The 72089-nt window shown below is 41.8% G+C and overlaps 1 protein-coding gene across 4 annotated transcripts; it reads left to right on the plus strand.

Annotated features, from left to right (window-relative positions):
- The first annotated feature begins 13677 nt into the window (after window positions 1–13677).
- On the plus strand, window positions 13678–38886 carry LOC143099226 (polymeric immunoglobulin receptor-like). Of its 4 annotated transcripts, XR_012981436.1 has the most exons (11): window positions 13678–13836; window positions 14011–14313; window positions 14479–14802; window positions 15096–15395; window positions 15530–15850; window positions 23897–24007; window positions 25733–25767; window positions 26036–26122; window positions 27397–28633; window positions 37693–37735; window positions 38348–38886. XR_012981436.1 is itself a non-coding variant. In XM_076262319.1 (9 exons), the coding sequence occupies exons 1-9, from the start codon at window positions 13728–13730 to the stop codon at window positions 27649–27651; spliced, it is 1845 nt and encodes a 614-aa protein (XP_076118434.1). In that variant the 5' UTR covers window positions 13678–13727; the 3' UTR covers window positions 27652–28729. The 4 variants fall into 4 exon arrangements, 3 of the variants coding, with proteins under 3 accessions (XP_076118434.1, XP_076118436.1, XP_076118435.1); XM_076262319.1 differs by lacking the exons at window positions 37693–37735; window positions 38348–38886 and having other exon boundaries at window positions 27397–28729; XM_076262321.1 differs by lacking the exons at window positions 37693–37735; window positions 38348–38886 and having other exon boundaries at window positions 27441–27585.
- Window positions 38887–72089: the final 33203 nt, after the last annotated feature.

Genomic DNA, 72089 nt, shown 5'->3' on the forward strand with positions numbered 1-72089 from the left:
CAGTGTTAACAGTTAAATATGTCAGGTCAAGAAAGGCTGTCTTTATTTAATTTTTTATAAAATAACAAGTAGGCCTATGTTAAGTGAAGTCAAGAAAGACTGTCTTTATTTTATTTTTTATGAAAAATATGTATTTTTTCAGGAAATAGTTTTTAAGTTCATCTTAAAATGTCAGGAGATACATTGTTGACGTTACTGATAAAAATGCACTTCCAATAAAGTGAGTGTTGGCAAAACCGGTTGTCATTTTTATGTTGAGGCGGCAGGGGTGTTGTCGGCAGCTGCTGAATGTAACTAATAAAGTAATCTAACTTAGTTACTTTTAAAATCAAGTAATCTGTAAAGTAACTAAGTTACATTTTAAAGGAGTAATCAGTAATCAGTAATCAGATTACTTTTTCAAAGTAACTGTGGCAACACTGTCACTAAGCATACAATGCTTATTTCGACCCTCTGCCCAACATAGCTGTAGGTGCAGTGTTGGAAATGTTACTTTAAAAAAGTAATTAGTTATAGTTACTCACTACTTGTTCCAAAAAGTAACTGAGTTAGTAACTGAATTACTCTATGATAAGAGTAACTCGTTACCAGGGAAAGTAACTATTTGCGTTACTGTTAAAAAAAAAGTTGCTATATGTCAAAGAATTTGGATTTTTTGAGCAGTTTTGAAAAGCCAGTTGAAATTAGTAGAACAGACAGGTGTTTTTAGGCTACATAACTTTAGATATTTATTAGATAGATAGATAGATAGATACTTTATTGATCCCCAAGGGGAAATTGTACATCGACAGACCTACGGTTGACTTCAGCCTGTGTCATAGGTTTTTGTTGTGAGGCAGAAAGATCTAGCTTTTGCTGCTCGGAGGACATTGCTCCGAGTCCTTCTTTGCTAGTGGATGGCGAGCTATCATCTCTGGTGGAGGGGGGCTATCAGTGTTTTTGGCCACTAGCGTGTGTGAGATGCCTCATTAAATTAGAGTTGCTTACAACGGATGTCGACAAAGTCTTCGCTCCTGGACATAATGTACACATTACATGCACGTTCTTGCCTTTGACCACAATGAATTTGAAGTAGTGCTTATATCTCCACCTTGAAAATGCCAACTTTTCATCGGATTGCTCCTGACCTCTGCTGTTTCATCGAATCTCTACTTTAGCTGTTGCGTGTGTGTGGCGTGTGTGCTGGCAAGTGTGTAAAAACACTGGCTCTGATTGGCTATCATGAAACATGACTCTGCCTTAGCCAATCCTAATCGCTTACGTCGTTATTAACCCACCTCCTCACTAGCTGTGAGCCAGGGGTGCGTTCGGATTACACAGTTTATTCAATCAATGCAAAGTAAGTAACGCACCGCATTTAACGTCCAGTAACGTTAACGGCGTTGTAACGTTGTAAAAAGTAATTAATTAGATTACTCCGTTATTGACAAATTAACGCCGTTAGTAACGCCGTTATACTTAAACGCCGTTACTCCCAACACTGTCTAGGTGCCAGTGGTAATAGTGATGATAGTGTCCGTAATGGACGTGGTATTACACGCGATTACACACGAGAAACACATTAGAAGACGTGCATTTCCTCCATAACACGGAAGCAATGCAGGCCATAGTTTTGCACAAATTGAAGCAGAAATACACCAAATGTTGAAGAAAAAGTTAACATGTGGTGAAGTCTTGGGTCTGTTATTTACCTAGTCTGATTCTGAAGGAGAATATCTGCCTTTTGGAGAATATGAGCGATCGTCTAGTCACGCTGCGTCTGTGAATGGAGGTGCGTCATTTGCGTCTTTCCGACAGTGTTCACTAAGCATACCACGCTTATGTCGACCCTCTGCCCAACGTAGCTGAAGGTGCCAGTGGTAAAGGTGATGATAGTGTCCGTAATGGACGTAGTAAAGACAGCAGGGGTAGTAAAAATAGGGCTCTGAAGAACTACAAAGTCACCCGCGATAGGAACTGATTTGACCAGGCTACTTTATTGTATAGTAGAATAAGGTTTGTGGTAATAGTAATAGTTTACTATTGTTGGTTTACATGTGACTGTATTCCTGTTCATTTGTTATGTCGGTGAAATGACAAAAAAAGAAAGTAAAACTGCTCAAATATGTTCAACATCTAGTATTTACTGAAATGTGCATAATTCACGGTGGATACCATCCAGTGACGTCATAATATGCAAATTAGATGAGTAAATTCACCCCTTCATAAACTTCTGTTCATACTAAATGATTTTCACATTTACAGTAGGACTTTATCTCTGACCACTTGCAAGCCATGGCCTTTTGAAATTTTGATGTACAAATCCAATTTATTCTTTTTAAACCCTGGCGGCTAAAGGGTTAAGTATTTGATTAAAAAAAAAAATAAAAAAAAATAAAAGAAATGCAAAAACAGAAACAAAAGGGGGAAATTATAATAAAGAAACACAAGCAAAGCAAAAGCAAAAGTGGGAAAAACAAAAAAGCCAAAAAAGGTAGGGAATGTGGGAGGGAATTTAGGGGTTTAGTGGGTGTTTAGGGGCCAAACATGTGTGCAACTAATTCCCGGCGTGCTTCCAGGCCAGCAGGAAGGTGTGCAGCAGCCACCGGAACGACCTCTTCCACCTCCTCCACCAGCAGGTCCTCATCAGCAGGCAGTGGGAAGCCATCTTGGAGGGCCATGTTGTGCAGAAGCGCTGTCACCACAACTACACAGCACGCCTTGGCAGGATGGAGCTTCAGGCCACCAGCAGAGTTGCTCACACATCTGAAGCGCTGCTTCCACATTCCCAGGGCCCTCTCCACAACAACGCGGGTCTGGCCATGGGCCTGGTTGTAGCGCGCCTCTGCCTCGCTGTTGGGCTCCTGGATGGGGGTCAGTAGGTAGCGGCGCAAAGGGGTAGCCACTGTCTCCAATGAGCCAGCACCCCCTAAAGCCACCACCTTCTGCCACCTGGCAGAGTGCGGAGTTGGCCCACACGAAGGAGTCGTGCGTGCTCCCTGGCCACTTCGCCATGATGTCCAGGAAGACTCCGCGGGGGTCCTCATAGTGACATGTGTAGGTTTTAGAATTGAAGACTATTTAACTAACATGTTTGTGTCATTCTGTAGAGGGTTGATGGAATAAAGTAGGCCTTGAAATTTCAGTGCACTCAGGGAATAGAAACATGTGTTTGAAAACAATAGTATGGACTCTGCCACCATCTCAGCAGCAGAAAGAAAACAAAACGAGCAACACCTATCACTGTGTATGTCTGTGTGTGTCTGTTGGTCCAGCTGGCTCAGATCCTCCAAACCTTTGAGCATTCTAACATTGGTGCTATGTGAACTGTCATTTCTTTGTTGTTGATTCAACACACAACTCCATAACTACAATGGATGAATAGTGATCGAAAAACATTCTATCTATTTATTTAAAATAGCATGAAATACTCGTGTGGTAGCTGTATTCAGTTTTTCAGTGTCACAATGAAAACACATAACAAGGGCCACATTGGGAAAATGGTACCTTTAATGGGCATGAAACATAGTCATTGAATTTAAGGGCAATAATAAAGTAAAGTATATGGCGCTTAGCACAGACTGCAACCCAAAGCACACAGACATGAGCATGGGCAAGATGTTGTTCATACATTGTCCATATTACATAGCCATATTTATTCTGCTATTATAAGGTAACTGCCAACACACTGCACATATTTATATTGCATTTATATTGCTCTAAACCACCTTCTGTAACCAACTGTACACTACTGTCTACATCTTCTTCCGTCTATGCACCACCATGCACTTTGTATTGTACATCACTTTGCACTTTCCTGCTTTTTAGGCACTTCTGGTTAGATGCAAACCGCATTTGGACGTCTTTGTAGTTGTACTCTGCACATGACAAAGTTGAATCTAATCTAACAAACAAATTAACCAAAAAGAAAAGCACCCAAAAGAAAACACAAAGGCTGAGACCTGAAGCACCACAAGGTGAAGGGGTAGGGGTGGATGCAGGGATCACTCGGGGTCGGTGTCTGTAAAAAGATGGAACAGACATGTATTGATACTTCATGCAAGCAGTATTTCACTATAATATACAATTTGTTAATGTAAATTGAAAACTGATGAGAGTTAGCCAAGTATACATTTTCCCCATAACAAAGTGGCCTATTGAGAATCGAACCCAGGTCACCAGATTGACAGTTGGTTGTGATACCATTGCGCCACCCTGCTATATCTTTTGAATGTGATAATGTAGCCCATTTTCAAAGTACTAGCACTTACCTTCGGCAGTGGGGAGATGTACTATGAACGACGGCTTCGAAACGGCCAAGTCCAATTTCTGCCGCCGATACGCCATCGTCTCCTGATGGTGACGCTCTTGTTGCTCCCTCAGAGCTGTCAGCTCATCCTTGATGCCCCTCAGAACGGCGATCTTCTGCTCCTCCGACCTCAGGAGCTCCGCGCTGCAATCACAGCGATTGCGTTGGAGAGGCGAGGGTCGGCTGAGGGTAGTCGGAGGGCTTTCAGACCAATGCCGTTCTGGGGACGCAGGAGACACCGCAGCCCTGAGGGAACGTCGGCGACGGAGGGGTGGCCTGGCGTCTTGTGAGGGGGTGGAGGGGTTCCAGGTGCGCTCGAACACCGACGGGCGAACATATCCCTCCAGCGCCTCCGGACCTAGAATGGCTACAACCCTCTCCTCCTCAGCTGTGAGGGAAGGCAGACTGGTCCTCCCACCACCAGTCCGCTCCCTCTCTCTTCTGAGGGTTGCAGCCTTTCTTTTTGTGACGCTGGAGTAGTCCCTCCATTTTGCCCTGATGTCCTCCACGGTGTGCCGGCAACCGAGTCCCACTGCATTGACCCGATCCGTGATTTGCTGCCACTGCTGTGTTTTGGCAGCATTGCTTCTTGCATTTTTGAACTTGCTAAACAATACTTGTCTGTGTTGGTCTACGAGATCGACCAACACAGACAGCTCTTGTGAAGTAAAATGTGGCTTTCTTGCCATGATGCATCTCCGCTCATTGCACAAGGGTTTAAATAGGCTATGGTGTAGATCATCTACAACCAGCAGGTGTTTGCTGAAATATATTTCACACAGCTAATTTGAGGGAATGGGAGAGCATATGTGTGCGACTGTATGTGTGGGCCTATAAGAATTGTTAAGAAGTGATATTGATTTAAATAGCGTGTTGTGGGCCTATGTGATTCCAGTTTTGATAGAACATAATATACAATTTTGGTTTAGCCTAAGCCATTGATAATGTCCCTGCGCATCTTCAGACAAATAACACACAAGCAGTAGGGACATCGTGACTCGAACCCATCACAAATTCCAGTGAATGGCAGTGAACCATGTTCAGTTAAGAGCCTATCTCATCGAGCTACAGCGGCTTGTACCCTAAATGTAATCAAGCAACGTGGTATTCATCAGTGTTACTTTATTTGCCTTATTCATTGAAGCAGTGCGTGACCTCTGTTCAATTTGCATAGCTTAAAGACAACTAATATAGGCTATCGTGTTGGAAGAGCGCATATGGAGAAAAAAGAACAGATCACTGGACCACAGAATAGGCTACTGTGGGCCTATAAGGTAGGCTAGTAAGCATGGTCTCCATAGTTAAAAGTAGGACTACAGGTTCTAATCGATCATAGGAATATTTAATGATTGAGGCTATGCAAGATTCCAATAACATTGTAAAATGAACATAGTCCAGGTTCAAACCTACGACTGCAAGATCCCAAATGCAGATGTCTATCCTTTCACGCCACACTGTCGCGCTACAACACACGTAAAAGTATTGGCTAGTATTTATATGTATGTGGTGTGTTTCATTAAATGTGTAACTTATTTGTTCACATTTCCTCGGTTGGCGATTTATGCTTCACTGATTAATTAGTAGGCTACCCTACGTTCAATAGACTGTAATGTTATTATTGACATTATCATTATTATGCCTATTATTATTATTAATAGCCTAATATATTTTTAAAGCATACATAGCCTAGGGCCTATTGAGATTACTGCCTATTGTTGTAATAATTATTATCATCATCATTATTATTATTATTATTATTAATGATATTATAACTGCTGGGCCCAGGAAACGTCATGCAATGTCAAATTTCGTTACTTTTACGTGACTTCATGCGTTCGGCTCTAACCGACATAGCCCGACATTCTCCGAACACATCTGCAACCATTGTAGTCTGAACTATGTTGGTTGAAACCAACATGGTTCAAACTAACAAAGTACTATGTAAGTACGACGGTTTTGGGAAACAGTCGTAACTTACATGTTGGTTAGTTGAACGATACTTTAACGATCGTACCACGTTAGCAAAAAGCTAACCTCCGTAGTTGTACGGGAAACGCACCCCAGGCTAACAGCCAAGCTAAGTTAATTCTAATGGTAATTATGTCGTCTTATTGGTTCAGCTAGCTGTCATTCACATCAGACCTCCGTGCTAATTTTTAAGGAGCTTTATTCCATTTATAAACTAATTGCTAAATGTATTTGCTCGCAAAACAAAACAGATTGTCTGCCTACTACCATATGGTTATTATTTTAATTGATAGCCTTATAATTATTAACATAGACCTAGGTACTCATTGTTTGCTTATTTTATTGATAGTCGTTTGTTGAATAGCCTTCTGTAGTTGATTGGAAGTGGAGGGGCAAGTTCTCGAAGGTATTTTCAACTATAATATTAAGGTATATCATACTATGTGCATCTTTGCAGTGGCAAGCGCTTTCTTAATGACGTAGTCTATATCAAAAGCGGTGGCTCACTTTGTGTGAATGATGCTATTTTCCGCGTCTTTTTTATTCCAACCGTGGGCATTTTGGAGCAGAAACGAGAACGCGCAAACATCCTGAATTACTTACAACTGGCTTGACATAGTCGCTCCTACTCATCCTGGATTGGCATTAGTGAAACGAGAGCTAGGATGACCAGACAACGCTATGTCAAACCTCGCTTTATCACTTATCTTGGATGTCTTAATTCCGCCTTTGTGAAATACCCCTCAGGTTCTTTGTAAATGATGGAGACAATGGCTATCAATGTCCATATCAATACTTATGGCCTCTTTAAAGGAACCGTATGTAAGAAAAATATTTCAATTAATCATAAAATGGCCCTGATATGTCACTAGACATTAAGAAATCATGTTCATTCCAAATACTTATATCACTGACAACAGTAGTCCAGCCAGGATATTGTCATTTAAAAAGTGAAGTTGCAGCCCTCAAGTGTTGTTGATGTTGTGTTTTGTCATGTCATGTTGTGTTTTGGCCTGATGCGCCACCCTCCACCTATCTAATAATCACAAAGTCAGTAGTGTTTCGCCATCCGCGTTGGCAACCTCGAGTCAGGGGGGAGGGGGAGGGGATACACCGCTCTTCAGTATTTTGAAAGTGATTGCAGTACCAGTTTTGGCCACAATCTTACATATGGTTCCTTTTTAAGTGAAATGCTCATACCACGGGACACCAGGGCCAGGTTTCTGCTGTCCACGGGACCCCTGAAATATATCCTGTATCCGGACAGCGAGAAGCCACAAAAACTCACAGGTTGGGCCCCCATCATCCACTGCACCTTCTTCAGTGTCATTATCTTCGACAAACACAATGTTTAGCCGGTGTTCTGGAGAGAACGTTGGCCTTCAAAAAGCTCTCCAGCACACGGTCACAAATGTCATTCACTGTATTCGAGGATGGTATGGCCCCCGTATTTGTGTTCTGCAAACCATACAGGATGGTCCTGACATCAATGGGTTTACCAAACAAAAAGAAAATAAAATTACCTACACGGTAAGACTCCACCAGCCTCCTGGGGAAGGTCACGCTGTACCCACAGGTGGGAACTTGTAGACTTGTAATTTTTTTGGGGCGGTCACTCCGGCCAAAACAGAAACCTCCGGAGTCTCGCAGAGGGAGGAAATGCCGAATGGACGGTTTCAATCACAAACTGGTGGTCTCCATCCCATTCTATAAAGGTCACGACCTTCTTTCCAATACCGCACGAGGCGTAGAAGTGTGCCTCCAAACCGGGCACCGTGTCACTGTCTGGTTTGGGGAGGCACACAAACACATGGCTCCAGGATCCCTTATTTTTTCTTGCCTCAACTGTTGCCCTCCATCCTCCTGCTGTCCGGGTCGGGGGCGGAATAACCTGGCCAGGTTTGCCTGTATCAGGTCCTCTGTGATGCGGGGCTGATGGACAGAGGCTGAGGTGGAGGCAGAGGAGACAGAGGCTGAGGTGAAGAAGGCAGAGGGGAAGGAGAATGGGTGGGATGTTGTGAAGGCGGTGCGGGTGGAGGTTGATGCGGTGGTGGTGGTGGAGGCGGAGATGGGTGAAAAGGTGGAGTTCTGGAGGGCCTGGGCCAACAGGCCATTAGTTTGCTGCATTTGGACCAGCAGCTCCCTTACGTCCACAGGCCTGTCGAACACCGGAAAAACAACAGATACATTTATGAAATTTTACACCACTTTATATCACAATCCATGTTTAACAAACAGATTGTTTGGGCAATTTGGCAAAAGGTTCAGCAAGAGTTATAGTGCGAAGCATGTACTTTCATCACTAAGTTTATTGTTACTACAGTACATGGACATGCACTTAACTCCCAGACATGGTTACAAAATTACTGAAAAACAAAATATATTAAATCTGATTTCTTGCAGTCATGTCCTCTGTGAAATTCATGTCAATTCAACACATACTTATGTTTCAAAACATTACGCACAGGCCACCAGTTAAGTGTGCATACACAGGGCATTACATAAACTAAATTAAATATATTATGGCTGTGACAATGGGAAACGGAGATAAACCATAAAAAAAAAACTGTTTGACCTCTCGGCATTTACTGCCTTATGAGCAACAGACCTACGCTCTGTGTCAGTACACCTCAGTACATTCATAGCCTCCAATAAAACAGTGCCCTCGAGTCATAATATTCGACAGGTCACAGAATTTGGTGCAACACCTGTTACGAGAACTCTGGAGCACTCGTAGATCTCGTAGTGTTTTCACAATGAATATTCTAAATGTATGCACAGTCAAACGACAGGGGAGTCGACCTGCACTACAGCAGAGAAAACAATACAGGAGAATGAAATGACACAGCAGACGACACAACATTAAAACCAAAGGACAGGGAGGACGACACACAACAGCAGAATCAAACGACAGAGCAGGGAACATGCAAAACATTAAAAACAAACGACAGGGAGAACGACATGCACAACAGCTGATTCAAACAACACAGAAGACGACATATACAACATTAAAACCAAACGACAGGCCTAGAAGACGACATGCACAACAGCAGAATCAAACGACAGGGCAGACAACATGCACAACATTAAAAAACCAAACGACAGGGAGGACGACACATAACAGCAAAATCAAGCGACACGCACAACAGCTGATTCAAACAACACAGAAGACGACACCCACAACATTAAAACCAAACGACGTAGAAGACGACGACATGCACAACAGCAGAATCAAATGACACAGCAAGCGACATCCATAGCTGAATCAAACGACATAGAAGATGACATGCACAACAGCTGATCCAAACGACACAGAAGACAACATGCACAACAGCTGATTCAAACAACACAGAAGACGGCATGCACAACATTAAAACCAAACGACATAGAAGACGACATGCACAACAGCAGAATCAAACGACAGGCAAGACGACATGTGCAACAACAGTCATGGCACAACATCACAGTCAACACTAGGGGGTGTCGTTTTGTAAGGTGAGCAATGACATGAACGAAGGCCGTTTTGTCACGTCTGTCATAAAGTGAATGTGGCATAGACATTTTCATTGGACATAAGTAGTCGACAAAAGCAATATTTAGTTGACATAAGCATTATTTTGGCACTAACGGAACGCCATAGTGAGCACATCTACTGTGCGTTACTAAAGAGAAAGACGTGAAGTCTGATCAACTGCTATAAATCATGATGTCCAGATTTCATTGTGTGTGTGTGTGTGCGTGTGTGTATCTATGTTATTGTTTCTAGCACAAAGTTAATAGCATGCTCTCTCTGATTTATTATTAAGTTCAGTTCAAGTATAGTAACAAAGTGTATTTCAGCTTTAACAAAATATTGTGCTGCTATAAATCATAATGTCTAGCAGAGGTCTCTGCTGTCTGCCAAGGAGTGTGTGTGTATGTGTGAGTGTGTAAGAGGGAGAAAGAGTGTCTGTGTATAATATACATATTATGTGTGTGTGTGTTTGTGTGTAAGAGGGAGAGAGAGTGTCTATGTTTGTGTGTGTGTTTGGTGTGTCTGTGCATGTCTGTGTGCGCGTGTGTGTATTTATCTCCCTCACTCCTCTATTTGCACATGTGTGTGTGTGTGTGCATCTTTGTGTGTGTGTGTTTGTGTGTGTGTTTGGTGTGTCTGTGCATGTCTGTGTTCGCGTGTGTGTATTTATCTTCCTCACTCCTCTCACTTTGTGCAACGTAGCGTCAGGCATCACGCCGTCTGCGCTGTTATCATGCTGCTGTGGTTTTGGGTCTGTGGTCAGCAACTTTCCCCTTTTTCAGTGTTTCACAGCAGGTTGATGTGTTGCTATAAGGACTCGACTAACAGCCTGTCTAGCTCACATAGGAAGCACTATATTTAGACAATCTTCATCACCAGAGGTTTTTTCAGGAAGCTAAACTACCTAAATATAAAGGGTATACAATACAATTCAATAACATATTACTCATTATGTATTAAAAACATAATAGTGAACCATCAAATACCCCCAAATGTCAGTGCCCATCTGTCCCAACATTTATCAATATAATCAAACAGTCCAAAAGTAAATTAAATCCCAAACCAAACCGAAAATGTTATGCTTTTGATAGCCTACGGTATGCCGCTCCAAACGAAACGCATGTCTAAATGCAGGATAGAAATTTAAAAAAAAAGATTAATTCACCCTTCGCTAAGTCCCGCCCTCCTTAGTTACTGTTGCTATGCCTGACAAGCTTTAGCACCCTGCACGTCTATTACATAGGGGGAGAACCGGGACTTTTCAATGAAATGTAATTTACAAAGACATCGTACCTCACTGAAAGCTAATATTTTGTCACTAGCAACCTACATCTGTCCTCTGTCAAATACAGTTGGAATTTCATCTCTGAACAAAACCATTCATGAGTTATTTAAGCAGAAGTCGAATGTGCGTTTTGTTTCATTCGACTCTCCTGGCCAGAATGAATGGAACAGGCATGGCGGACGAAAGAAACATTTAAGCTATGTACTTCCCACAACTTCAATATTTGACAACATATCATGAATGGTACTTCAAATAGGTGTTATTTTAAATAGATTGCTGATGGGCTATACATCTTGGTGAACGTCTGTTAACAAGTTCTTGCCATTATCGTGAAGCGTGTACAGTATCTCGCGCTTATGGAAATATCATACAATATGCCATTTTTTATAGTTAGAACAATATGTGTTCCCAGTTATATCATGTTTCTATAGTGTAACATGTTATTTTACGTGGGTTAGGGCACCACACATCCAAATAAGTGCCCTTCATGACCCACAGGCCTTCAGTCTCCACAGGTTAACATGGCAAAACTCGAAAAGCTTGTCAGACCTCCCGTGCCTACTGACGGGTTGCTAAGCCACGATTGGCCTGTGGTGGTTGTCGGGTGTGGCTTAGCGAAGGGTGAATTGATGATGGTTGTTAGTAGACAAACTAGCTTGATATCCAACAGAATGAATACAAGGTTGTGCAGTGATGTGATTTGCAGATTGCTGTTGTTTGTGATGTGATGCTGTTAATGGGGAGTTTTACATAGCTAGCGTAAACCTATAGATTATTATTTATTTAGCCTATACCAGGCTTTTTTCCCTTATCAAATGTGAGGGGGACGACGGCCACCTCTTCAGCACAGCAGGGGAAATATCCCCAACGTCCCCTGTGTTGCCGGTACACCTGTGGGTGTGTCTGTGTGTCAGCATTTGGACATTAGAAACAATCTCTTCATCTCCCTCCTCTATTTGCGCATGCGTGTGTGTGTGTGTGTGTGCTTTTGGTCATTTGCAAAATGACTCCCTATCTCCCTTCCTCTCCTCTCACTCTGTGCAACATAGCGTGAGGCTGCGCTGGCATCATGTCGTCTCCAGGAAACGTTGTGGTTTTGGGTCTGTGGTTTACGTCAGAAACTTTAGGTTCATGTCTTGCTATTAGGACTCGACTAACAGCCTGTCTAGCTCACATAGGAAGCACTATATTTAGACAATCTTGTTTGTTTCAGGAAGCTAAACTATCTAAATATGTACGGTAAGTAATCGATAACATATTACTCTTCCTGAGTGACTTGTCCAACAGTGGGGAGTCTTATGTATGTGTATTCATGCGCCTGCATGTTTGTGTGTGTGTGTGAAAGATAGAGAGTGTGTGCAGGTTGCAGGTGTGCATGCTCAACCAGCAGTACCATGCATTCCCCTGTCAAACCATGGAAATTCTAAAATTCTATTAATTAAGCAGAGAAAATATGCTTTGGACACTGTGCATGTATAGAGCACCGGAGCCATGACCTAGTGTTGTCATGGCAGCAATTTCACTGGATCTAAACAAATCAATCCAGCCATTATATTCACCATAGCGGTGACTCTCTTAATCTATTTAAATAATTTTTCAACGCTTCCAAGACGTTAGTATATTTTTTTACACAGTTGGAATCACACACTACTACATATTCATACCAACATTATTTTAGCATGGGCTTCCTCCATAAAAGAGACATGCATGTAACTTCACAGCATGTGGTTAAAATCCTTAAATTCACGGACGTGTCGTGGCTTTATTTTTGAGGCAAAAAACAACACTTAACAGCCGCCAGTCTTTGATAAGATGTGAAATATTCACTGGAATTTTGTCTCTTTCTTCTACACCTGCCAGGGAATCCGTGTTATGTGGCTAAGCTGCTGCCGAGCAGGTAAAACTCGTTTAATGGCTATAGCCTACATTTAAAACAATTTATTAGCTAGAAACGATCCCACATGTCTACATTCATTGATATGAAGCCACTTCGAAAGTTGGTTTAAACTTTAGATCAAAGATTCTAGAGCGCTCCACTGTAGAATCTTTGGTTTAGATCCAGTGACACTGCCGTCATGGTACTCTATTTAGTTTTTCTCACGTTGAGTAGCCCATCTCACTGCAGGTTAGCATGTTGCTGTTGGGACCTGCAGACCCAGACTGCAGACTTTATTCAGCGCTTACAGAGGAAGAGGCGCTAAACCACAGCCTCTCTGACACAACCGTCTCTAAGCCACCACCCCCTTTTATGTTTTATTACATATGCATGAAGTCAATCAAAAAGGACTTCATCATGAAATCATATATGGTCCCAAAGGCACAGGTTGGCTGCTATAAATGGAAACTGCATCTTTTCAAAGGTTGTTGAGCGACCACTGTGAGAGTTGACAAAGAGTGTAGAAAATGATGGTTATCTCTGTTATGTAATGATAGTCATTGTTCAGTCACAATCACGAGACCTGCTAACCTGATTGGCTTCTCTAGGTTCTGTACAGGCCTCGTTGATTTGAGTTTGCTGTGTAAAGTAGTGGGCAACGAGGGGTTAATGCTGCTAGTGCTGTATGAAAGGGGGATTACAGCGACGACTGAAAAGTGTTTTTTTAGGCCAGAATGCATCATGAGGTAAAGCCACACGCTAACAGGAAGAAAGCCACCCACATTGCCAGCAGCACATGCGCTACCTAAACCAAGTTGTGTCGACAAACGATAAACAAGGTCACCGGATGATGTGCTCATTCAGAATGAAGGGGATCTTATTTTTCGCTCTGTGCCTTATTTCAGGTAAATGATACACACATGAAATCAATGCTAGTGAATATGGGCTGCTTCTTGCTTTGAGAACATAATGTTTTGGTTCATGCTCTGTTGACTTCTGCACAAGTGCATCCATGCTGCTCGGGCTCTCTTCACGACTCTGTGACTCTGGCTCTTTTCTCTTCTCTTTGTCTGTTTTAGTACCAGGAAGAAGTGCAAAAAGTAGAACGCTGAAAGCTTATATCAATGGGGGAATACTCATTTTCTGCAAATTTGATGACCAGCATAGAGAAAAACAGAAGTACTTCTGCAAAGGTGAAGCTTCAACATGCCCTTACAATCGGCCAGCCCACAACGACAGTAGAGTCTTCCAGTATGAGAACGCTCGCAGGGACTATTTAACCGTTCTCATCACAAACCTCACCTCAGAGGACAGTGGGACTTATCACTGCGGGGTCGAAGATGGATGCTTAGATGATAAAATCACTTTGAATGTAAAATCAGGTAATATTTATGTAACTATGTATTTCAATGGCATATGAGTTCTCATTGAATCAGATTTCACAATTATATTATGTTTAAAATGACTGGATAAAAGAAGAGAAAGAGACTGACAATAGATCTGAGAACTTTATGGATGTTTACATTTACATTTATTTACATTTACAGGTGACTGCTGTGACACACCGTTTTTTATTACTGGTTTTGAGGGACAGAATATCAACATTCAGTGCAAGTACTCTGGTGCAGAAAATAGAGACTATCCCAAGCACTTCTGTAAGCAACAAAAGGATGTTATTGAGACAGATCTAATAGAGTCAAAACCATCAGTTACAGAACAAAAGTATTCCCTGTCTGACAACAAAAGTGCAAACCTGTTTTCTGTGACTATTCATGAGCTGGAGAGAAAGGATGCTGGAATCTACTGGTGCGGAGTGAGAACCGGTACAGAAGATGTGGCTTTGACCAGCCAGGTGAATTTACAGATCACAGGTGAGATTCAGGCAGATATGAATAAATATGAAGATTTTACAATGTTAGGAACAAATATTTAATTAGCATGTTATTTACACTTAACTTTAGACACAACTTTAGTCTTAACTTAACCTTTAACACAGTTTGGATTCAACTGTAGATTAGTAAACAGCAATTATTGCAGTGTATTCTGTCAGTGTCATGCTTACCTGAATGTCAGACATGTACCATATGCTGCTTTTGAGTAAATGTTTCAGATTTGTTTTATTTGTTGTATTTCACCGTAAACTCATTCTGTTTCCACATTACAGGAAAACAAAAGGTTCCAGTGACTCTGAGAGGATTTAATACGGGAGGCATTGCAATTATTTGCAAATTTAATAACAAGCGTAAACACAAGAAGAGATACTTCTGCAAAGGCAATTCTACAACCTGCCCTCACAACCGCCTCACAAGTGGTACTGATAGCAGGTTCCTCCAGTATGAAAATGTTCAGGAGGACCATCTAACAGTTCTGCTCACATACCTCACCTCAAAGGATGCCGGGATATATCACTGTGCAGTTGAAGATGAAGAAATGCATACAGCATTCAACTTGATTATGAAAGAAGGTAATGTGTTTTAGTTTATATTTGAAAGCAATGGCATTTCTTGTTCAATGAGCTTTGAAGATTGTTTACATTGTGGGAAGGTGGCATTTAGGTCTTTGAAATATGGACCCAGTCACTATGTGAATGTTTGACAGGTGGCTGCTGTGAATCACCTAATACAACTACTGGACATGAAGGAGGACATATAGAGATTCAGTGCAAGTACCCCGAAGAAGCAAAAACAAACGTAAAGCACTTCTGTAAGCAACATGATACATTCATTGAGTTGGATTTGATCGTTTCAAAGCCTTTGCAGAAGAATAGAATGTATTCTCTGTCTGACAACAAAACTGCAAACGTCTTTACTGTGACTATCCATGACCTGGAGATGAAGGATGCTGGGATCTACTGGTGTGGAGTAAGAACTAGTGGGAATAATGTAGCTTTGATCGGACAGGTGAATCTTCAGATAACAGGTGAGAGTTACTTATACATATTACGTAGTTTTCAAAGAACATTAGCACATTCTCTCTGAAAATTAAAGTTTGGATTAAGATATTGGGTCAGTACTGTGGCATTAGTATTGCTTTACTATTGTAATTTTGACTTGCTACGTATTGCCTAAAGCTAAGTGTCCACATTAGTGGATGGACTAATGTGAGGTTTCACTGTTGGTGTGCCAAGGTCACATTCACATATTTTTGTGGAAATGCATCTCTAGTTATAACCCGGTGATATAGAACACTGCAATAGCCATTATATATATATATATATATATATATATATATAAATAATTTATGGTATATGGAATTTTAGTACGGGGCAAATTTCTGGTACAGTATAGGGTATTTTAGTATGGGGCTCAGAAATCTGTTGCTAGCTCATACCTCAAATAATGTGTGCATATTTTATATATAAGGCTTTGTACCCTCAACCCCCTAAACCCTATTTTCGATCTGTGATCTTGTTTTGAGGACCACCATGATACACACTAGGAGATAGCCAATTAAACCAGGAAGCTAAGACTCAGTAGAGCTACTGTTATGAGCACATCTCAAGGTGTCAGTACACAGACTGAAAAGTATATGACAAATAACCTTGGTTGCGGAAACCGTCATGTTCAGAAATATATTTGTTTGCAAAGACTGTCAGTTTTATATGTACATATTTTATAAGTATGACGGTAGCCTACTTTCTTTCACATTTTAGACTTGTGATTAGGTTGTTCATGACTGCAACACATTACCTGGGACCATAATCACAAATAACCGTGCGAATTTAGGAGAAACTCCTAAAAATAATGGGCATATCACTCATAACTTTAGGAGAAACAATTTATTTTGATTTGCAATGAAACATTACATTTAATTTACATGTTGACAATGGTTTTGGTTGTTGTTGGTGGCGTTATTGCATCCCTTAGTTACAATGCACAATTATTACACAGTTTTCAAAGAACATTAGCACATTCTCTCTGAAAATTAAAGTTTGGAATACCCGTTTAATTCCATCGGTCACAATAGTGATCACAATTTTTTTTCTCCGTTGCATTTGGGAAATAAATTACACTTTAGAATAACAAACCAGTGGGTCGTTTCTAGAAAAGTTAGCAGCGACGGTGCTCAACCACCATGGTACGACGCAACTTGCGACCAAACAATGACATTGTTACACCTGTTTCCAGAAAGCATCGTACCTGTGTCGCAATTCGCAACCTCCGACGTTCGAACACTGTAGTTCAAACAACGTTGTTGATGATGCAGCGATACATATCATTGGTGGAAACACTGGAAACGTGTAATACCCTACCCCCTAGAAATGCTCTGCCACGGCCTATGTTGACATTTTTCTAATTTAAACCGAGTGATTAATGCTGGCATTGTCATCGTCATCTGCAAAAACCTAAACCTATTGCAAGTAGGCCTATATAAAACATTTTACTGAAGCCGACCATGTGCCATTATTTGTGTTAAATATCTAAGTTGAAAAAATATATAGCCTGGACGAATGTCTGGGTAGGCTATAACAAATAGTATCAATTGTCTCATGGCTTATCAGCAGGGCGTCAGTGCACTACGCGCTCGGCCGGAGTTCGCGTCCTATCTCTTCTTTTCACCTCTGAGTAAGAGTAGGCCTACGAGACACAACAATAGGTTTTGATACATATTTATGTATATAGTTGTTCTACATCTAGAGCCCATAGGTACAAGACATCAGTCAAAAACAATTGAATCTACGTGTCACACTAGTTCACCTGCAGGTAGCGAGAAGCAAGAGGACAATCTCACATTGTAAGAAAATCGAACATACAACGTTGGGATAACAAGTCATCTGCTTTAGCCACTACACCATTTATCACAGCTGTTGTAAGAGTCTGTGAAAATTATAATACTAAAAGCAAGGCAATACTCGAGTTAACATAAATAGCAAGAATGAGCCAAGTAGGGGAGTCAGTGTCTTAATCAAAATTAAGCTACAGGATAGATCAATCATTGAATCACGAGATAAACATCCACTTCGCAATTTTTGGTTAGGCGGTTGTGATTTTTGGTTAGGCACACAGACACCAACAGGAACTACCAAGGAACAACACAAGTGCGACTGCCTAGGGGCAGTAGTTCAAACGACCAAACTTTGCGTACTTGTTTGCGATTCAGAGTTCGAACTTCCTTTTCTAGAAACACCAAATCCAAGAACGATGGAGCGAACTACCAAGGTTGCGACGCAAGTTAGCAAACGACGCTTTCTAGAAACGAGCCCCTGGTCGTCTTGATTAAAATGTATCAATGTCATGTGACTGGTGAAATGACCAGGGGTTCGTTTCTAGAAAAGTTAGCAACGACGTTGCTCAACCACCATGGTACGACGCAACTTGCGACCAAACAACGACACTGTTACACCTGTTTCCAGAAAGCATCGTACCTGTGTCGCAATTCGCTACCTCATTCGCAACAAGGCAATACTCAAATTAACATAAATAGCAAGAATGAGCCAAGTAGGGGAGTCTACAGGATAGATCAATCATTGAGTCATGAGATAAACATCCACTTCGTAATTTTTGGTTAGGCGGTTGTGATTTTTGGTTAGGCGCTCTGGACACTAACTAGCCTGACGAGCCAGACCCACATTAAAATGTAGGGTCTGGGCACTCACCATTCGCAGTGCTCAGTCCGAGGGGTGGGATAATCAGTTGTCTTTCAAATTCCCTCTGCATGCAATAGGACAGCGGCAGCGCTATGAGTCCCATGCGTTTCCCACCAGCGGAGCTAGTTGGCTAGTTTTGCCAACTTAATAAAAGCTTAACTCGTGTCACACTGTTCGCCAACAGCAACATCCATCTTATTTGTTTTCAAGTAGCAGGGAATTCAAGCCAAACCGTTGCAACTCTGCCATCAATCATTATGTTAAGCCCACCTAACGACTCTATACACGATTTCATTGGCCTGATTGAGTTTCGATTTCTGGAGCTCACAAGCCAACGGAGAGTTGCTAGACTAGCCCTACAGCAAATGTAATTTGCGGCCGCTAGGGGCGAGTCTAGATTTCTAGGCTAGACACCAACAGGAACTACCAAGAAACGACACAAGTGCGACTGCCTAGGGGCAGTAGTTCAAACAACCAAATTTTGCGTCCTTGTTTGTGATTGAGAGTTAGAACTACCCTTTCTAGAAACAGCAAATCCAAGAATGATGGAGCGAACTACCAAGGTTGCGACGCAAGTTAGCAAACGACACTTTCTAGAAACAAGCCCCAGATCAGTTTATATCTTGTTTGCGCCTCTGGAGGAAAATTTCCTCCTCAAACTTCTGCAGAAGTAAGTCAGTAAACTACCTGAATTAATAGAAAAAAACTGTCAAAATTGGTACATATACTTTTTAGATAGATGGGTCCAAAAGTCCAGGATGTTATGTGGCTGAGGGTGGAGGGGGGAGAGAGAGTTCAGCATCCTAACAGCCTGGTGGTGCGGGAGCGCAGGCTTCTGTGCCTCTTCCCAGAGGGCAGTAGATCAAACAAATTATGAGCGGGGTGTCACTCACAATTGTGGTCGCCTTGCGGGTGAGGTGGGAGGTGTAAATGTCCTTCAGGGAGGGGAGTGAAGCACCGATAATCCTTCCAGCTGTGTTCACTATGCGCTGCAGGGCTTTCCTGTTGTATTCAGTGCAGCTTCCGCCCCACACAGCGATACAGCTGGAGAGGATGCTCTCAATGGTGCCTCGGTAGAATGTGGTCATGATGGCTGGTGGAGCACTTGCTTGCCTGAGTTTCCGCAGGAAGTACAGGCGGCGCTGAGCTTTCTTCGCCAGTGATGCAGTGTTGGTGGTCCAGGAGAGGTCTTCACTGATGTGCACCCCCAGGAATTTGGTGCTGCTCACTCTCTCCACCACAGCACCGTCGATGGTCAGTGGCAGGTGTTGGGTGTGACCTCTCTGGAAGTCAACAACAATCTCCTTGGTCTTGGTGACGTTCAGCAGGAGGTTGTTGTCCCTGCACCACCTGGTCAGAAGGTCGACCTCCAACCTGTATTGAGTCTCGTCGCCCTTGGTGATGAGACCCACCAGAGTTGTGTCGTCAGCAAATTTCACTATGTGGTTGTTGCTGTAGGTTGCAGTGCAGTCATGCATCAGCAGGGTGAAGAGCAGCGGACTGAGCATGCAGCCTTGGGGGGCCCCCGTGCTCAGTGTGATGCTGCTTGAGATACTGTTGCCAACACGTACTACTTGAGGCCTCTGACAGAGGAAGTCCAGTAGCCAGTTGCAGAGGTAGGTACTGAGTCCCAGTTTGTCAAGTTTGCAAATGAGTTGTTGTGGTATTATGGTGTTGAATGCGGAACTGAAGTCTATAAACAGCAATCTCACATATGAGTCTCTTTTTTCCAGGTGGGTGAGGGCTGGGTGGAGGGCAGAGCAGATTGCATCCTCTGTGGAACGTTTGGCTCGGTATGCAAACTGGAAGGGGTCCAGGGTGGGGGGGAGAATGGATTTGATGTGTGCCATGACAAGCCGCTCAAAGCACTTCATGATGATGGGTGTCAGTGCCACGGGGCGGTAATCATTGAAGCAGGATGGAGCAGTTTTCTTCGGCACAGGTATGATGGTGGCAGCTTTGATACATGATGGGACGATGGCTTGCTTTAGGGAAGTGTTAAAGATGTCTGTGACATCTAAAAGACATCCTTAAGCTCCTCAGCGCAGTCCTTCAGCGCACGACCTGGGATGTTGTCTGGGCCTGCTGCTTTACGGGTGTTGATAGCAGCAAGTGTCCTCATCACGCTGTCGGCAGAGAGGCACAGGGGTTGCTCGTGTGGAGGGGGAGGGGTCTTCTGTGGGCAAGTGCTGTTTTGTGCTTCAAAGCAAGCAAAGAAGCGGTTCAGATTGTTGAGCAGAGGGATGTTGCTCTCACAGCTCTGTGGCGCGGGCTTGTAGTCCGTGATGGCCTGAATGCCCTGCCATAGGCTTTGTGCATTCCTGCTGTCTGAAGTGGGTGGTTATCTTGTGAGTGTATTCCTTTTTTGCTTCCTTGATGCCACGGGACAGGTTGGCTCTCGCTGTTTTCATGCCAGCTTCATCCCCAGCTCTGTAGGCTTTGTCTCTGGCCCTCAGCAGCCTGAGGACATCCCCTGTCAGCCATGGCTTCCAGTTAGCCCGAGTGATGATGTCTTTTGTGTGGGTCACATCATCAATGCACTTGGTGATGTAAGAGGTTACAGTGTCTGTATTTCATCAAATTTGACATAATAAATAGGGTAAAATGGTTCTTTATTTAACTATTACAATACGTTTTTTTACTCTTAAATTGAATGGATAAAAAAAACCAGTGTTACCACATACCTAATGCATTTGGCTATGCTAGACCGCTGGCTGAGCCTTCTGGGAGAGGTAGATGGCGTGCAGTCTCAGCACAGGTCGGCCGCCCTGACTGGAACTTAAGTAAATTACACAAACAAAATCAAGAAATAAGTAATGATTAAGACTGTTGCATTAAGCTACCGCATGTACTGGAAGTTAACTCTGAGCCAACACTAAACATCCACAGTTACCATTATGGTGGCCTTGTTCTACTATTAGACATCAACCAAGGACTAAAGTTAGTGATGTGCCCAATGAAGCGAGGCTTTGGAGCTTGTGTCGAGCAGAAAGGGGCGTGCCAGATGAAGCCCCGGTTCGAGGCTTGTGTCGTTTCTATAAAAATCACGTGACTGATGACAAACGAGGCCTCGGTTTGTGAGTGTGACGTCTGAAGCTTTGTTTGGGACACACACCCACGTGACTGCTTCAGAATCTGATTCAAAGGCTTTGAATTGCGCAAACCAGGGCACCCGCTCTAGTGTCGGAATGAGTCTTGTTGTATTGCAAGAGTCAGGCGAAATTTGTGTTTATATAGGGTAGCCCTGTTTTATATAGGATGCTTTCTCGTTTTGGGAATTTAAGTTCTTTTCTTTCCGGAAAATGTCCATAATCCATAATATCATGCACAAAGAAATAAAGAAGAAATAGCCTAGGCCTAGCCTAAAGCTTTGCCATTTAGAACAATGACATTAAAGGAACCATATGTAAGAAATGTGTTTCAATTAATCATAAAATGGCCCTGATATGTCACTAGACATTAAGAAATCATGTTCATTTCAAATACTTATATCACTGACAACAGTAGTCCGGCCAGGATATTGCCATTTAAAAAGTGAAGTTGCAGCCCTCAACTGATGTTGATGTTGTGTTTTGTCATGTCATGTTGTGTTTTGGCCTGATGCGCCACCATCTACCTATCTACTAATCACAAAGTCAGTAGTGTTTTGGCATCCGGGTTGGCAACCTCGAGTCAGGGGGGAGGGGGAGGTGATACACCGCTCTACAGTAATTTGAAAGTGATTGCAGTACCAGTTTTGGCCACAATCTTACATATGGTTCCTTTAAAACCTGTCCTAATGGAGAGTATTGTGTAATGCAATTAAGTCTAGGCTCTGTTTTTTCTCTCCTGGTTGCACTCAGGTAGTCTGATTGTGACACCACCTCAAAGCGGTTGCGGGCTCGCAAAATCCACTCCTTCTTGTACTGTCTTTTGGTTGAACCTCTTTTCCAAGTCCTCAACTTGCAGGTTGTGGTCTTGCTAAGGCCCGAAACATTACAATAAATTAATTACTTATTGAGAGCTATTGGTGTAGCACACATTTTTTTTATTCATTCAGTATTGCCCTTTTCATCAAGCACCCAACTTTACATTTTTTAGTTATTTTTACAGTAACCCCTTGTGTAGCCTGCATTGTGTTGACCACATAGCTCAGCCCTGCACTCGCCTGGGCTCAAACCTGCAACTTGCAGCCCCTCACACTGGGAGCTTAAACCCCAGGGAGCTCTCTCTCTCTAACATGTCTCATAAGGCATCGGGAAGGAGGTTTACCTAATGTACATACTGCACAGCATTGTACCAGCTAGCCATAGACGGATTAAGTATATATACTCTTTTGATCCTGTGAGGGAAATTTGGTCTCTGCATTTATCCCAATCCGTGAATTAGTGAAACACACACAGTGTACACACAGTGAGGTGAAGCACACACTAATCCCAGCGCAGTGAGCTGCCTGCAACAACAGCGGCGCTTGGGGAGAAGTGAGGGGTTAGGTGCCTTGCTCAAGGGCACTTCAGCCGTGGCCTACCGGTTGGGGTTCGAACCGGCAACCCTCCGGTTACAAGTCCGAAGTGCTAACCAGTAGGCCACAGCTGCCCCACAATTATGAACCACAATTATGGATTATGAACCACTGGGTACAGAAGTGAAAAGGCCCCTCCCATAAGTCTTGACTGAGGGACCCCATTCAGATATCTGGGATGAATAACATAAACCATGATATATGATAAAGGGGCCACTATAATAACATATCACATAATGTAAGCTGCTATATTTGACTGAGAGGCCCCATTCAAATATCAGGGATAACATAACCCATGGCTTATGATTGAGAGGATCTATCGAGACATATCAAAACTAAAATGGGAACTTCCCACATTGTGTTACTTTAAGGAATATGCTGGCGTGAGAATAAACATCAGCTATTAGGTACTCTATGTCATGGGGTCAAAGGTCACGGTCACATGAGTCACAAGGGGTCCTAAAGGGACTCATTCCCATAGCATCTTAGACGCAGCGTCTCGTTCCCTCATTTGCGGAACCGTGGATACCCGGTAACCTAGACGTTTCTCCGTTATGTATGTCTATATTGTTTCCACAGAATACCAGATTCAGAAATCTATTGTTTGCAAAGACTGTCTGTTTGTAAATGTGATGTGACTTTCTTTCACATTTTAGACTTGTGATATTTTTACTTGTGATACATTTCTTGAATTTCCCCTGGGGATCAATTAAGTATCTATCTATCTATCTATCTAGACTTGTGAGGTTGTCTTTCCACTGCAAGAAATAAACTTGAATTCTTGGTAAAGTAACATAAAGGCAGTAGATGGTTATGTTGAGCACGTTGCTATAACTATTATGTCATGCACAATCAGATATTTTTGTTGTTTCCACAGAAAAAGCCCCTATTGAGGACATGAAGACCTCTGTAGTCATGGTGATAGTAGCACTGGTGTTAGCAGTCACATTCTTCCTGTGCTACAGACACATACAGAGCAGGAAGCGTGGTAGGTTTTAACACTCTGGTTAGCAACATATCATGTAGTTTTCACAGATCATTACCACATTTTCTCTGTGTTTGCATTCTGCTTTTACCTTGGCACTGCTGCATTCTACTGGTCTTTTATTGTCGTATAGACTCACTACATGTTGCCTAAGAATCCATATTACTGCATGGAATAATGTGAGGTCCTATGATAGTCACATTCACATATCTTTGTGGAAAGAGCCTGTGTTAAAATATAGGGCTACCTTTTTTTGTATTGGCTAGTATATTTTCCATATTTTTGCTTATCATTACTTTGTTTTAGCATCCATTGCCCACATCTATATTGCTATGACTACAATTATTACTACACTACATAGGGTACTGATCAGAATGGCTTTTTTTCACTAACTACAACATGCAGAATAATCACTAGCAGAATGGACAGCATCAATACACACACACTCACGCACACACCACCCTAAACTTCACCCCCCAATTCATCTAAAAGGCACACAACAATTTAACCCGTTTAATCCCAAATTTAGACTATCTAGACTTGAAAATATCAAAATCATGTGTCCAATCAAGTAACCCTTTGAAGTAATCAATTAGTATTTTTTTTTTTTTTCAAATTTTCCTGAAAAAGTGTAGCCTGGGTTTTCCCATGCTGCCTTACGCGCACAATTTTATTCACGCTGCTAGGCAGCCTGGATTCTATGGACTTCGTTTTCACCTCAACGAAGGAACCAATCACAGAACGGAGGGAGGGCAGCAAGACGATAATGACACGCCGAAGCCGTTATGAGCTATGTACAGACGCATTTGATAGACATTTGTAGCGCCCAATAAACGGCTCTGAGCATTCGTAAACCACGTTTCAAATACAAGAAAATGAATGTCTAGTTCCCAGACCCCATCTCAATGAGATGAGGTCTGATGTTAGCCAGGCTAGAAAAAGTGGGTGAAAAGGAGTGTTTTATGTTTGGTCACAATTAAGACCGTTGGGAAACAACATAGTACGATTTTAGGGATTTTCACACATTTCATTTTGCAATCATCTAATTTTCAATAAATTCCAGTCAGAGATGATATGGGGACATTGTCCCAGGTCTGTTCTTTACATTTAACTTTTTATCACAATACAATATTCAACATTGCCTCTGCAATTCTCTATTATGTTCTAAGTGTGCCGATTTTTACATGGAAAAGGCCTTATATCACACTGTTGTTTCCCAACAGTCATAATTGTAACACTCATTATGTTCACTCATGCTATGAGAATGCTGAACAAAGCTCACATATTTCAATTGCATAACTCTATACTAGACACCTTAAAGATTATGTGTACCAAAAATCTTTGTCCTATGTTTACACAACCATACTTTTCTAAGCCCCCCCCCCCCCCTTTATAGAGCCCCTCGAGGGTTCATGCAAAACTCATTATACCTGTGAGACCACCTCGCCCACACGGTCAATGACCCTAAAAGGGCCATCCCAGGTGTTTTCGTGTTTGTGCTGCTTTGTTTAATGTGTGACATCCAAAACCGATTTTCAGTTGTTCTGTCAAGTGGAATAGCCAACTAATCATTTATAAGAAACAAAAAACAAAGCAGTTACACTACGGGGTAGGTAGTGAAACACTTCTGCCACTTTCTCTCTCTCGCTCTCTCTCTCTCTCACACTCACACACAGATTGATAATGTAACATATCCTCATATATAAACAGTATCTTTATGCTCATCAGACAGATCAAACAGTGTGATCTACTACAACACAGTGGTGAGTAAATGTCTTAATAATTCAAATGGTATTTCATGGCATGAGGCATAGTGTCAAATTACTGCTCTCTAGCCCATGTGTTGGTTAGTTGCATGATTTTCTCATTTGAGTGAAGGTTCAGTCATGATAACTTCTGAAAACTATGATGTAATGTGATGAACGGATTGTGTTTATAATACTTGATTTCAAATATTTAAAAACAGTGTTGTCCAATCACTTGGTCAGTGATGATACCTTTACAGCATAATGTGCTTTGTCTCTCTGTCAGAATGGAAGGAAGATGGAATTCCCAGATGGAATTTATGACGATATTGAGGACATTGGTCCTCCTCCTCTTCTGACTTCAAGATCTGTGGTGGGTAGAGTACTGAAAATCTATACTTAACCTGTTACTGCAGAAGCGCCCCCTAGTAGGCCTGCCGCTGTGCCTGTCATGGACGGATTATGAACTTTCGGGCCCCTGGGCCCAGATGTATTTAGCCTATTGTCGCATATTTGGGAGGGGGGGGGGGGGTTGGGGGTCCTCCCCCAGAAATGTTTTAAATTGTTTGATGTGATTTCCTGTAATCTGGTGCATTTCTGGGATGACCAATACTAAATTCAATCAGATTCATAGCCATCTTCCTGATTTGTTGATATTGAGGCAATGATTCCATGCAAAGGCTTTTACTCTTACCCCTTGGGCCCGTGCAGTAATCCATCCCTGGTGCCTGTTGTGACTTTCGAGTATTAACTATGTAAACTTTTCATGTCCTCGATGTGTAATTGGACTTACATACAGATTCACATCATGTGCATGAAGTAATGCAAAGTAATATTCATTTCAGTGTTTGTCCATAGCATATTAGTGTAGCTTATACTATCATGACATCCGTCATTTTGAGAGGGCAAGAGTGTGTTATTTGTGTCGTTAGCAGAGGTGGTTGTTGTGATTCCGCACTACTCTAAGATGCCTGGAAGACGCTGTGTGAAAAACTACTCCAGTGGGTCACACAATTGTTGTGAAAACCTTTAGAAACCATGGGTTGCGGGTTTTTTTTTTTTTTTGTTTGTTTCCCCACAAGGAAAAAAGATAAGGCTGCAGTCCATGTCTGCCAAACAAAGGGGAAGAGCCCTTCTTTCTGAAGCCCTGTTTCTTGAAAATGTAGTGGCGTTAAGAGTAGATTACTGGCTCAAAAATGTACTTCAGTAAGAGTAAGTGTACAGTTTTGAAAAAGGAATATGCAAAGTTACTGTTTCTAAAAAAAAAAAAAAAAAAACTTTACTATGTATATTACTTGTAAGATGTCATTAGCCACCCCTGTTCAAGATGCAACAATAATATGGTAGACAAAGCAGGTGACACTACTGTACCTATTACACTATCCAGTCACCCCCAAACCTTCCTGATGATACAGGCCTCCACCTTCTCCCCAAGACATCTCACACCCAGATCAACACTGTCTATGCCACCACTGAAATACCCACAATCCCTGGTGATGTCCCCACATACTCAAACATCCAGTCACCAATACACACTTCGGCTGACACATAATTTAGCATTCAGATAGTATACTCAAATGTCTGTGTAGAATTTAGGAACATTTCTGCTGTCATTTTAAAAATGATTGTAACCTAAATTAACTGCAGGATGGTGCTGAATATGAAAATGATCCTCAAGATTTACCATCCAGCAATATTCAGATGAGTTCAATCTATCAAAACCTGAAGCCCAACACTGATGCAGATTACCAGAGCCTGAACCCCAACACCATCCAACCTGATGCAGTTTACCAGAGCTTGAACCCCAACACCACCCAAACTGATGCAGTTTACCAGAGCCTGAACCCCAACACCATCCAACCTGATGCAGTTTACCAGAGCCTGAACCCCAACACCACCTAAACCTGATGCAGTTATCAAAATCTGAACCCCAACATCAGATCATTCGATGCTGTCTAATCTTTCCAAGTCTACCCAAGATCATCTTTATGATTCATATTTCCTTTAAATCTTACGATATCTTGTAGCGTGACTTTACAATGTGAAGATGTGATAATAATTAATAATCAGACTCAGATTTATTATTAAGAGATTTTTAATCATATAACTGCTTAAATCCAGCTTGCTCTAAAACAAATAAAAATGTGCAAATGCTGCAAGATAATGATAGACAACCAGTGTGAAACAAGTTAGACTTATAATGTTTAAAAACTTAGAAGCTTAGAATTGAAGTGTGTTTTCTTAATTAAAAGCATAAATTGTTTTTCTAGAATAATCTGTTATGATTTTGCTTAAACTTAAAGAGTGTTTTTCTTAAATATATAAGAAAGTTTGCTTATAAAACTTCAAATGTTTTGCTACATAAAATGTGTTTGCTTAGATACAAAAAGGTTGTGTTAAGAATTAAAGTGTGTTACTGTATGCTAAATGAGATGTGCTTTGAACAAAATGTAAAGACAGAATGTAAGAACATAATGTACCAGCTGTAAGAAACTGTTTGTCAGCAAAACAAAAAGCTGACTGGTAACCAAGCAAAAACAAAAAAGCAGAACCAATATTTCATGGCAAGACACAATACCAAATTTGGACATGTTCTGTCTGACCGAGAGGGGTATAAAAAGAGAACAGCTCCTTGTTCAGGGCTCTTTGATCTTCTTTTTCCTCTTCATTTTTCTTTGGATCGAGCATTTAGCTTTTAGACTTAGACAGTTTTCTTTTTTGTATTTTTTTATTTGTATTTAATAAAAGTCAAAATCCTAACCTTTGATTAGGGGTTTGTAAAAAGACCGTCTAGCGTTTTCTCGTATTTTTCTGCCTCTCCTGTGTTGCTGAGAACCCCGGACGCCTTGCAACAGGGGCTCTGCCCCAAAAACCTTCGCTCCGGGTGAGTAAGCGTCCGTTTGAGGGCTACTTTCTAAGACACTGTATATGGGCAAAAAATATACTGCGCACACACTGACACCTGCAGGAGTAGCGATCTCTACTGTGTTACGGGAGCCCCGTAGACACCAGAGTGGACACAAAACGTAACAATCTGTTCATTTGAAAAAAAAATCATAAAAAGCATTATTAAAACTTCACTTCATTGTATAGACTGTTGTGTTATGCATTGTGATTGTAATGCATTCATTGAGATGTTTTTTTGTTTGTTTTGGTCTTTTTTTTTGTTTAGTTTAGTTTGTCTTAATTCACAGCAGACTGTAGAATCACATCATACTGTACCTCTGCCCAGATATCCATATAATCTTCATTTGTATCCGCTTCATCACATTGAACATTTCATTTATTTCACTCTAGCCATGATATGAGGAGATTGTTATGTTGGACATTGGTGTACATATATATGCTGGATATTTAATGTATCATTTCACACTGCTTATGATATGTAGTAGCAATAACTACAAGGAACAATAAAGGATTCAAAAAACAAAAATTAAACTAGAAATGTAATGCCAGAGGAATTACAATAGTGGATGGAAAGCTGCTGGCTTAATGTTGGTGGGGAGATTCCTGAAAAACAACAACAACATTGAATCACTTAATCTTTTGAGTTCATACAAACCCTTGTACCAAAAAACTTTGTGTGGCAAGGCATTCTTGAGATATAACACTCAAGGTGTTTTTGACCTTGACATTTGACCTCCATCATCAATTCACTTCATCTTTGAGTCCATACAAACACTCATACCAAATTTCAGGCATGTATGTCAAGGCATTCTTGAGATATCGCACGCGAAGTATTCATGGACTTAACCTTTGACCTCCAACATCAACTCACTTCATTTTTGAGTCCATACAAACACTTGTACCAAATCTGAAGAATATGCGTCAAGCAGTTCTGGAGATATAATGTGTTGCTTTCATTGTAGACTGTGTTCAACTTTACCAAACAGTACAACCGCCTCTCCTTGCCCCGCTCTCTCTCACTGTCCCTCCCTCTCCTGCTCAATGAACACGCGTGGCTCGGCCAACACAATCCAAATAAAACATTAGCAATCGTGAAAGCAAGGACGCATAGAAGACGACTAGCTAAATTACTATTAAATCCGCTTAGCATCATTACCATGCAGCACATATTTGTTTAAATCTCTTGCATTCAAGTTAACTGATCATCTCAATAGGCTACCAACGTTTCCCAAAAGGGCCTGTCCCAAGAAGAACAAGTATTACCTTGAAACTTAAACACACATGGGGAAACTGAACATTCCAATCAGACTATGATAAGCTAGCCAAGTATGCTACTTTGTTTACAATATTTCCAGGCTTCAACCAGACAGCTGAATTAAAGAGGTAGAGTTGTCATAAAAATAGTATAGGCTAATCTGAATATCAGACATTCAGTAGCCTAGGCTAAAATCTTTTTATATCAGGATATAAAATAATACAGATATATTATTGTAGCGATCTCACCCTCAGACAAGATTCACCTTTGGCCAGGACGGCCATTTATTGGAACAGAAGACTCAGACGAACACAGACAACTACATAGGGCAACACAGGGGTAGTCTCAGCCGCACATGCTACACACAATAAGGGTTTACCACACACATCAACACGAGGATAAGCACATGAGGTACAACCAAAGAGACTAACACGCTAACAAATACACAACATGGTAAACGTAACTACAACTATTATAACCGACATTACACATTCTAGCATTCACTCGCACTGCATTCTGGGAGACACTCATTAAACGTTAAACATGTACATCCACCGACGCTACATTATACTATAGTATATATTGTAATCATCTGGTGTTCTAGGCTATTAAAATGCTATTTAATAAAATGTCACCCCCCCCCCCCAAAAAAAAAAAAGAAAAAAAAAAAAATTGAGGTTCGTATCGAACCGTGGGTCAAAAATCGTGATACAAACCGAATCGTGAGGTTGGTGTATCATTACAGCCCTTCTCAAGTACAAGTTAAAGTACAACAGTCAGATGTCTACTTAAGTAAAAGTACTCAAGTACTTGTTTTCAAAAGTACTTGAGTATCAAGAGTAGCCTACATTTTCGAAATATTGCATTACTACTGCCACAGTGCTTACATTTATGTACAGAAACGTCCTACATGGAGTTATGAAAAATGTTAATACCTTGGAGAATGTAAAAGGAATTGAAAGTAAAATCAAGTCATTTTCATCTTTCTACCATGTTGCCAGGGATGAGCAGTATTTCTAATACATGTATTTAAAATATGTATTTCAAATACAAAATGCTATTTTTGTAATTGAAACACTTGAAACGAAAACTATCATTAACTTGTTCAAAAAATTGGCGAGTCTGGCGAGGTGGGTCCACAGGTTGGCACATTCATGCTGCATTCTTCATCCATTATTTCGTCTCTTATCTAAATCTGACAATGGAGTTGACTTTGGCAGAAAGCTGAAGGTGATTGCTGATAGGCTGTCCCAATCAGTGGCGCCTGCACAATCCAATCACGTTTGAGAGGGAAACAACAAATTGAGGGTTTCCGAGATTTTCTTTTTTCCTTTTTTTTCGGGTACTCGCGGTTATGGATAGGAGTAAAGAGTACAATATTTGCCTCTCAAATGTACTTGAGTAAAGTCATGAGTACTCCCCAAAAATGATACTCGAGTAAAGTACAGATCCCTCAAAATTGTACTCAAGTAATGTACTCAAGTAAATGTACTCCGTTACTGTTCAGCTCTGTCTGCCAATGTGGAGGTAAGCTGTCATCATGTAGCACTGGCTTGCAAACGCTGATTGACTATATAGCATTGCATTTTTAAAGGGGTGGTTCAGGATTTTGGACATATAACCTTATTTCCAAGTTAGCATGTGTGATATTTATCAGTGGAGACTGTTTTCAACATGTTTATCCAGTCCTTCTTTTTTGCAGATTTCGCAGGTGCTAGACTAGCGCAAGTCATCAGTATGTGTTCGCCTGCCATGAAAAACAGTCTTACCCACTCCACAGTACACCCGAGGCAAATAAATTATAACGGCAGACTATCGATGTAAATGTCTGTGTTGATAGTTTAATGTCTAACATTATTCTATCCTTGCATTTCAATGATCGCATAACATTTTGAGGGACTAGTTTCTTAGCAGTGCTTAGTAGTACTGCGCCGAAAAGTAAACAGAGAAGAGCACTCCAATCGGGATACTGTCGTGGAAAATGTCTACCCTGGAAATCCAGAGTTCTCGCGAGAGCACAATGGAATGAGCAATGATGCATGTTACTTTAACTCATTGAATGCCAAGCTGTTTTCGGGAGCTTTGTCCTAGAGTGCCAGCAATCTAGACCATTGCTGATGATTTGTGGACAGCCACAGCATATTCTGTGTTATAGCCATGAACACGTACAATAGCTCGATTAAAAGGTGAGACTTTAAGCTCTCAGTAGGTGCAAACCGTGTATTTCTACACGCCTCCGTTCCTGAGAAATCCCAAGCTAAACAGTGGCTAGTTTTCATCAAAATCGCCGTTTTTTTCTAGAAATGGAGATAAACGTCTTTCATGAAATATTAAGTGTTGCCTGTTACTTACTCGTGTAAACATTCCGGGAAGTGATCAGTGAGACCTGGCGAGACTGCCACCTCGTGATAGACCCACGAAAATGGCCTGGTTTTGACCTGACGTGCATGCGTCACTGATTCGACCCAAAGCGGCAACCGAGTTATGATAAAATGTCCAGATAAAATGTCCAGATTGTCCGTTTTCATGAGTTTCACGATCGTCATATAGTTCATTTCTATTCATCACAGAGTTCCCAAAATCACATATAAGGTGTATTAGTTTGTCGTTTCGTAATTAAAAAAAAAAGCTAAAAACGTAATATTACGTTTTTGGCACTCAACGCATGGGAAGGAAAAGGCACTCAATGAGTTAAAGCTAAATGTGTATTAAGCTTACTGAATAACTTCCTAATACTGAAGACAAACCAGTTTGTGAACTTAAGTCACATCTCATTCTTAAAGAATTTAATATGACGTCGGTCCACACCAAACTCTGTCATCCATGTCTTTATTGACCTTGCTCTGTGCACTTGTGCACAGTAAGGGTGTCACGATTTCGATTTTATTTCGAAATCGATCGAAATTACATCTCAATCTCGAACTTCGAACTTAAAAGTAGAATCGACGATGCAGCCACACCCCCAATGTCACGTCCAGCATGTATGCCAAGACGCACAAACACACATGCACGTGCTGAACTGCAGCGTCAACACTCCTCTAATTTTAGGCTGCAGCCAGTTAAAATATAGGCCTACACATCAACCTACCGAAATCAAAGCCCCTCTTGCTACTTTGAAATCACCGGTGTGGAAGTATTCGTTCATTCACGTCAATTAAAACTAACTTAGCCTACTCAAATTAGCAAGTTAAAAGATGGTCTAATTACAAGTTACTTTAGGCTAAGGCTTAAAATGCACATTTACATATTCCATGAACACTAACCTTGGGTCTCTTCGAAGTGTGCTGAAACAATCAAATTAACATTCTGTGTTGTTTCAATATGTTCACGTCTCTGTTTTAGCCTAATGTTAGTTCTGTTTACATTACAACCTCGGTTAGAACGGTTTTAAAGCGGTTTCAAAATAAAAGCCCCCCGAAAAAGAAAAGGAAAAGACCAAAAAGAGTAAATAACATATAAGGAATGCATTAATAGTAATATTTGAAAAAGATCGAAAATCGAATTGAATTGTGACTTTAAAATCGAAAATTACATCGAATCGAGGATTTGGAGAATCATGACACCCCTAGTGCACAGTCATGTTGGAACAGGAAGGGGCCATCCCCAAGTTGGGAGCATGGAATTGTCCAAAATCTCTTGGTTAATGCTGAAGCAATTAGAGTTCCTTTCACTGGAACTAAGGGGCCAAGCCCAGCTCCTGAAAAACAACCCCACACCATAATCCTCCCTCCACCAAACTTTAGTCAGACAAGTACGACAGAGTTTGGTGTGGATGGACTTGACTGGACTTGAGTCCTGACTTCAACACCTTTGGGATGAATTAAAGCAGAGACTGAGAGCCAGGCCTTCTCATCCAACATCAGTGTGTGACCTCACAAATGCGCTTCTGGAAGAATGGTCAAAAATTCCCATAAACACACACCTAAACCTTGTGGAAAGTCTTCCCAGAAGAGTTGAAGCTGCTATAGCTGCAAAGGGTGGACCGCTAGGGCTTTGACTTATGCCCAAAAATCATATTCGAAGTTTGTTTGTTTATTAATATTAAAATTGAAATATATTCAAATATGTATTAATAATATTTTAACCATTAAATGTCTTTAGTAAGACCGATATTGGTATCAAACTTAAGTTCTATATGTTCTGTCCACCAGAGGGCAGTGTATCAGTCAATGTCGAAAGCTGAGTATTTAGGCGTGTGTTAAAATTGTTATTATTGAGCATAGGGCTGGGCGATAAAACGATAGCCATATGTATCGCAATAGACATGTAATCGATATCAATAAAAAATACATTCGATAGAACCAATCAATCAATCAATCAATCAATCAACATTTATTTGTATAGCACTTTACAACAACCAGTGGTTCCCAGAGTGCTTCACATCAGAAGCTAAGGGTAAAAACAGCATATCAAGCAGTAAAAAAGATTGACATGTAGACTTAAATTCAACACACACCTCCTGCCTTTAGAGATGCATTGATATGGAATTTTAGGGCCGATAACGTTAACCGATATTTATTGGTTTGTTGTGGCCGATACCGATACGATAACCGATAATATTACTCTTGAAAAAAAATTGTGAAAAGTGATTTGGGGAAAGCATTTAATAAGCATAATTTTATTGCAGTAATTTTACCTACCACCAAATGATGGACAGAACTCATAATAGTCCTCAATAGTATGCCGATATATTATCGGCTAATAATATATCGGCCGCGGATATATCGTGCATCCCTACCTGCCTTACGTTGTCCATAAATAAATAGGCTAAATATATCTTGCATTGTAGTATGTCAAACTCTACCAGAGTAGGCGATAGAAGTAGGCCTACCTTAACACAGACTCTCCTTGCCCCGTGCACTCACTCTCTCTCTCCCTCTCAACAGGCGCATACCTCCTCAGCATGCACATGTAATCCAAACATTAATCGTGCATGACGACTGGCTAAATTGCTATTAAATCTGGTTAGCATCATTAGCACGCTGCACGAATTTGTTAAAAAAACTGTTGCATTCAAATTCACTGCTAAGTTCTAATCATCTCAATCCCGATGCAAATGGAAAAGTGTTTTCCAAGACTCAAACGGGCCTGTCCCAGGGAGAAAAAGTATTCATTTGAAACTTAAACACACGTGGGGAAACTGAACAATCTAACCAGTATACTATGATAAACTAGCAAATTAAGCGAACGTTACTTTGTTTACAATATTTCCAGGCTTCAACCAGTGCTGCTTTTCATTCAGACTTATCTGCACATTTATTTATTTGAGTGTTTTTCATGATTGTGTTGCCATTTCTTTTCCCTGTTTGCTTTAATTGATAACGGAGGTGATTAAAATCAGAGGAAGGTTAAGTTTAAAATAAAAGTGTCTATCTATGTGGGAGCTCATTAAGCACGAACGGGGTCATCCCTATGTTCCCCGGGTCCTATGTTCCCCGCTACCGGGGAACATAGGACCCTTTTTTGAAAAAAGGGTCCTATGTTCCCCGCTGCTTCCAAGACTGCAGCCGCACGGCAAGGCGCGGGTTGGTAAAGTGCTGTCGCGCGTGGTTGAGCTCCGTGTTTGAGCATGTTTGAATCTGCAAGCACGTTCACTAATGAACATTTCTTGACGAAGCTGGCCTATCTTAGCGATATATTTGATATATCTTAGCGATACATTTGAGTTAAATATCCAGTTACAAGGCAAAGACAAGCACCTCTCCTAGCAAATAAGATTACTGCATTCACCAAAAAAACTTGAGTAAGACAGGCGCCTCAATCGCGACAGTATTATGCCTTTGAGATTTCTGAGCAAAATCGCTGAAACGTCTGATTGGGCGTCTCTTGTGATCCCATGTATTAAACAGTAGGCCTACATCACATCCCTGCAAAGTTTATTTCAAAAATATTTCCCAACCAGCAGTGCTCAGTATGACTGGATTATGGATCCATTTAATGCAGCATGTTGGCATTTCATTGAATATAGGCCTATTGTACAATGCTGTATAATGGCCAATGCTTCCTATAGGAACATATTATAATATGTTGCTGGAAAACAGAAATATGTGTGTTATGTAGGCTATTTATTTATTATTATATCTGCAGCAGCAGCTGATTTTAACTCTGTTGAAGAGGATATATTTAGAACTTGTCATTATTTCAATAAATTTGACAATTTTAAGCTTGACCTACCACTTTCTTAGAGCGATGAGGGACAGGTGGGGCTCGAGAATGCCCCCTCAAAGTGGGGAATGAAAGAAAAAGTTTGAGAACCACTGATCTAGTTTGTTAACTACCACAGTCACGAGTTAGGTCGCGATAGTCTGTCATTTTTAAAAAGTGGGTCCCCAGAAAAAAAGTTTGAGAAACACTGTTAAATCTAGCCGAGTCTGGCTTCAGTCCCAAGCTTGTCATTGTCTTTGCACTTGGCATGTCATTGTTGATTCTTACTGTACAAGAGGTAAGGGAGGTGATCTATAGCCTTTGGTTGAGCTGTCGGAAGAATGGGATTAATTTTAATGGAACAAAGAGATATCAAACTATAGGCTACTGGGCTGTAGACCCAAAGGGACATTTTTGGATTATTGACGAGTCAGACCAAAGGGGCTTCGGAGCAACGCGCAGTCCCCCCTGCAGCGTGCCAGCGAACGGAAAAATGAACAAAACAAACCAATTCAATATCAACTTAAAAAGGCATGTAGTTGTAGCGCGTTTCTTCTGTGAGAGGTGCAGCTCGTGTACGTTGCTGTCCTCAATTTAGTGCTGAAGCGGACAATGCGAAGTTACCTAGAATGTTAACTTTGAACTCGTTATATTCAGTAAAGAAGCACAAGTAAAACCATTGTAGGCCTATGTTATAAAAAATGTTCTTCATCTATTCTTTTACTCCGCTATAGTCAACGTGGAAGTTAGGAAAATCGCCCTTCTGGCTTGTGTCAATTTTGCACCGTGCGCGTATGTGTGGTCTACCTGGTGTGCTATACGGCAGGCAACATTGATAGAAAAATACACTTTGCTACCGTTTGTGCACGAAATGTGCACTCGCAAGCATATCTCATGCAATTTCCGTGGTCAGATACAAGGCGGGGAACATAGGACCCTTTTCTACAAAAAGGGTCCTATGTTCCCCGGTCCCATACAAATAGCGGGGAACATAGGACCCGGGGAACATAGGACCCGGGGAACATAGGTACGCTCCCGCACGAACCAGCCAGGATGCTAACATCACCTACAGGAGCTGTGCATTGCAGGATTTGCTTAAGAAAACCTGATGCCAGACCCTGAACCCCAACACCACCCAACCTGATGCAGTTTACCAGAGGCTGAACCCCAACACCATCCAACCTGATGCAGTTTACCAGACCCTGAACCCCAACACCACCTAACCTGATGCAGTAGCCTTGCTAATGAGCTCGCGATTTTTACTTCACCAGGCGTGGAAAAAAAAAAAAAACACTCTGAATCTGAATTGAAAACAACGTTTAGCCTACAACCAAAAACATTTACCAAAAATTATCTCCATAGGCTACAGGTTTGAATATTAAGAGATCCCTAAAATTTGTTTGAATATCTTTAATTTTTAAAATAATCAAATTATATTCGAATAACAAAGTTTGGAGTCAAAGCCCTAACCGCTAGCTTATAGGAGAGATGCTAACAGTCTAATCTGATTCAATGAGCTGGTGCTAAAAGTCATATGCGAGTCAAAGGCAATATAGTGCCTATATCTGCAGTATAATGTAGGTCTCTCTGGCTATAGGGCTAATACATGAATTGCTGTGAATTGCTGTGCATTGCAGGATTTGCTTAAGAAATAAGACGACAAGAAGAGAAAATACTCAGGTAATGTACTGCAGTTCCTGCATGGTCCTGTTGTTCTGATTTCATCATGGCAATTCAGCTGAATTTGAATATCCTGCCCCCATATGTTTGGTCAATGTTGAGTTAAGTGGCCTCACTGTACTACACGACTACAAACATCAAACCAGAACCGGGGACAAACCCAACAGAGGCCAGATCATAACATGGCAAGATAAGAATCCAGGCCGAATCCAACTTCAAAACAGGCACAGTCACATACAGAAAATCAGTACACAGAAAATGCTCTGCAAATCCACAATATGGCTGGAGCCAATGGGACCAAATGTGCAAATTGACTAAAACTCCAAACAGCCAGGCTCATTAGTATGATGGTCAGTGCATACCCAACTGTAGTGATGTGAGTGGAGGGACTTGCCTAAAATGACTTTGGTAATGGTGCTTCACAGAAATGATTCCTCACAAAGAGCACACAACTTGTGGTGGATTAAGAAATAGTCTACAGGTGCTCAGGTTACACAGACCTCTGAAGGGCTGACAGGATTTACATGATGGAGAATACTGAGCTGTTGTTACACTCACACTCAATATGGAATAGTAAAGCATGTTAGATATTCATATGTTATTTATACTCAGAATGGAAATCATGGCAACATCATGCAGATGTACCTGAACCCCAACACCACCCAACCTGATGCAGTTTACCAGAGGCTGAACCCCAACACCATCCAACCTGATGCAGGTTACCAGACCCTGAACCCCAACACCACCCAACCTGATGCAGTTTACCAGAGCCTGAACCCCAACACCACCTAACCTGATGCAGATTACCAGAATCTGAACCCCAACACCACCCAACATGATGCAGTTTTCCAAAACCCTGAACCCCAACAGCCATACAAATTTAGTTGATCACAAACCCAGCTGCAATTTCTTCTGTCTTTACCAAGAAATATAAAGCAGCAGCTCAGTGTTAAAAAACTTGCTGAGTCAATATTACTCACTAATGGTTTTGTCTCATCAAGTTATCTGCTGTGCTCATCTCTGTCTTCCTGCAGTTACCCTGACCTACCAGAGGGGGAGCCCTCTGTGATCTACACACTGTCCAGAAGAGAGTTTGAGGAATGTTTGGGATATCTATTTATCTATCTATCTATCTATTTCTCTGCCATATCCTCATCTCCTGCTTCATTTGTCTTGTCACCACCATAAGTCTGACCCAACCACTGTCACATTTAGTTTAATCTTAACTTAATAAAAAGGAGATATCAATTATCATCAACAATGACAAGCCAGCTGGAACCTGCCACTTGTTTTCTCTCCCTCTCGTGCGTGCTCAGACACGTTCTCAATTAAATGGAGTAGCATAGGGCCTATGTTCAAGTTGGATCTTTATAGAGAGGACCCAAAAAGTATCATCTTTATGTAACATGCTGTTGGTGCATGTTGACATTGTATACTTTCTCTAACAAGAGTGAAAAATAGTTTGCAGCTGGCCTACAGCTACTATTTATTGGCTAAATGTTGGTCCCCTGTCTCTTGGTGCCCTATGCACAGTGTGTGAAGTATAAGTAAGTATATTCTTTTGATCCCGTGAGGGAAATTTGGTCTCTGCATTTATCCCAATCCGTGAATTAGTGAAACACACTCGGCACACAGTGAACACATAGTGAGGTGAAGCACACACTAATCCCGGTGCAGTGAGCTGCCTGCTACAACAGCGGCGCTCGGGGAGCAGTGAGGGGTTAGGTGCCTTGCTCAAGGGCACTTCAGCCATTCCTGTGATGCGTGTGATGGTGGTGATCACTGATCAGGCAACTTTTTAAAACTGAAAATTTTCGCCTACAGGCTACTCACATTCCATCTTCAGCTAACTCCATAGACAATAAAGTAAACTTGCTGCTGCAGGTTTTGCGGCCTCCATTACATGACATCAGCTCCCCACAAAGGAAATAGGTAAACACAATGCGTTAATATTTCGTAACACGTTTTGTATTTGTGGCTAACTCCCTCCTCTTTCAGTCTATGCTCCCTGCTCTGAATCCGTTTGTTCTTCTAATTCCTTGTGTTTTCTGGTAGACGATCTGTTCGTTTCCATGGTCTCTCGCACTGGTTTCACTGCAAACTGCGCGCAGCCAATGGGTGTATGATACGTCATCACATAGCATTACGGCACAGTGGTCATGGGAAATGTAGGAAGTACTGCCAGGGGTATATATGACCGAGAACAGAGCCTTATGTATCATGCATGTAATGCTTCATGCATCACCTGCCAAACGGTCTAGTAAGTTTTAATTAACACCCGCCAATATTAATTTTAACCCGCATTTGGCGGGTTGGCGGGTGTTAATTTAGAACCCTGCTCCTAGTCTCTTAGTTTATCACATTTTCCATATGCATGTTGTTTAAGCATTTTCTTTTCATCAAGTTTATGTGGACATATAACACAAAGCTGTGCTCTTTCTTTTCTAAGAACTCAAAGAAGTCAATAAACATTTAAGTCAACAAAACAAAATATTGTAATTTGTTGTAAATTATGTTGCATTGACAGTTGGCACAACAGCTTTAAGTTGGATAGCCTTTGGATTGCCTTGTACAATTTGATGGAAGTGGCAGACCACTCCAAAGGGGGAATATGCCCAGATAATTGTGGAAGAGGTTATTGATGAATCCTTGGCAGTAGTATAAGTTTTGCGTGTTGCCTTCACTGCGGTCCAATTGGGGGGTCATTCCGTGCCAAATCAACAGATTTTAGAAAAAATTCCTGCCTGACCATCTTGGATTTTCTTCAAACTTTAGGACAATAATGGTACCATACCCAGCAACTACTATGTAAAGTTTTAAGCTTGTATCTACTTTACTGTCTGCGATATGGAAGCTTCAAACACATTAGTCTGAAAAAATGCTGTTTTTTAAAATGACTAAGTTCCTTCGGCCATTACTCTTGAACAATTCATGCTAGATTCTTGACATTTTCAGGGAGTATTCTACTATGTGAATTGTCTTCAACTTAGTAATAATTGCCCTACAGTTGAATATTTCTCAAGCTATGACTTACTACTTTAGATTGCATTTATGAAAAATGTAAGTATGTTTTGGCCACAATATCTTTACAATGAATCCCATCAGAAGGTTTGAATTTATTTATGTAATACTACTGTTTTAGTACTTCCTTACCAACAAGGTTACATGTCTAAAATAAATGGAAATATATAATTTTTAGAGCATCAAAAATGAAAAAAAAAAAAACTTCATACCTAATTTTCAAGTGCATATTCCCCAAGTATGACAAAGTCTACCACAAAAACAATCATAGCACTGAAAATAATATGTTTTCATTAGTACATGCTCAAAATATTGTGTTGGTACCTTGCCTCAAACTATATCAATTAAAGTGTCAAACATGGTTTTCATGGCTGAGGGTGATTGATATTTTCTTGGCTTCCTATGGACATTTGTTTACTTATGTACCATGTGCTGATTGGTTTATAAAGCCATGTGTTTTGGCTCCTTGTTTCCTGTCTCCGCCCCTCACCTGAATCTGCTTATTAGAGTAATCATTGTGTCACCTGTTCCCTGTCATGTTTATTAAGAGCCACTTTCTGCCTTGGCTATTTCTTCACTTGTACCTTGTGAATTTAAGGCCAATGTGTATGGTTTAGTTAAATATTGTTTTAGGATTAGACAGGGCAAGGCAAAAGCATTTCCTACAGTGTTAGGGAGCTGAAAGTTCAAATGAAAATGTGTGTATCAAATCTTCAGGTGCCATTTATGAAGCCTCACCAAAAGTGTGACTTTTTCTGTGTTGTGAAACACATGCAGATTGGTTGTAAAGCCACAAAAGATCATTTTCAAAGTAGATTTTTTTGCAAATCTTCCTTGCAGATAATATATGATATTTTTCACAATACAACAGTGGTAGGACACAAGACTCCAATATACCCAGTGCAAGTGTCTACCACACTGAGACCCCGTTTACACGAGCATGTGTATTTTAACGACGATATTTCCCTATGTTTGAGCCTTTCATTTAGACGCAAACGGAGAATTCGCCCCGTAAAACGGTTATCCAAAAAAACTCCGGCCAAAGTGTTTTTTTTTTTTTGGAAAACTCTGTTTATGCGTTTGGTTCTTAACTGTGGTAAACAGAGTTTTGGGCAGCCAACGTCACAGTATGCGACAGAAGTACACCAAATGTGCGACCAATGTTTACATTTACATGTTCTCACGTGCAACTTTTCAGGGTTCTGATTGGTTAATGTGAGCTTGAGGCTATCGTTAGACTGCCACTGTGGTTTGGCGTGCTCATGACAGCATGTATGTACACGGGTTCGTGTAAACACGTTTTTTTTTTTTTAAAAACGGTCTCGTGTACATGCAGTTTTATTTGCAAACGTAGATGGCCAGATATTCGTTTAGGAAAATACCCTGCTTTGTGTATACGTAGTCTCAAGGGCTATTCTTCACAACATTATTCAGAGACAAAACACTAAACAGCATTGTGTTGTGCAGCTTTCAACTGATATTCAGAGATATTACCATTGTATGCTAGACTTCTACATAAGGGTGATGAGAGCATGTGCCAAAATAAACAAGCCAGTGTGCACACACTCTTCACATCTTATTACATAATTTAGATTAAGAATATCTAAATGATCAGTGTAACACAACAATTTGAATCTTAAAATGTTGCTTGACTGTGGGGTATACAACGAATCTCGATTAGTGGGTTAGCAAGGTATGTTGCGCTCAAAGTAGAGGGTGACAATTTTTCGGGACTCCCGCGGGTCACGGTATTCCCGCGGGTTTCCCGCAGTACGGGAGTAAATTTCACTGTTGGTAACGTGATTGGGATGGGACAGGAAATAATAAACGGGAGCTGGCGGGAAGCCAGAGATTATTAACTTAAAAAATGACGCTGCAATGCAGTGAGTGCGCCCAAAGACGCGAGGCATTTCGTTTTAGAAAAGAGAACCAATTACAACCCACAATACGTTTGTTGTTGATTGGTAGCCTATCAGAGCAAGACAAGCAGCTGCCCTGTTCACAATCAATCAGCTTCAGCGATAGGCCCTAAGGCAAAATGGATGCAAAGAAACAGTTACAGGCGAAAGTATCAGCAAAGGACAACTCTATTCAATTGCACGAGCTGTCCGGGAAAGCGATTCTCGTTGAGTTTAATGTGTCATGCAATGTTGGGGCATGACACCTTGACGATCGCATTCCTCAATATATTTATCGCATAACCCTGGCGGAACACAAAAAAATGTTTTGTTTACTCATAGCAACGTTGCTATGCTTCGCTGGTTTAACGTGATGAGAACGGTGCAAACTTAACTGATGGGATGAGATCTAACTATGAAATGATTTAAGCATAGCCTACAGCAAAGTACTGTAAAATATGTAATTTTCATATAGCCCAAAATGATCGGCTATTAAAGAAAAGTTAGACAAGGCTTTCTGCCCTACCAAAATGTATGGTCACCGCACGCTACTGTAGCCTAACAGTCGGATAACTTTAGACATCAACATAGGGAGCGGGACGGGATTCGGGAGTCTTTCTCTCGGGATTTTGCGGGACAGAATTTTTTTGGGGGGGCTGTCACGTGATCGGGATATGACGGGAGTATTTGTGCGGGCTCGGGATGGGACGGGAGTGAAAATTGCTTCCCGTGTCACCCTCTAGCTCAAAGCCAGGGTATGCTGTGACATGAAAGTGGATCTGTTTTAGTGTCGCTATATCACCATGGTATCTTATGCTGTCAACCAAACCTGGTCGGGAGGAGCTTATGTGCTAAATTATAGCTCAAATCGTGTAATCTACCGCCCACTGACCAATCAGTGGGGTATACTACGAATCTCGATTAGTGGGTTAGCGAGGTATGTTGCGCTCAAAGCCAGGCTATGCTGTGACACGAAAGTGGATCTGTTTTAGTGTCCCTATATCACCATGGTATCTTATGCTGTCAATCAAACCTGGGGGGTATTCCATCAACCTCGCTAATGAAGTTGGTGCTTAAGAGAAATAGCCTGGCTTGAACTAGCGTAGACTTTCACTTGGGGCTGATGCCGTTCCATTAACTCAAGTTAGCGGCATCTTGGCCTCGTTTATTCAAGCAAGGTTTAGTTCAGCTTCATCTCTGCTCGTGCACAAGGTAGAAAAGTAGACCAAAACAGTAGATTGACGAAAAGACGATATATGTCGTAAAATTAAGACAATACTAGATGATTTCTGTTCGATAGGCAAGCGCCATCTACAGTATTTTCATCGAAAGTCATCAAATTTCAAATCGAGAGAAAAAATAGATTGCCTACAGAAATTGGAGAATAATGAAAGCATACATTTAAAACAACAATGCTAATGGTTTGAAATTAATTGCGAGTTTGATTGGCTTCACTCTTCATACAGTCTATGCTTGAACAAAACGAGTGAATGAATAAATAGCATAAACTCAAAAACAACTTTGCCATGTATTCAAAACTATCTATAGCCTACGTTCTTATATTAAAAGAGTTCACTCCAAATGATTGTCTAGGTGTAGGTGGTCATAAAATAAATTAGTATCAACATAATAGCCTATTGTCTCCCATAAGTCCCGTGTTTGAAATAAAATTATCTGAAATGCTATGGTTTTCAATTCAATTTATGCCTAGTTTTTGATCTGTGTAGCACACAGTTGATTTGACATTCATGAACAATCGTCGACACATGAAGCAGTTTTAATTATTAGCTGCCTAGGATACAGAATAATTATCCTTTGCCTTGCATCAGATATATATGTCACTGAACAGCCTACCAAATGTGCATGACCCCTAATCAGCAGTAGACATATGTCTTTCATCAAAGATTAACTAAAAATGCCATTATCAAGGTGATAAACAATGTAGCCTTAATACTTCGTATGGGAAGCGAACCTGCGAACACGCAAGAATGTAATTCCTTTCCTATTCCGTCTCGCTGCACATTACACCACCACCGAACATAAGTGACGCAGAGTAGCACGATTCCTAGAACCACACGCATGTGAAGTTAAAACATGTTTAATCGTATAATCTTCATACATTCTTTGGAGGTAGTGAATGAGTAAATCCATGCTTGGTGCACTGTTGGGAAAAAACATTTCTATAGGCCTACTTCTATTTTTGAAGTTGTAGGCTACAGGTGACGAGAGCACAGGTTGACGGAACCATCTTTTTGGACTCGTTTTCCGACAGATAGTTTTTTTTTGCAACACAGCTTAATTTAGCTTGAAAGTTAACCTGCTACGGAGCAGGTTAGTTCTGTGGCATAAATTCCCATAGTTACCAAGCTGGGATTCATGTTAACCTCATTAATGGAACAGAATTCTCACTAAAATTAGCGAGACTTATCGAAATAAGCCAGGTTTGGCCTTTAGCGAGGTTGATGGAATACCCCCCTGGTCGGGAGGAGGTTATGTGCTAAGTTATAGCTCAAATCGTGTAATCTCCTGCCCACTGACCAATCAATTGTCTTAAAGGGACACCAGGCAACGTTTTCGTGTTAATTAATCATCTTCGTAAGTCGGTATATGGTTAAATGACTCATTACGGGGCGAATGAAGGCTCTCTCGCCCGCCCCTACTGCCTGTAGGAAGAATATCCCACTTGCAAGTTCGGTGTATCCTACCCGCCGACCGAAGCAGGATCAGGTTACAGCACAGAGGCAGGCTAACAAAACGTTAGAGATTGTTGCAAACGTGTGTATAATGGCAGAGCCAGCGAAGAAGCAGCGAAAACCCTTGACGGAAGACGCAAAGAAAAGAAAAGAAAAGCATTAGGTTTAAATGTGTATTAAAATATAAAATGGTTCTTGACACTACAGTAACTAATATTTCTTATACATGTGTTGAAAAAGCAAACACATTATGGTGTGCCTTGTCTGGCCTTATATCTGAACCTGGATGGAGAAAATGGGTCCCAACATGACAGAAAGTGTCTCGTAATGAACATAACAAGAAACAGGTGAGGCAATGACAAGGCTAATTAACAGAAACAGGTGAGGGGTGGGGACAGAGACACTATAAACTGAAACACATGGCTATATAAATAAAACATCACATGGTATAAGTAAACAAATGTCCACCGCAACCTTGGAAAAAGACACTCATCCATAGGCATGTAAACCATTTTTGATGCCTTCATTAATATAGTTTTAGTAAAGCTACCAACTCAATATTTTGTGCATGTGCTAACTGAAACACAATATTTTCAATGATATGGTTGTCTGTAAGGAAGACGTTGTCATACATGTGAAAAATACACATAAAACTTAAATGTGAAATTATTTTTATCATCTTTAATGTGTCATAAATCATAGATTTTGATTTCTTCCGGACATATTTCTACCTGTTAATAATGCACTACAATATGTCTTATAGAAATGTAAAAGATCTGATGAGGTTCGGCTTAAAGATATAGTGTGTCAAAAGTTGCTATTTTTTTTTATTTAAGTCCATATTCAGCATACCATAACTTGGCAAATATTAATCTCTGGGCCACATAACTTTGCAATTGAAAACATCTAGTCGTGCAATATTCCCTGAAAATTCCAAGCATCTAGCATGAATTGTTCAAACACAATGACCCTGGGAACTTAGTGGTTTTAAAAAACTGCATTTTATCAGACTCATGACCCTGTTGTTTTTTAAGCCTCAATATCTCAGAAAATGAAGTAGATACAAGCTTAAACTTTTGCACAGTAGTTGTTGGGTATTATAGGATTATTGACATAAAGTATGAAGCAAATCCAAGATGGTCAGGTGGGAGGCATCTGTTGATTTGGCACAGAATGACCCTGGGGAAACTGCATAAATCTCCCTAAAAAAGGTTGAAAATGGGAATCTTCCCATGATGGAGGTGGCACTTTGGTCCTCGTTTTGGCCATCTGGGCTCCTCTTGGGCTCATGAGGTTGTTGGCTTTGTGGTGATTTTTGCCTAGAAATAAAGCCAGTAAGTTCATCTACTGTACACTGGCTTGAACCATGGTGTTTGTCCTTAATGATGTCAAGACTATGCACATATGAGAGAAAATGGGCTTGGCTGCCTGCAAAGTTTTGCAGTTCTGGAGAAGTGCAAAACAAAAAGTTGCAAAGTCAAGGAAACCCTTATCGTTGGTACACTTGCTAAAGCCATTGCGGACAGCCTTCAGAATGTGCTCCGCACACAGATGGAGGCGGGTGAAGGGTTGTTCACTTGAAGAGTCGCCACACAGCAGCATAGCCCTCTCCAAGTACATTGTGATGCTCTCTTTGTTGAATGCCAGCAGAACACTCTGCATAAATGCCCAGCTGTAGTCAGTTTCTATTAGAGAAATAATTAAAAAACAACAAAAAAAAAAAACAATTATTGTTCTGGAGGTGTATTTGCCTACGGCAAGCACAGTTTGCATTAACCATGATGCAATTGCTGGAATGTTGTGCTCATTACTCACCATCTCCGTGATGGGAAGTGGAGGCGAATTACGGCCATTCCCAGGTAGCGCCAGTGAGTATTACAATACCCTTCTGCTCTGTAGGGGGATTTTTGCCTCCGGTTGAAGTTGAAGGACTGTTTGTGAACTTCTCTTGAGGTGCGCAGCCAAGATTTGCGGATCTATTTGTAGGTGCTAGATGTATCCTGGGATGTGTTTGTAGCCAGTGTCAATCTTTGAGAACCTGCTGGGTGAGTCGGCCCTGTTGCCTCACCTCAGAGGAGAAAACTTTTAAAATATCCCAAGTAAGGCTACTGTTTCCAGCAATGATCTCCTCCGTAGGGGTTTTGACTAGTCGCCTTTAATATTCTTTGCTGACACCCTTGTAGAGGTATTTGTCTATCTTAGCCCTCTTTAGGTATGTTGCAGGCCTAAACCCGACTTCTGAGGTCCTATGTGCCACAACGAGTCACCTAAAAAGTCACATGGCTTTTGTGTGTTTTTTTTTTGGGGGGGGGGGTTCTTTTGAAAAAATAGACTGCCTTACAGGTTGCCATGATGGTGATTTGAGGGCAGTTTTTTTTTCTGCTGTGGGGAAGTTTGAAGTGCTGGTATCTGAAAACCAGTGGGCAGTGGGTTGAATTTCCAGAATTGTTGGTAGAAAACATGAGTCCATGGCTTCTTTAATTTATTGCCCCCTTTCTTAGGTTCTATTTTTTGGATTTTTTTGTTCTATTTTAATGTGGAACTTCTTAGGCCCTGGGTTAGTTTCCCTCATTCTTTTCCTGGGTTTGCCTGGTTTCTCGCCTGTTTGTTCCTCCACATCATTTTTTGGGGGGCTCTCATTTTCATGCGATTCTGTATCACAATCAGTAGCATTCCCCTCGGAGGCTCTGAGGGACACTCACCATCTGATGGTTGATAGACGAGAGATGAAGTGGCATTTAAGTTGGTGGCCTCCCTTGCAGCAAGGACATCTGCTTTAATGTTCCTCCTGTCCAAGATCCAGACAACATGGAGCCATTTCATGAAGGTAAGACACTCCTTACCCAGGATCTGCCTCGAAATTTGGGCCCATACAGGGGAGCTCCATGCTGTGTCCTCACACAATCCACTGTTAAGGAATTGGTTAAGCAGGACCTCTCTTCCTCAGACTTCTCACTGTTTTTTTTTGTTCTTTTTTTTGCAATGGCCCATTTTGTTAAATGAGCTAGGATTACATTAATACACAGGATTAGATGTTAAAATCCCTTGTGCCAAAATCCAAGGTAAAAACACATTCAGAAGCCCCTGCTCAAGTTTAGCTTTAAAAAGCACACTACCCACAAATCCGCCAACAAATGGTCACAAGCACAATGCAAATGGCCTATCCAACAGCAGTAGCCTATATAGTATGCGGCATGTCATTGGGGTTATCAAGTGGGCACCCTCATTCACCGATGTTTCGTTAAGTTAGGCCCACGACACCTCATGAAGGCTTAACAGTGAAACCAGCGTCCTGGAGACACTCCCCTCCATGCTACCACTATATTACCACATTGAAATATCCAATACTCAAAATACTCTTAACCAGCCCAGGCATGGTCTAAGTTGGCTAGGTCGGTCCGTCCCGTTGATGTGGACTGAACCATAAACCATAAAGAACCTTAGCCAAGTACCATCACCCTAGGCACAGCCCATCACAAACACAACACAAATTAGCCAGTTAGCTTAGCCCATTATCTTAGGCCCCATCCCAAACACAAAACAAATTAGCCAGCAGTTAGCAGTTAGCTTACGCCCCATGCTGCCCCATATTACCACAACAAGCATCCAAATACCCTTAACCAACCTAGGCATGGTTTAAGTTGGCTAGGTCGGTCCGTCCCGTTGATGTGGACTGAACCATAAACCATAAAGAACCTTAGCCAAGTACCATCAACCTAGGCACAGTCCATCACAAACACAAAACAAATGAGCCAGTTAGCTTACCTTAGCTTGCGCCCCAGGAAGGGTAACTTCTCCTTACTCACCACCAAAACAAATGAGCCAGTTAGCTTACCTTAGCTTGCGCCCCAGGAAGGGTAACTTCTCCTTACCCACGACCAAAACAAATGAGCCAGTTAGCTTACCTTAGCTTGCGCCCCAGGAAGGGTAACTTCTCCTTACCCACAGCCATTCACTTGCCCGTTCTGCTGCTAAGGACATGTTACTAACCACCTGCCTTAGACTTCGACCACAAATGCCCAATTCAGACAGCAAGCCAATAGCAGATCTGGCCACAAACCCACGTGCACCGATTTCAATAGGCCTTAATCGTGCACTCCAACCTCGCTTAGCTGCCTCCTCTGCTATTTCAGTATATTTAGCTCTCTTCAGCTCATTGGCCACTTCCACTCTGTCTTCCCAAGGAACAGTGAGTTCAATGAAGTAAACTATCTTCTCTGAATCCGACCATAGAATTACGTCAGGACGTAGCTTAGTACTCACTATATGTGGAGGTACTGCCATCTGCTGGCCAAGATCAACCTTCATTTCCCAGCCCGCCCCATTTTTCAACTGGCCGGTTTTACACCTGGCCTTCGCGGAACAAGGTTTATCCCCCTGACGTACAAAGTTAATTTGCCTTACCCCTTTACTAGCTGCTAATGAATTGACTTCTCTTCTTTTATCCTCTATTGCCGCTGCCACACATTTCAATACCTGGTTATGACGCCACGTATACCGCCCCTGGGTGAGACTTACCTTGCATCCTGATAGGATATGGTGGAGACTGCCCACACACGAGCAAAGTATGCATTTATCATCCTCACCAAACCATTGACTTAAATTCTTGGGAGATGGGAGCACATCATATGTAGCACCTAACATAAATCTGATCTTACTAGCTTCCATGCCCCATAGATCTTTCCATTTAATCTGTCTTTTTTCCACCCCTTCCCAGTTCACCCACTGCCCTTGTTTTGCCTGCGACACTGCCTTAGTACATCTTACAGCCTCCTCCTGTCTATGCATTTCCTCCACTACCATTTTCCTCTTTTCTCCTGCAGAAGCCTTACTCCACAAGGGTTTACTTGCACCCACCCCTAGACCCCCCCGCCCGTGCTGCACATGGCCCATTATATCTCTATGCTTCAATGCTGATTGAGCTTGCTTAACTGCCTGCTCTGGGTTCCACTTCCTCCCTGCATTAACTGAGGGTGCAACTTTCCTCACCACTGGGTCCTTGGACTGAGTAAGAGTCAATTCCAATCTAGCCTTAGTACACTTAAATTCCTCTGTCAGACTAGATATTGGCAACTCTACAATACCCTTCCCACACAAGGCTACACTGCTTAAGCAGCGTGGGACTCCGAGCCATTTTCTGACAAAGGAGTTGATCATTTTTTCCAACCTCTCTACCTTTGACAGAGGAACTTCATAAACTGTCAATGGCCACATTAGCCGAGGCAACAAACCAAACTGCAAACACCACAGCTTGAGCTTACCTGGCAGCCCCGACTTGTCAATTTTTGCAATACCTTGCCTAGTGACCTGTCTCAAGTCTTCAACCTGTGATTTATCACTAAGGCTTGCATCATACCACCTTCCCAGGCTCTTCACTGGTTTCTCCAGAACTGTGGGAATCACCTCCTTATTTATAGCAAACTTCTTATCTGTTACCTTCCCTTTAATAATTGAGAGACTCCTAGACTTACTTGGTTTCACCTTCATTCTGGCCCATTGCAGATTACTATTTAACTTACCCAGCAACCTGTTGGTGCATGGAACGGTTGTCGTCAAGGTTGTCATGTCGTCCATGAAAGCCCGAATCGGGGGGAGGCGTGGCCCTCCCTGCAACTTCTCCCCACCCACTACCCATTTTGAGGCCCTAATAATGACCTCCATTGCCATTGTAAAAGCAAGTGGGGAGATGGTACATCCGGCCATGATTCCTATCTCAAGTTGTTGCCAACCTGTGGTGTAATCAGCTGTAGTAAAACATAATTGAATATCCAGAAAGTATGCTTTTACTAGGCTTTTAATGCTACCTGGGATTCTGAAATAATCAAAGGCCTCCCACAACAGACTATGCGGCACAGACCCAAAAGCATTAGCCAAATCCAAGAACACAACGTGCAGGTCTCTCTTCTCACGCTTTGCTAATTGAATTTGGTGCCAAATCATGCTGGTATGCTCTAAGCACCCGGAGAAGCCAGGAATTCCAGCTTTTTGCACCGTGGTATCAATTAGTTTATTCCTTTCAAGGTAATTTGTCAGTCTCCGTGCCACCACACTAAAGAAAACCTTCCCTTCAACATTCAGTAGACTAATTGGCCTAAATTGATTAATCTCCACTGCGTCCTTTTCTTTGGGAATAAATATTCCCCCAGCCCTCCGCCAAGCCTTGGGAATACTCTGCTTTTTCCAAACTATCTTCATTAATTGCCATAAAAATCTTAAAACATCTGGTGCACTCTTATACAACCGGTAGGGCACTCCATTAGGTCCCGGGGCTGAAGAGGCCCTTGCACGTTTTATTACTTCTTGCACCTCTTTCCACCTTGGTGGACTATCGTCGCATTGGCTACTTAATTCACCAATAGGTGGGATATCAGCAGGAAGTACCATCTCCCTGAACCTCTCCCTATCTTTGTGCACTCCCTCTAAATATTCCTCAAGCTTCTGCTTAGGTTCCAAAAGACTACCACTCTTCTGCATTACGAATAAAGACTTAACAAACTTAAATGGGTCTTTATAGAATGCTAGTCGGGCTCGTGATTTCTTCTTCCTATTTTTCCTAATATTTTCAGCTCTTCTTAGCACTACTAACCGCTCCCTCACATCTGCCTGTAGACAGTCAATGCCTTCCTTCTCATCATCTGTAGCTTTTCTCCACTGCTTCTTAAGCTGCCTCCTCTCCTTGATAAGTTTATCTATCTCCTGCTGGCGCCTAGATTTAACTACCTCATGTAGCCGTTTTGTCCTTCTCTCAATAGTCCCAAATCTTTCCTTACCATAGCTATAAATAATGTCTCCCATTTTCTCTAATTTGCTTTCAGCCGTCCCCTTGAGCTGACCCAGGATACTGACCAAATCACTATTAACATCTTCCCACATTCTACATTCTGCTGCGCCTGGCCATCTAACCCCAGGCCTATGACCATCAATCTTCTCCCTCCTTGGCTGACTGGCCTCTCTCTCTGCCTCAGTGCTAGAACTTACCTCAACAACAGGGGTACTGATGTCCTGCGAACTGTGGGTTTCTTCCTGTCGCTGGACTTCAACCGACTGACTTGATGCACTTCTTAAGAAATAGCTATCAATGCGGGGACCCTGTGTTCCCTCTACCAAGCACTTCTTTTTCCCTTGATGAATTTTCAGGCCCTTTAGACTTGTAACCTTCTGCCAACCACACACACACATCTGCAGCTTTTTCTCAGTTTTCTCTGAACTAGTGGCTTCCACAAACATGTTTTCCTTACTCGTAATCAAATTCGTTCCAGGGTCAGTAACCATGTCTATCACAAGTGAGTCATCTTCCGCCCCTGCTCTCGCTGACTCTAGGGGTATTTTTTCATTATGTCGTACTGTAGCTTAGTAGGGTGCAGCCCATAGCTTAGTGAAGCCTGGGCTACTGCCACAATGAGCTGCTAACCCATTGTAGCCCCCGGCGGGGTCTATTCCCTCCTGTCAGCCGTCTTTCCGTGCTGTCACAAGGTCTTTCCCTAGTTGCCAGCTGCCCTATTCACAGCAGTCACTAGCCTACGCTAGCTTCAGCATTACATTAATACACAGGATTAGATGTTGGAAATTGTATTGGTGTTACGTACAGTCTGCCCCTAGTGGAGCGGAGTTTTTTGCATTTCTCTTAAGACGATTGAGGCCTCCCTTGCAGCAAGGACATCTGCTTTAATGTTCCTCCTGTCCAAGATCCAGACAACATGGAGCCATTTCATGAAGGTAAGACACTCCTTACCCAGGATCTGCCTCGAAATTTGGGCCCATACAGGGGAGCTCCATGCTGTGTCCTCACACAATCCACTGTTAAGGAATTGGTTAAGCAGGACCTCTCTTCCTCAGACTTCTCACTGTTTTTTTTTGTTCTTTTTTTTGCAATGGCCCATTTTGTTAAATGAGCTAGGAAATTGTATCGGTGTTACGTACAGTCTGCCCCTAGTGGAGCGGAGTTTTTTGCATTTCTCTTAAGACGATTGAGTGACACGGTAATCAATACACTTCCTGTATACCTCATTCAAAAGAGGAGTTTTTTCTTCAAGAAAAATCCAAATTCACTTACCTCTGAACATTGTGGTCAATCCTTCGACCGATTATTTGAGCTTTGTGCCGACTTTTTCTGATTTTGACAGAACTAGAGATTTCGGCTTGATGTTTGCGAAGTACCCACACAGTTGCGTACAGCGCCGTTGTAATACAATTTAAACAAACATTTCACACCGTAAACGCTTTTCATGTAGTAAATAATGTTGGTACATTTGTTTGTTGTTAAATTACTTCGTCAAAGAACAGTTTTGGTGGCTAAATACGTGGTAAGGATCATTTTAAGATTAGTTTAGATTTAGCTCCACCATAACGGCAAGTAGTTTTCATACTTACGTGTCCATAATCTGTTAACTCTGTTGCCCATGAAATAATAAATGAGAAGTTTATGTTACATTCAAAAGTGTGTCAAGTGTTTAATCACAATCACAGGAACAGAAACTGCCACTGTACAGTGTCCAGTAGCCGACGCGGCATAACATAAATGGTTCAAAAGTGTGGGATGCATCACATCAACTTAGTAGCAACTACATTCATTGTTTTACTGTTAAAAACAAACTGCAAAATGCATTATATTTGGGAACACTCTTTTTAACACCACATATAGCATTAAAACGTGCAATTTCATGAAGGCTTTGTGTCAGAAACACAACATTTGAAGTAGGCTACTTCTGTACTTGTAAGCACCATGGACACAACACTTAGATATTGAAGTGCAATACTACAACAAGACCTGGTAAGACCAGAAACATGACGCCTGTAATGATTAAAGTGCAATTACAAGAAGACCTTGTAAGACCAGTAATACAGCATGGCACAAGTGATTAATTGAATGCGGCCCTTGTAAGACCTGGGCATGAAGAACAGTGCAGAGGCCCTTGTAAGACCAGGACATAGAGAACAGAGCAGAGAACTAATGATAAAACATTGAATGAGGCCCTTGTAAGACCAGGACATAGAGAATAGAAAATAATTTAGAATAATATTTACAAATATTCGGAAAATCACACACAAAGGAACTATATACAACTATTCTCATTTAAAATTTTAAATGCGGCCCTTGTAAGACCAGGACATATAGAATAGAAAATAATTTAGAATATTATTTACAAATATTCGGAAAATCACACACAATGGAATTTAAAAATAACTATTTTTTAATGTTGTTTTTTTAAGGGTTTTTTCACATTTCAAAAACGGTCGCCGCCTCTATTGCTGCGTCTGCTCGGCACATGTCACAGTACCATGTACCCTCTGGTACCATGCCGACGTTGACGCACTCGGCATGGTACCAGAGGGTACAGGAGTCACATTGTACAAAAAGTCGTTGCCCTCCCTGACCGCAGAAGGCACACCTCACTGCCTCCTGGGCCTCCCTGGCAGCCCGGGCCGATGCCTGTAGCGCCTCTCTCTGCTGCCGAGCTTCCTGCTGTGCTGCCTCCTTCTGCCGTTTTGCGGCCTCCCTCACAGCCCGCGTGGCCGCCGATGCAGCGCGCTGTGCAGCCTCCTGCTGCTGCCGGACGACACGCTGGTTTGCCCGCTTCTCTGCTAGTAGCGCATCGTGAGTGTCGCTGGTGATCACTCTCGCAGGCATCCTTCTTCCCCGCCCCCGGGACGGCCGGTCGAATTGTGGCGGCATTAGAATTTCGGCCAATGCCGCCGGGATGACACCGGCCCTTACCAGGGGGTTGGGGAAGCGGCGGCAGGTCGGGCACTGTCCGGTGGTCGTGTTGGGGGCAGCAGCAGTGGAGGCGTCATCACTGGAGGCAGCGGCAGCGGTGGTGGTGGTGGAGGCAGCGGTGGTGGTGGAGGCAGCGGTGGTGGTGGTCGATGAGGAGGAGGCAGGTGGGCCCCAAGGCGTCGGGACGGCGGTGGTGGTGGCGGGACCCCTTTGCGATGAGACAAAGGACTTCATAGCTGGCTATGCCAACCACCTTTTGTTGGAACTCCTTGCTCTCACTGAGACTTGGATCAAACCAGAGAACACTGCCACCCCGGCTGCACTCTCCACTTAACCTTACACTATCCCACACCCCTCGCCCATCTGGACGAGGAGGTGGGACGGGCCTGCTGATCTCCAACAAATGGAAATTCACCCCGCTACTGCCTTCAAACAAATATGTCTCATTCGAATTCCATGCCATCACAGTGATCGCCCCAGCAAAACTCTACGTGCTGGTCATTTACCGCCCTCCAGGCCAACAAGGCGACTTTATGGACGAACTTGACACTCTGCTGTCCTCCATCCCTGAGAATGACTGTCCGCTTCTTTTTCTCTGCGATATGAACATCCACTTAGATGCCCCAGGCTCAGCTGACTTTTTGGCCCTGATCCACTCCTTTGACCTCAAACTGGTTCAAAGCCCACCGACTCACAAAGCTGGCAAAGAGCTTGACTTGATCTTCACTCCGAACTGCAGCACAGACACCCTCATGGTGACGCCATCTTTCTGACCATTTCTTCATCCAGTTCAACGTCAGCCTGACAGAACAGCCTCCGGCTCCTCAGCCGATGGTCACGTTCCGCCGCAACATCCGGAACCTGTCTCCAACGCACTTCTCCTCTGTGGTTGCCTCCGGTCTACCTCCACTCAACACCTTCTCCTCTCTGGAGGTTAATGAGGCCACAGACTCGCTCTGCTCCACACTGAGCTCGTGTCTAGATGAGATGTGCCCTCTTACCACAAGGCCAGCTCGATCCAAACACTCATCTATGGCTAAATGATACCCTCTGATCGCAGCGCACCAAACTCAGAGCCACGGAGAGGAAATGGCACAAATGCAAACTAACTGATAACCTCAAAAACTACCAGACACTCCTGACCTCCTTCTCAGCCAGCATCACTGCTGCTAAGAAAGCTTTCTACAAGGACAAAATCAACAGCGCTACAGACACTCGAAAACTTTTCTCAACCTTCAAATCGCTACTCAACCCTCAGCTGCCTCCTCCTCTATCCAGCCTTACTGCAGATACCCTCGCCTCATTTTTTACAAAGCGGCAATCAGCAGTCTATTCTCCACATGCCCACTCAACGCAACTCAGATACTGCACTCCTACAACCTCTAGGGACTGCTGGAACATCTTTTTCAGCATTCACGCCTCTCTCCAAGAGTGAAGTATCTAGACTCCTGACATGCAGCCGTCCTACCACATGCTCGCTGGACCCTATACCTACGAGCCTACTTCAGTCCATCAGCCCGACCATCGCACCAGCTATCACACATGTGATCAATGCCTCACTAACCTCCGGCACATTTCCAACAGCATTCAAAATGGCCCGGGTAACACCGTTACTTAAGAAAGCTTCTCTCAACCCTGCTCAAGTCGAGAACTACCGCCCTGTCTCACTCCTGCCTTTCCTATCCAAAGGCATTGAACGAGCAGTCTCCAAACAGGTCTCTGACTTCCTTTCACAGAACAACCTTCTGGATCCAAATCAGTCTGGGTTCAAAAGCGGCCACTCTACCGAAACGGCTCTGCTGTCTGTAACAGAAGCCTTAAAAGAAGCCAGGGCGACCGCTTTGTCATCAGTACTCATTCTGCTTGACTTATCGGCTGCCTTTGACACGGTTAATCATCGCATCCTTCTCTCTATACTCGCTAACATGGGAATCTCCGGTTCTGCTCTCTCCTGGTTTGAATCCTACCTCACAGGACGCTCGTTTAACGTATCATGGCTTGGTCAGCTATCTGCACCTCACCATCTCACCACAGGGGTCCCCCAGGGCTCAGTACTGGGCCCCCTTCTCTTTGCTATCCCCCAAGCGGCTGCAGTTGAACTTACATTTCACCATGATCGTGAATGAAGTGTCAATTTTTAACGGGGACCAACTGTAGCCACAATTAGGAGAGAAACAGTGCCAAATTACATTCCTTTGCCCCCAGATGTTGTTGACCCCATGACCCTTGACCATCCCACAGGGCGTGCAGTCAGAGACGCAAATCACCCATCAATTTTTCACTCATTAAAATAAAAAATACAAACCCACACAACCAATAAACACATTCAAGGTCATTTATTGAAGTTGTCTTTCCTAAAAATTACAGAAAGAAAAACAATTAATGGTTATACACACATTGATGGGCTGGTAAATGCAGATCTACTAATACCTTCTTTTCGTCTTCTAGCTTCTGTATTTCAAGCTTGAGTTTCTTGATTTGTAATTCCTTCTTTTCGCAGTCGAGTTCAAGCATGCGCTTGTATAGGCTGCGCACATTATCCGTCCCAGCCTACAGAACCCCCAAAAAGAGAATGTATTATGCATAAAACATTTGAGCATGCAGAACCAAAGACAAAGCAAATGTACCCTTTGGGTCCTTGATGGCTGAGAGGAGGTTCCCTCAGGAGGGGACAGAGGCTGTTGCAACTCTTCCTGCAAAAGAATACAAGCAGAGACGGCTGATAGCCTATGATACAACTCACTCAGTACACACAGACGTAAAACTGGAAAGTCATTTGGACTGGAAAGTCATAGGTGAAATAGGTCATCCTCCTAGATTATTGACTGTACAGTATAGCAGTGATAACATGTTTCAACCTGGATGTGAGTCTCGGAATGGGCAGTTAGAGTGTCCTCACTCATGTCGTCCTCCTGACAAATACATTACATTTGTGAGGCTGCACCTACATAATTCACAGTTAATCCAATTTGATTCTTTCTTACAATTACCTGAGGACCACTGGATGTGCTGGGCTGTGGTGGCTGGAGGATCTCCACATGATCCCCTTTAACTGTACACATAACACCACATGATGCAACACATAAATCACCATTTTAACATAAAACTTGAATGTCATATTACCCTGCACATAAAGGCTGCACATTTCCACAGCACCAGGATCCGTCCGAATGCCTCCCTCAACCCCCTCCATAATTGGCCTTCTACTATTATTTGCCAGTGCCAACTCCTCAGCTAAGTGGAGGATATAAGCGTACAAAATATTTTCATAATTTGGAAATATTAATATTAATTGATATGCAAGCTCTAACGATATAAACCTACCATTCTGAATGATGTTTTTGTGCTTCATTTTCACCTGTTGCCAGGTGCGTTTGGCACTGCTGTTGCATCTGAAATGTTCAGATAGATGGACAGATAGATAGATAATTTATTGATGCCCAAGGGGAAATTCAAGGTCTCAGTAACATACAGACATCACACACATTCACTAACAGCAGAAAAAAAGTCATTAAAAGTATATGGTATAACAAAACACAGCTAAGCAATAAGGACAGTACAAGATAAAGAATATACTAAAACATATACTGAAATACAAATTATACTAAATAACCCAAAATCTAAATCAAGTCTAAAAACAGTATCCACATAGTGGGTGATTAATCATGAGGCGCTTGCAATGACTGAGGCAGGGACTGAGTCTGTGATTCTCTGTGCATAGTAAGGTAAGGTGCTCTGTGTGAGTGAATGTCATGGTGATGGTGCATATATATATATATAAGAAAAGGTGTGGCCACAATCCGGCTGTGAGATGGAGGGAGGGGTTATGCATATGTGCTAATATAGCACGCAAACAGCGAGGCAGTACATCAGTGGTGAAAAAAAGTGGCTATAGTGGACAGACAGTACCCAAACATGGAGTGGCAGACAGACTATGCGGAGAAGTCTCTCTCCTCTTCCCTTAAGTGAGGCATACACTAAATCAGTTAATGGGGGCTACTAAAACATTCAATTACCTTTAGGCTATTAATCTATATGCCCACTTCTGAATTGTGTTGCATCTGTAGGCCTTTTTCAGAATTTAATGTAATTATTTCAACACATTTCAGACATATTCGGCAAGCTATTAATCCTCCGTAACACATATTTGAGGAACATGTGGAAATAAAACTTTACTCACGCATTTAACCGATCTGCAATACGTTGCCAACAGCCTTGTCTGGCTTTGTTTGCAGCCGTCGTATTTGATTTGTGTTGTATAGTCTGTTTAAATTCTTCATAACTTCGCATGATTATTGCACATTCCTCATCCGTGAAGTAGGGTGATCACGCCATCATTGAAAGTGTTGACTTGCGCTGCAACCCGCCCCTTTTATGTGAACGCGCACATACTCCAATTAGGTTAACCCCGGCTCAACAAATCAACTTCATAATCAGTGTCGTAGTACCGATTAACACCACTTAAGGTAACCAGGTTTTGTTAACCCCAGTTTAACAAAGTAACCCTGGGTTACATCTGGGTAGGTTAAGCTCCCTTCGTAGTACAGGCCCCAGGTGGCTAGGTGGTACTGTGAAGCACTGCCATACAACAACACCAAGAGCGCGCACATGCGTTGAAACTTCCTTCTACTTCTCTCCGTAGTAGTGCTTCACATCCCAGAGTTCTGTTTTCCCAAGGCGCCTGTCTGTATGTGAACCAGACGTGAACGATAATGTGTTTCTTTTTAATAAACTGCCTGTACACTTACAAAGTTCTCAATGCTTTGGTTTACATGTAGAGACACTCATTATGCTACTGAAAGGACTCCTGAATAGCTATCATAATATGTGCTATGGAGGATTAATAGCTTGCGGAATGTCTGAAATGAGTTGAAATAATTAAATTGCCTATTTTGAGTTCATAAAAAGGCCTACATATTAGAGATGTGCGGATGGGCTATTATTTCAACCGTAACCGCATAGCAAAACTTATCATCCATCCGCACCAATTTGACCAATTTTCAAATCCGCACCCGCCCGCCATCCGCTGGTTGTTTTAATGTATATGGGTGATGCGGTGCTGCTGACGTGAGGCTAGAAAGCTCTTGCCTGTTCTAGAAAGACTGATCCAATGCAGCAAATATATTAAAAGGCTAAAGTCCTACATTGGCTATGTTGTAGCCTATCCCCAGAATATCAGCAGCAAACTCAGTCTCTGTCTCCAAATAAAACGCAGCCTGTAGCCTACAATTGTATCATTGTAATAAAAAACGCAATTTAGCACATCATTTCAACATGCTGCTATTTAGCCTACTAATTAATGCCTATTGTACTTTATTTTTTGCAAAAAGAAAGAAATCCTTAATAAAATAACAAATCATTCACATTATAGACTACTTTACGCATGCACTGTACCCCACCGCACAGCAGTGCAACGTGCATGTTTACATTTTTAGTAACAACTTGCTTGCTTGCCTTACACATCTAAGTTTTCTGACTATTTTTCTTACCTTCTTTTTTCCGCTGTGGATGTTACTGAGCTTGTAGAAGTTTTAGCTCTTACGTTCTGAACATCTCGCACTGCCATTGCCCAATGTCAGTTCTGAGTCATATCACACCATAATCTGTCTCCCTTTTAAATGCCTATTCCCTGAATGGTAGGCTAAAATGACTATGTGTTTTATATATAATATCGAAACAAAATAACCCAGTCAGTCTCATCTACGAGATGTTTAGGCCTCCTCCAATACTGGCAGCTAGGTTGCAGATTTGCTTAGTGGCCTACCAAGGCTCTGCAACGAGACGCGACATGGGAGATGAATCATCGGTCAACTTGCACTGTAGCCTATTCTACTTTCTTATTGCACACTGGAGAGAAAAACATGCTGGTAGGCTACGATAGGCTACTTAATTTAAACTTTGTTACCTTTAGTGTGTGTGTGTGTGCGTGCGTGAGGGGTTGCTCAATAAAACATCGGAATACACCAATTCCGCAACACCGTCTCTGATAGATAAACAAAGCAGCATGCATAGAAGCAACTAGGCCAAACTGCCTGATGAAAATTTGACTATTTCAAAGTGTGCTCGTTTTTTTCGGATGTAGGTAACACAATTTAACAATGTATAGGCTATATTTTTTTCATTTGATTGGTTCAACCGCCACCCGCCCGAATTTAATTAAAATATTATATTTCTTCACGTCATCCGCATGATCCGCGGAATTCGACGGTGGAGCGTCTTTAAGATTTCCACTCTGGAGGGTGGGTTCATTTTTTTGCGTTTTTAAGCCCCCAAAACGCTGTCGCCGTCTAAGCGAAAGGCACATCTGTTAAAATATTTTGTCGGTTTCACCCGGGAGCGTTGTCGTGTAAAGCCGGCCATAGTTATAGCTTGCATTAATATTTCTTAATTATGAAAACATCTTGTATGCTTATAGCCAGTGTTGGGTATCGTTACTTTTGAAAGTAAGTTGAAAGTTAGTTACGTTACTACGTTACTATCAATTAAAAGTAATCCGTTAAGTTACTACGTTACCTATAAATAAAAGTAACACGTTAGAGTACTCGTGCGTTACCAACAATTAAAACGCGTTTGGGGTGCGTCTCCGCCTGCAGCAGCAACACACATCCTCCTTTAGATGCACCGACAGTGCTGATTGTTTATGAATCAATCATGAACCTAACTGTAGGATAATGACAGGAAAGACAGTCAGCATATTGCACGTTTTATTTAACAGGCATTCATCCTTTGAGAATTAGAATAGCTTCCATGAATAGCATATACCGGTAATAGGCAGAGTAATAGCCTAATAAAAACAAAAAAACAGTAAACATCCTTGTCCGATGTCGTTTCCTCTTTTTTCATTTTAACATAAGAATGTAGCTTACTGTATTAGGCTGCGCACAAAAGAACAGTGCATCACACTATTAATAGCCTAAATCAACTTTACAAATGCAGGCCTAACAAAGTGCTTAACAGGTAGGCACGCAACCTTCAAAATAATGTGCGTACCTCCAAGAATCAAACACACGTAGCTTACACACACAGGTGCGCGCGCACACACACACAGGGGCGCCTGCAGGAATCAGGCACGTGCAGAGAAGGTGGGCTACAGGGGCTCTAGCACCTGCCCTTTTGCCCCTTTGATGTCCAAGTGCCCTTTTGACAAGACCCGTTTTTTACTTTTTAAAATTTGTAATACTTCCGCTAGTTCCAACGTGAATATTCGCTAAAATGTCTCATTAATAGTTTGTGAAAATAGAAATGTACAAAAATAACAATTTTCTGTGTTAATTGAAATGCCTTGCGGCCACCAATCCGTGACGTCATACATTCAGTGAACTCTCAGAAGGTGCACGCAGACACAGTGCTGCAGGAGACGTTTGAGAGCACGGTAAGGTGGCTTGGCAGTTAGCCTATCTGAACATGCAATAGTATTCAGCTTAGAGATAGAGAATAAAATGTTTAAAGTTGTTTCATGTTTAATGAAGTAGGCTATCAAACCCGTTTTAACCATGTCATGGTCCGTCCATTTCAATAACCTGGCAGTGGCAGCTTCGAAAATCTAAGGCTGAACGTTCATAACATATTCTGTTTAGGTTACTATGTTATAGTAGCTTAGGTTAGTAGACCTAGTTCATAAAACAGAGTAGGCAAACCTTTTCTAAATTGTCATAAGCCAACGACATAGGCTACTGTAGTTGTTTAACTAACCCAACTCCACACGTCGTTCTCTGTTTACAGTAGGCTACATTACGCGTCATTTCACTCAGTGGCCACACGCACAGCATGTGAATCTGCACCAGCTTGCTAATGGTGGTAGTTCACTGTGATTTAAACATTAAAATTATAGCCTGACAAGCCAGACTAGGCAATAACATAATTTGCTGCCGCTAGGGTGCGTCTAGATTTCTAGGCTATTAAAATTAGCTTTGAATTTAATCAATAAGATGTACCTTATAATATATATTAACCTTATAGCCTATGATCTCTGTGTAGACAATAGCCTAATGAAAACTGAAAAGACCTATCTGTCTGTGCCCTGGCTACAGTAGGCCTACAGTACATGCACTCATTGAAATAGCATAATGCTAGAATTTAAATGAAAAAAAAAATAAAAAATGTCCAGATCAGGTTCAGATGATTAAAACTTTATAGGCTAGGGAATGTAAAACTTAAGTTCCAGTTTACACCATTCAAATTGTGTTTAAATAAAGTTAACACGTTTTCTGAAAATTTTGTTCCATGTGCCCTTTTTTTAAATTTGAGCCCCTGCCCCTTCAAAGGTCTCTGCACGCCCCTGGCAGGAATTAATGCTATGGTACACACACTCATCACCCCCCCGCAAAAAAAAAAAAAATCACTCGTGAACAATATGTTTTAGGTCCGTGCATTGGTCAGCAAAAAAGTAGCCTACATAGCATAACAACATCCACATGTAATAATACAACGACAATGTCTACAATGACCTACTCGGACAACTTGTTACAGCCCTATACAGGCTAAAGTTACCTTTAGTTTTGCTCTATTTTGTTCTAGCGTAACGTGACGTCTGGCTTTAGTGCAGTCTAACGTTCTGACAAGCACACCAATTGCCTACCTTGTTCTTGCCCATCTAGAATAACTCCTAGCTTTGCTGCCTCCATCCTTTGTTTTCGTTGTTTAAACTTGTGATATCCATTGATGAGTATTGAGTTAGTGAATTAGCTCAACATTGTGTGCTGATAACCATATATAGATAGCCGAGTAAAAGAAAACAACAAGTAGCCTATTGCGTGTCTGCGTGCGTATTCTCTCTCCTGCTCAAACAAAATGCGTGCACGTTAATTTTGATAACGTGTTCACTAACTTTACGTAATACAAAATGGTAAATAGCCTAATGGCATGCAGCTAAAGGGATACTGTGCATAGTTGGGAAGGTATGGTAGGCCAATTTGGTGTGAATACACACACACACAAGGGAAATTTTCTGTTGTTGAGTAGCTTGATGGTATGCACAGTGTGTATGGACGTACACCTGCAGGCGCGCCAGCACACACACACACACACACACAGAGGCAAGGAGCAGGGCACAGACGCAAGCAGCCACATCTGACTAAATGCAGAAAAGCAGGGACTTTACTTTCCTTATCGAGGGAAATTCTTAAAGTAACGGAGTAACGAGTGCTTATTTTGGAAAATAACGGAGTTACAACTGAATTCGCAAAATTAACGCGTTAGATTACTCGTTACTGAAAAAAACTAATAAGAGTACTCTAACACGTTACTTGTAACGCGTTACCCCCAACACTGCTTATAGCCTTCACAGGCCTCTGTTTTACAGCTAACAAGAAAAAGTTGTCTTTGAACACTACTGTAGGAGGAAAGGCACCAGAGTGTTTTACAGTAGCAGAGGAGTTGGCCATCGCTAATAATAGTGGAAGGCCGATTATGGAGGGGGTTGAGGCAGGCATTCGGTCGGATTCTGGTGCTGTGGAAATGTGTAGCCTTTATGTGCAGAGTAATATGACATTCAAGTTTATGTTAAAATGGTGATTTTAATTTATTAGGCCTAACGTAGGCCCTACTGTAGCCTATGTCCGATTTATTTTCGGACATACAGGGCCAGATGTAATAACGCTTTTCGTCCACTTCAGGCGTATTTGTTTCGCAATGTGCGTGTAAAATCACTGCGAGGTATGTACAAACAGGCCGCAATGATGTAAAAGCGCAAACTGCGCGACACGGGAGCTGAAAGTGGCAGATTGCGTTTCTCATGACATGCATATGCATTCATGGGAGGATACAGGGGAAAGTGGGAGTTTAGCTTAAAAATATGGGAGGGGAAGAGTAAAGCCTAATTATGTATTCCGCGGTATGTACAAAGACTGCTCCTGAAAGCGCATGTCTATTCTTCGCCTAAATACTTCCGCCTTGTAAAAGCAGGTGTTAATCCAAAGTGCAGTTCAATGCGTCAATAAGAGAACCTTTCAAAGCCAACAGAATCGCTATTTAGAGCACCAGTTTTTGTGGTGAAAGTATTTGTACTACTAAAAGCAACCTTAACTTTCGTTGGCCTTTCGAATGTCTTACTTTCACTTTCACATCATTCACATAAACTTTCCTACTTGCTAGATTTGACCAATCTTCCATAGCCTATGTGCACAAGTAGTTTGAGTAGAACTACTGATCTTCATTCTCTCCCTGCTTGTTTACATCTTATCATGTATGGTATTATTTCATGATCGCTAAACGTTTGATTCTTTTTAATGTTGTCATCAGATAACTTTATTCAACTGCGCTTGTATGTAGGCGCTGCTATTCAGTTGGGACGTTCGTAAATTGCGTTTATGGGCGGAGAAAGGTGCAGTTTACACTAAGGATTGAACGATTGATAAATACGACGGAAACTTGGGTCTGACAGCGTTCAAAATCTGCGGTGTGTCCATGACGCTGATAACGATTCGTTCGCAAATGTACATCTGGCCCACAGTAGGCTATTCTTGCTCAGATGTTCAGCATGTAGGCCTATGTCCGATTTATTTTCGGACATACAGTATTCTTGCTCAGATGTTCAGCATCACTGATTAAATACATGTCCACGTAAGGGCATTGCTACAGCGGGTGACATTAGAGACGTCTGCCTAGATCAGCTGACAAAGATAACAAATTCCCTCGGCTGACAATCTATGTCTTCATTAGAGAATATTGTCCGAGTATAACCTATCAGCGGATTCTGGTGGTCTGTAAAAAACCTCGCCCTGCGAAGATTTCTCGCCCCTCACGATTTGCGCTCCAATGTTGTATGGGTAATCCAGGTACGCCGGCATTGTCTCGGAGTCGGGAGAAATTGTTAGTGGAGGAGTGGTACTTATAAAGGGTGTGGTTAAACGAAAACCTCGGGTTAACCAAGAACATAACCTGCTCGGAGCAGATTTGAGATGCAGCGTAAATTGCCATGGCAGCATACCTCTGTTAAGGCGAGAAACTACAGGTGAATAGGGTAATTTAACAAGCTAACTATGAAACTTACCCAGTTGATTACTTACATTAATATGAGAAAAAATGTACTACAAGTTTTCTGTAATTTAATGTTTACATATGCAACTTAGGCATTATCTAATTAAATATGTGCTCATTTGCATACATTTTAAGGCACAAAACCTGAGCATTGGTTCAAAATTATGTTTTCATTGTGTTCAGAAATTAGATGTGGAAAAATGTACAGAGGGATTTATGACTACTATCTACTTTTGTTATCATGTAAATCAGAATAGCCCTAAAAAAATCGATTTTTGCAATGTTTTTAGGCATAAAATGTCATGTAAGTCAGGCTAGGAATAATATATCAACAAACCCCTCTGTAAAAATGTTCTATAGTTAAGCATAAGTCTAGAAAGTTTGGTGTGTGGAGGTGCTTCTGAAGTGGAGTTTTCTTGCTCCGAGTAGGAAAGGAAACTCATTTTGAGAAAACAGCCTTGACAGACAGCCAGTGACATTCCGTTTGCAGCCTAGACTCGCCTTTGAACTTTAGCGATTGGTTGCTGATACAAAGGAAGTGTTCATATATGGATCACACAGCGTGATACAGGAAAAACGGTACTACACATGATATGTTTTTGACCATGGTCACGGGAGTGAATGCAAGGTTAGAATGCTAACTTTTGCTGAATGTAGGAGAAATATACAGGCGTGAGTAGACACAATATTATGAAATAAACACCTAAATGTGTAAATCTGACTTTTTTGTTGTAGTAGTGTGATAAAATACACGCTAAGGTAACATACTAGCTCAAAATCTCGAAATTGACCAGTGCATGAAAAAACGTTTTCACCTACTGTGTCTCGCCTTAAAACCTATCCACCTTTACGAAGCGGACACCAACAACGTAAACTTTCTTGAAGAGCAGTGTGGTTCAAGCGATTAATTACAGGATGTGTAGGACTCGTTTAGGGCGCGCCAGATTGTATGCAAGTGGACCCGCTCCTGATTACTCTACGCACCTTCTAAATAAACCTCCTTTGTGATGTCATAGAGAGAAAAATGTGTTTCTTTAAAATGTTTAATTCATTTTTAAACCTATTTCTCAATAAGTATAAACTTTGAAAAATCTGAAATGATAGCTCTCTTGTCCAATTCCAGACCTACACAACGGTTATTTCAACATGTCTGTATGTTAAGGGGTTAGAGCCGCATTCATTTTTGAAAAGGTAAAAAGAAGAAGCCAGGAGATTTCAATATATAACTACATAAACAACCACACAACAAAGATAAAAGATAGGAAGAAACATTTGCACACACAGAAATCATAAAAAAATCTATGAAACTACACCAAAATACATACTCTAGAAAACATATTTTTTTGATCTTACAATTTGTTTGGTATTTTTTTTTAATGAGAAGAAAAAATACATGAAAAAACACAACCAACAACACAGAACAAAAAAGAACATAGAAACAGTACCACACACAGAAATCTGAACAATTCTATGGAACTACACCTAAATACAGTCTCAAAATATTTTTTTTGGTCTTTCAAAGGAACAACATCCCATGTGTAGCTGTGGAACAACATAGCTTTTTTACAGATAAGAAAAACTACATGAAAAACACACAACCAAGATCACAGAACAAAAAATAACATAGAAACAATAACACACACAGAGAAATAAACTAAACTAGATGTACCGCAGAGCGGTACAAAATATGACCGCCGCCCAGTCCAGCACATTTTTTCCACAAAAAGAAATCACGCTGAAAGGCCTACAGTGGGCAGTGTTTCGACTTGGCCAGCTTCACTCGCGGTCCGCGCGTGGGATCACGCGGTATCACGCGACTTTAATTTGTATTTTTCCAGTGAGACGCTGCAACAACCCAAACAACCGGTAGATGGCTCAAGTGAGCAGGGTGTCTCGTAAAAATAAATGGAGCCTGGAAAACCCTACACAGACTTCACTACAGACTTTAGCAGACTGGTTTAGAAATCATTTAATAGCCAGAAATATGCCTGCCCTGCCCTAATAAAGAAATATTTGGTTAACTGCGAGTGAATCCCGTTTGCAGCCATAGAAGAAACGCAGGACAAATTAAACATTCTGGTTTTCTCCGAGTGCAACGATGATAGACAGACATCATTTGGACAAAATATAGAGCATATTAACCTCCGTTGCTCAGCCAAATGCCTTCCTGTTACGTCCTGTTATCACGGAGTTACTGTACAGGCGATAAACGAGTTTTGATGGTCACAAGTTTACTTCATTAGGGACTGTTCGTTATTTATTTAAGGGGCTACCGGAGGAGTTTTGGGAGCATTAGTCCAAAAAGACGTGACCCTCCCTCGCCAGCAAGACATTTTTCTATGACCCTCCAAAGTGATTATGAAAAAACGCATGACCCTCCCCTTCAATTTTTTGATGCCATAGGGTAGGCCTACGTTCAGACTTAGCGTCTTTTTCTGACAAAAGAAGTTATGCAGACCGCTTTTTCAGTTTGAAAAAAAAATCTGCCAGTGTTCTTGTTCCAAAAAGCAGCCGGAAGCGTCTTTTTGCGATAGACAAAGTGACTAACGTTACGTGTGGGTACAAAATGTTGCGGAAGAGAAAACTCACGTTGGCTATTGCTTTTGGTATGTTATGGTAAAGTTGTGAAGTCATGTCAAACAATTCCCTATGCTCAGACACTTAAACGAGTCTCTCAACCGGTGTTCTGTCACCTGTCGTTTGCACAATTTCATAAATAATCACCGGGACCGAAACAAAGCCTAGGCTACCTGTCAACTTTTTCCGGGTTTATATTTATATTTTATAACCTATAACATTAGCTGAGTCACATATTTGGCCATAAGCCGTTTATCATAGGCTATCACGAAACCAAACTACAAAGGCGAACACTTTAACAGGGGGAATTAATGAATCATGCTGAACGCTATTTGTCAATGAGTTGAAACACACATGACATTCAAACTATTGATACATTGTGCACTATGGACACTGGTCTGTAGGCTACCATTGGACAAATAAATGACATTGACTCGCCATATCCTGACTCAGAAAAAAACATCTTCTTGCTTTTTGCCGCAAACTCAGCAATGAAATCATAGGCCAGCTTGCAGATAGCCTACGGGCTGTATTTTGGGTCACCAGCGCATGGCGTAAAGTTCGTTATTCACCGGCGCGAAGTTGAATTCGTTATTTTGCACCTTTATTTTTTAAGCATTGCGCCCAGGGGTGTGGCAATTAACAACCTAGGGAGGGACCTGGCGCATTGTCTAAAAATCGCTATCATACACCACCTAAACCTGGTCAGAAGTCAATGGCGAGTTGTTCATATGCTATTTTAAGAGCGCATGTCAACAGTCATATTGGCAGGTGCACGCACCATCCTTCTATCATTCATGAACGCACACCAGCGCACGTCCATGCAAAGCATTACAAATTGCATGATTACAATGGTAAACATAATTAGAATAAAGATATTACGAAATACTGTACATCTCATGATGAGTAGTTATTCACCATCATTTGCAAATTGGTAATGACGGTTAAAAGTGATTAGGGGAGAGGCGAGAGACACGTATGGAGCACAGCTGAAGATGCACTGTCACGAGATATAAGCAACTCCTCTGCAGGATAAATGTTGTTTTATTCAGTCATTTGAGCAACATTAGGGTAAGTGTTGCTTTTTCCAGCCTATGTTTTCGATGGTAACCCATTGTCAGTCAATAGTGAAAGTAACTGCATATAACTGTCTTGTCGTTGACTGACTCCTTGGTGAAGTTAGTTTCACTTTGCCAATGAGTTCAAATAATAGACGAGTGCAAATGCGTGAAGGCTATGCTAGGTTTTAGTAAAGCATGGTTTAAGAATGACTATTCCATACGGTCTCGCAAGCAGCCTCCTTCAAATGTGCTGTTGAATGCCAAAATACCGATGCATTTATTTGACATATCGCGCGTTGCGCCGTTAAAGGGAATGACAGATGTCATTCTCATTGGTTTAAAATGATGTTACGCCCCAAACACACCCATATGACTGATTAAAAGACCTAGGAACACCTTGTTACGCCATGCGCTCCACTTTTGAGAACGAAACCCCTCCCAATGTGAACTGGACATCCTACTAAATTTGAATAGACTTTTGACGAGTGACGATGCACTTTAGAATGTCATGATAGGGCCCTACGTCTTTTTCATTTCATAGAAGGGCGGATGGATGCAACCGCGAGGACGGCAATGAGTTGTTAACAGACATGAACCAAGACATAGCCCAGCAGCAATCTATATAAAATAACACATACTTGAAGTACCATTCATTATATGTTGTCAAATATTAAAGTCGTGGGAAGTTTACATAATTTAAGCTGTAGAATGTTTCATTCGTCCCCCTTAAATAACTCGAACGGTTTTGTTCAGAGCTATACATGCAACTGCTTTCGACAAAGGACAGATGTATGTTGCTAGTGACAAAATATTAACTTTCAGTGTTTTACGATGTCTTTGTCATGGGGAAGTGTTTTTCCCCATGCATTTATTCTAGGCTAGCCTGTCAGTGACTGCCGCGAGAGAAGCGGGTTCTGTGTTGCGTTCATTTCAGTGACTGGCGCGAGAGAGGGGTCTGTGTTGTGTTGCGTTACGATAATTTATTTCCATTGGCGTGCCGTCCACAGCTCTTCAGTTCCGACAAAGCCTAATTTTGAAACAATGAGTGCAGGCCGGCCGCGCGTTTATATGGTTATATTGCTTGAATGGGGTGTGTGTGTGGGGGGGGGGGGTCCCAAGCAGCTTTCAGCCATAGCCTACGGCTACTTTGAGAACATTTCCTAATTCACCCGACACTAATATTCAAAATGTTGAAAACTATTTCGGCATAGCCTATAAGCAGTTTAATTAAATGCAATGTTAGTTGTAAACAAACGGGCTACTTGGTGAGGCTTGGCCTCACAGATGCGCTCGTGCCTTAGATGGCAAGAAAAATCTTCACGATATGCCTATTAGCTGACCGCCTGATTCACGTTGGCTGGGGGGCAGGGGGGGCCATCAGACATTTGTGCCCAGTTATATCGGCCCTGCCCCTAACAAATCACACCTCTGTGACAGCTTAAAAGAAGCCGAGAGGACTCCTACCTCACAGACCTATTCACAAACCGGTTTTGTGGCTTTTCGCCATTTGAAATCCTACGCGGCTACAGGAGCTTCCAATCGTGAGGAAGCAATTTTGCATTGTAGGCATAACTAACATGCAATAACGCCACCAACAACAACCAAAACTAGGCTACTCATTGTCAACATGTAAATTAAATGTAACATTATTGTGAATCAAATTAAAATGTTCTCTTTGTAGGCATAGGCATAGTAGCCTAGGCTAACATATTTATTTAATAATGTTACAAAGATACTACATCAATCTGTATGTTTCATTAGGCTACTAGGCTATTTGTTTTGCCTTACTCTTGATTCATTTAGGCTAGGCCTTTTTATTCAGTTATTCATCATCTTCCGTCCTTGTGTAGCGCACGCATTCTCAGACCTGTCACCTCCCACTCATCGTAAGGGAGGTGTTTGGAATCATTCCCTTGTTACAATCATCAGCCAATCAAGGTGGTCACTTCAGTCAAGCTCGTGCATGAGTAATAACATCATCCATAGCAACGAAGACTCACTCACTCTTAGTCAAAGATTCTACAGCGCTCAGCTCCAGAATCTGTTCAGGGGTTGTCATTTTTCCTTACTAACAGTAGGTCTGAAAGGCTTTGTGAATAACTTAATAAGAGAAACCTAGCTAAAATCTTTTATTGCTATTTAGGAGCCTACTCCTAGTGGTAAGATAAAAGGCTTTGTGAATATGGCCCCTGGTGTCTAACCCAATGCATAGCCCATTTACACAAAATAAAGGTCGAATATTAGGCTACTGATGATCATTGTTATTTAAGAACATGCAGTGCGCGTAGGGCACTAAAAACATCTTGCTCATAGAAAATCATCATACCGCACATTGTGGCGGGTGTGTTATTTACTGTAGGCTGCGCAAACCACAGGCCTTTATTTTGGGCAAGCATTCGAGGATTCGAGGCA

The sequence above is a fragment of the Alosa pseudoharengus genome, unplaced genomic scaffold (genome assembly GCF_046254945.1).
Source record: "Alosa pseudoharengus isolate Yale_2024_CS ecotype anadromous, Long Island Sound unplaced genomic scaffold, YU_APseudo_1.1 YU_APseudo_1.1_scf_25, whole genome shotgun sequence".
Lineage (NCBI taxonomy): Eukaryota > Metazoa > Chordata > Actinopteri > Clupeiformes > Clupeidae > Alosa > Alosa pseudoharengus.

Coding starts and splice junctions, on each gene's coding strand:
- LOC143099226 (XM_076262319.1), top strand. CDS start 13,728: ATGCGCTACCTAAACCAAGTTGTGTCGACAAACGATAAACAAGGTCAC. Junction 15,851..23,896: donor GGTGAATCTTCAGATAACAG/GTGAGAGTTACT, acceptor TTGTTTCCACAG/AAAAAGCCCCTATTGAGGAC. Junction 26,123..27,396: donor TTCTGACTTCAAGATCTGTG/GTGGGTAGAGTA, acceptor AATTAACTGCAG/GATGGTGCTGAATATGAAAA.